Raw genomic sequence first — 58561 nt, 5'->3', positions numbered from 1 at the left:
TATTCCAGATGAATTTTTGGAGAGTTTGTTCTAGATCTGTGAAGTATGCCGTTGGTATTTTAATGGGAAGTGCGTTGAATTTATAGATTGCTTTGGGTAGTATGGACATTTTAATGATGTTGATTCTACCAATCCATGAACATGGTATGTTCTTCCATCTGTTTATGTCTTCCTCTATCTCTTTTTTCAACGTCCTGTAGTTTTCTGAGTAGAGGTCTTTTACCTCTTTAGTTAAGTTTATTCCTAGGTAGCTTAATTTTTTTGGTGCGATGGTAAATGGGATTGTTTTTATAATCTCTCTTTCTGAAAGTTCACTATTGGTGTATAGAAATGCCTCAGATTTCTTGGGGTTAATTTTGTATCCTGCTACATTGCCAAATTAATTTATTAAGTCTAGTAGCTTTTTGATGGAGTCTCTAGGGTTTTGTATGTATAATATGTCATCTGCAAATAAGGACAGCTTTACTTCCTCTTTTCCAATCTGGATGCCTTTTATTTCTTCTTCTTGCCTAATTGCAATGGCTAATACTTCCAGTACTATGTTGAACAGGAGTGGTGAGAGTGGGCATCCCTGTCTTGTTCCTGTTCTTAGGGGAAATGGTGTTAGTTTTTGTCTGCACCTGTTTCTTTCTGGGCCTCCGTGGGGGCTGCTGATCAGCCCCACCTCTCTGATTAGGCCCGGAGACGCTGACAGGCACAGAAACCAACCAATCAGAACCAAATCTGGATGAAGTGTGAGGAGCCAATGGCTGCCTAGGAGGCGGAGCTTTTGACACTGCCTGGCATAGAAACTGACCAATCAGAACCTCATCTGAGTGAACTGTGAGGGCAGAACCTAAGGTGGGGGCTGAGCAGGGTTTTAAGAGCAACAGCTATTTGGTATAAGGTGTAAGAAAGTGGTTCAATTTTTTAATGACCGGTTTGGCAATATAGTGTATATGGCTGGCTATCAGTCCAGATATAGGGATTATGTATTTTTGTCTGCCAAGAGCATCTCCTCCTGCTGAAAAAAGCTCCCCCCCCCATTTAAGCAATCCTATCCTATATAATCTATCTATACTAATAAAAAGATAATATGCTAATTAGACCGGGTCGACCGGCCATCTTCCAGACGTCTGACTTCCTTCTGGACAAAGCCATGGTGGTGGGGGCTGAGGTGGAGAGGGCAGTTGGGGGCGAGATCAGGCCGGCAGGGGAAGGCAGTTAGGGGCGATCAGGCAGGCAGGCAGGGGCAGTTAGGGGCAATCAGGCAGGCAGGCAGACAGGTTAGGGGCAATCAGGCAGGCAGGCAGGTGAGTGGTTAGGAGCTAGCAGTCGCAGATGGTGAGAGGGATGTCTTATTGCCGGTTTAGGCCCGATCCCACTGGCAGTCGGACATCTTCCAAGGAGTTCCTGATTGGAGAGGGTGCAGGCTGGGCTGAGGGAAGCCCGCCTCTTCCTCCCCCCCCCCCCCCCCCCCCCCCGTCCCCGCACGAATTTCACGCAACGGGCCACTAGTTCTATATAATAAAAGGGTAGTATGTAAATTGACCCTAACAGCAGAACGACTGGGAATGACTGGTCACTATGACACACACCACCAGGGGGCAGACGCTCAATGCAGGAGCTGCCCCCTGGTGGTCACTGCGCTCCCACAGGGGGAGTTCTGCTCAGCCACAAGCCAGGCTGACGGCTGCCAGCACAGTGGTGGTGGTGGGAGCCTCTCTCGCCTCCTCAGCAGCACTAAGGATGTCTGACTGCAGCTTAGGCTTGCTCCCCGCTGGCATGTAGACATCTTCCGAGGGCTCCCAGGCTGCCAGAGGGATGTCTGACTGCCAGCTTAGGGCCAATCTCCCAGGGAGCAGGCCTAAGCCAGCAGGTAGAGATCCCCCGAGGGGTCCCAGACTGTGAAGAGGGCACAGGCCGGGCTGAGGGACCCCCCCCCCCCCCCCAAGTGCACAAATTTTTGTGCACCGGGCCTCCAGTTAATAAATAAAAATATAAAAATGAACTTTCACATACAACCATAAACCTTTCGCCCCACCCTATATTACCCATTCTGCTCTGTTGAAAGGGTTAGACTTGTGAGCATGTCAAGGGAGGGCCTTTTCCCTGTCCTGCTGGCTATAGCCTTGAACACGTTTCCCAGTGCTGGGCAGTGCTGGTCCTCTTGCTCTGCTTCCCACTCTCAGACCAGCACACTCCTCTATGGTGAGGCTGGGCCAGGGTTGAGTGGCCAGTAGAACTGCTGGGGTAGCCCCAGCTTCCTCAGTGAACTCCCCTCCCCTCCACCCTGCTCCTCCCAAGCTTCTCCCTCCTCATTCATATGGTTGCTGTACCAAAATACTTTTGGCTCCATGTAACAGAAAGCCCATGTAAGTGGGTATGCAAATAAGTAGGCTTGTGTGGCAGCTCCATGAAATCAGAGAGACCAAGGATCATTCCAGCTCTCTTCTCTGCCATCCCTAATGTGTGACTCTCATTCTTGTGTTTCAGTGTGGCTGCTGGAATCCAGCCATCACATCCATACTCTAGGGAGCAGGATGAGGGATTAGGGGAGATGGCAACCTACTTTTGGTCTCTATGGATTGCCTTTTCTGGACATTTCATATAAATGGAAGCATATAGTATGTAGTCTTTTGTGTGTGGCTTCTTTCATTAAGCATAATATTTTCAAGTTTCACCCAAATTGTAGTGTGTCAGTGCTTTATTCCTTCTTATAGCTGAGTAATATTCCACTGGATAGACCACATTTTGTTTAGCTGTTCATTGGTTGCTAGACATATTCTTTCCACTTTTGAGCTATTGTGAATAATGTAGCTATAAACATTCATGTATAAGTTTTTTGTTTTTGTTTTGTTTTTAATCCTCACCTGAGGATATTTTTTTCCATTGCTTTTCAGAGAGTAAAAGGGAAGGAGGGAGAGGGGGAGAGAGAGAGGGAGGGAGGGAGGGAGGGAGGGAAAGAGAGAGGGAGGGAGGGAGAGAGAGAGAGAGAGAGAAGGGGAGGGGAGGGGAGGGGAGGGGAGGGAAAGAGAAATAAATGGATGTGAGAGAGACATTGGCTGTTTGCCTCCCACATGTGCCCCAACTAGGGGTGGAGAGCAAACCCATGTATGTGCACTTGACTGGGAATCGAACCCACAACCCTTGGGTGTGTGGCTGATGCTCTAATCACTGAGAAACACTGACCAGGGCCATGTACATGTTTTTATATGGACATGGTTTTTTTAAAATAAATATATTTTTATTGATTTCAGAAAGGAAGGGATAGAGAGAAATATCAATGATGGAGAGAATCATTGATCAACTGCCTCCTGCACACCCCCTACTGGGGATCAAGCCTGCAACCTGAGCATGTGCCCTGACGGGGAATCCAACCAGGACCACTTTGTTCATAGGTCGATGCTCAACCACTCAGCCCATTGTCTGTCGGGCATTGTGGACATGTTTTTAATGCCTTTGGGTATTTACCTAAGAGTGGAATAGAAGAGTCATATGGCAACTCATTGTAACCTTTTTTTCTTTTTAAAATAAATCTTATTGATATTTTACAGAGAGGAAGGGAGAGGGATAGAGAGTCAGAGACATCGATGAGAGAGAAACATCGATCAGCTGCCTCCTTCACACCCCCTACTGGGGATACACCCACAACCAAGGTACATGCCTTTGACCAGAATCGAACCTGGGACCCTTCAGTCCGCAGGCTGACGCTCTATCCACTGAGCCAAACTGGTTAGGGCTCATTGTAACCTTTTGAGAAACCACCAAGCTGTTTTCCAAAACAGCTGCACCAATTTTACATTCCTGTCAGCAGTATGCAAATAAGTGATCCAATTTCTCCACATCTTTGCCAATAGTTATTATGTCTTTTTTATTCTAGCTGTCCTAGTGGGTATGAACTCGTTCAGATTTCGATTTTCCTTTCCTTAAAGGCTAATGTGTATTTATTTTTAATCTTTTTTTCCTCTGTTCTTCAGGTTAGGTCATTGGTACCAGTTTCTCTAAAGATTCTTTTTTTCTGCCATCTCCAATCCGCTTTTGAGCCCATATAGCAAAACTTTTATTTCAGTTACAGTTTCAACTCCATTTTAAGGTAGTTTTATTTATTTATTTTTGAAATGCTCACCCAAGACTATATTTTTATTGATTTTTTAGAGAGGGGGGGGTGGAGAGAAAGAGAAAGAAACATCAGCTGGCTCCCATAGGCACCCCAACTAGGGATCAAATCTGCAACCCGGGCCTGTGCCCTGACTGGGAATCGAACCTGCAGCCTTTTGGTGCATGGGATGACGCCCCAACTGAGCCACCAGCCAGGGTGAGATTCCTCATGTCTTCATTGATTGTATATTTTCCTTCAACTATTTGAGCATATTTTCCTTTTAAAATTCTTTAACAGATTTAAGTAGCTACTTTGAAGTCTGTGCTAAATTCAGCACCTGGGCCTATTTATCATTAATCTATTCATTGTTCTTTCCTGGATATAGATTTATGTTCCTGTTTCTTGGTGTATTTAGTAATTTTTGGTTGAAAACTGGGTATTGTGGATAAAACATTGTAGTACTCCAGAGTCTGTCATGTTCTGCAGAGCTCGGCTGTTTATTCTGGGAAGCAGTTACTCTGCCCGGATTCACACTGTGGATTTGCACCCCCTGGATGCAGATTCCTGTGCTTACAGCTGCCCACTCCTGCTCTAAGCCTGGTCCACAGGTCCGCCTTTTTCCTGCAAAGTCTGGTAGTTGGCAGGGACTTGGGCCATGTTGGGCTCCTCCTCTCCGTGGCTTCCTTGCTGGGACAGGATTCCCACACCTTCCAGCTGCTCTGCCTTCTCTGGGCTCTGAGCCCATCCTGCTTCGGAGTTTGGCCACCTGAGGTGCATGTGCTGGAGGGTGCTCAGGGCAGAGAAGTATCTCTGCTCTCGCTCCGCATTGGCCTCTCAGGAGTAAACGGCTCTTAAAGCTTTCCCATGTCACCTGGTTGAACTTCAGGGGTGAGGGCAGCTTATGCTAAAAATCTGTGTCTGGTTCCTCCCAAAGGTCTCACGCTGCAGGATTTCCCTTTCAATGCCCACAGCCTTCCCAGCCCTCCAGTCCCTCTACCACCTCACACACACACGCTTACTGTTTGCAGGATCTTACTGCTGTCTGAATTACCAGTCGTTTCTCCTTCTTACCCATCGCCTCTCCAGCTTGTAAAAGAGTTCATAGTATGGACTCAGTACATGATGAATCAATAAATGTCCCCTTTGTAAAACTGAAAAACAAAATGTGGCAATTAGTCAGTGAACAGCCTTTGGGCAGAATGGTGTGTGTGTCAGGAGCCGTAGCTCTAAAATACCTAGCGTAGAGGCCTGGCCGGCATGGCTCAGTGGTTGATTGTTGACCTATAAACCAGAAGGTCACGGTTCGATTCCCGGTCAGGGCACATGCCTGGATTAGAGGCTCGATCCCCAGTAGGGAGCATTCAGGAAGCAGCCAATCAATGATTCTCTCTCATCATTGATGTTCCTAGCTCTCTCCCCCTCTCCCTCTCCCTTCCTCTCTGAAACCAATAAAAATATATTTAAAAAACAATATCTAGCGTGGAACGTTGGACCAGACCCCTAGCCTTCCTGTGCCTCAGATTCCTCACTTATCAGGCATAATCAGCCCTTATTTTCCCACTTCACAGGCCTGACATGTATAGACATGGTTGGGGAAAGTGGAAGGTGCAAGCATAAAATGCAGGCTACCGCGGGCGTGTCCCAGCAGTTTTACATGCAGCATTCTTACAGTCTTTGCCAATCAGATGCTGGCTGTGCTGTCAGGTCCTGGCATCCAGCTGGGGTCCTGATTCCCAATGATGATGATAGGGAAGAAGAGGAGTCTGTTTGCCCACCTCACCTGCCTGTCAGGTGCACTGGCCACATGTTCACAGGCAGCTGGTGAAGCCGAGTGCGGCCCTCAGGCTCCACCACCACCAGACTTCACCTTGGGTTCCTCTGAGTCCTGAGCTCATCAGTCTACCCTTTTCAATAAAAATGATTTAAGAAACGTTGTGATTTCATTTCTAAACCTTGGTAAGATTTCACTTGCATAAATCCTCGGATCAGGGAGGAAAGAAAGACTTGGTCAGTTACAGGGGACACTGTCCTGTGGTCTGCAGTGCCTGTCTCAGTGGGTTGCCTCCTCAACACTTCATTCTGGATTCACGGCTCTTGTTTTCCAAGTCCCTACCCCATCTCCTAGGCGACAGTTCCCGACAGTTCCCGCGGTGTGGAGCTGCCTTGGGCGGTGGCATTTCCAATGAAGATAAACATTCTTTGTTCTGTGGGGTGGTTGGCTGGGAAGTTTGCTTCGGGAGCTCTGCTAAGCAAGCCTAACTTTATTCCCGGGAAGGAAACCCGTCTCCCAACTTCCCTGCTTGTCTGGAGGCTCTGGGGCAAGTGGCCCGCGTCTGAGTCCAAGCCCACTGGACCTTTTCCTAACAGGTCTCCTAGAGGGAGTGTTCCTGGGTGAGGAAGAATGGAATTCATCCCAACTGGGTTCCCAGAGGGGGTCTGCCAGCTCCTTGGGAGTTCCACGGGGAAGGGGGGATGGGAAAGCAGGTGGTGAGGCGAGAAGAGGTGAGTCCACGAGGCTCGGCTACAGCTGTGTGTGTCCTCAGCTAAACAACTACCCTCTGCCGCCGAAGGGAGCCCAGTGGGAAGCCACCTCTGTCTTAGGGGCGAATAGCACGAGCCCATATTACCTTAAAACTGGCCCACAGGGTAGCGGTCATCTGCACAGCAGGTGGGTGGGTGTCATTAAGAGTCTGGCTGGGAGACAAACGCATTGTGTGAACAGAGCTTAGCTGTGGCCAGAGCTGTGTACCGGTGTACAGAGTTGTTGACACAGAAAAGGTAAAAAGAGAACTAACTCTTCAGGTTCAGGTGAGCAGCAGCCAACCCCACCCACCCCCTGAGCTGGGGATGAGGGAACGGGAAGCCAGGCTTGGAGGAGGAGGAGGCTCCAGGGAGCACTCCGACCCCTGGGAGGGCTGCCCAGGGCACTGTCTTCCAGGGACACAGTGTCCGAGGTGGGGGAGTTGGGAACTGCTGCCATGGCAGGAGGTGCCACCATGGTGCAGGGGTGGGTGTGGGGAGCTGAAGCAGCTGTGGGACAGGGAGGGCAAGTCTCTTCACCCAGCTCCGCTGTTGCTCCCTTGGCATGACCTCCGGGAGCTGGCAAAGCAGGCGGTGCTTGGAGTGCCAGACTCAGCATCACCTGCGGAGGGTGGGGGTGGGGCTGGGGGTTGGAGCTGAGAGCAGTCACCTAGGAGCTGGCACAGGCTGGATCTCTTCTGAGCATTTCTAAAATCCTTCATGCTACCTTTTCTGGAATGGTATTTATTGATAGGTGTTTGCCTATCTTTATGATATGGTGGTAAAAGTTCTGAAGGATAGGGCAGGGAGGCTCTAGGGCAGGGGTGGGCAAACTTTTTGACTCAAGGGCCACAATGGGTTCTTAAACTGGACGGGAGGGCCGGAACAAAAGCATGGATGGAGTGTTTGTGTGAACTAATATAAATTCAATGTAAACATCATTACATAAAAGGGTACGGTCTTTTTTTTTGTTTTGTTTTATTCATTTCAAAAGGGCCGGATCCGGCCCATGGGCCGTTGTTTGCCCACGGCTGTTCTAGAAGCTTTCTCAAGGCCCAGGCAGGGCAGCAGCCCAACAGGATGCTCCAGTCCTGCCAGTGCAACCCTCACCCCCGCCCCCCCCCCCCCCCCCCCCGCCGCCCTGAGGCTCCTCCTCTGAAGCCCCCGCCCACTCGGGACTTCAGACAACTCCGCAGCTCCACCGGGGACTGCCACCACTTCTGCCGAGACCCTCGGCCCCACTGGTCACCTGGGGAGGGTGGCTAGTGCTCGTGACCCACGTGCCTCTCTGTGGCTCCAGCTCTGCCCTGTGGGTGTGCTCTTCTCTCCTACCCCTGCCCCGAGCCCCTGCAACCAGAGCTCACAGCCCAGCGGAGGGACAGACGTGCGACCCCATCGTGCCACCTGGGGTCAGAGCCTGCTGCTCTGCTCACACCTTAGTGACGAGTGACCGTGGAGCTGCCTGGCTAGCCCTCTGCTGCCTTGGATGTGAAAACAAAACCAAACCCATGTGTGCGTTTGAACCACTGTAACATGCCCTTTCTGCTAAATCACCAGATCTCATTCTCAGGGACACGGCCTCAAGCGGGCAGTTCACTCCAGAGGACGTGCAGGCTCGGTGGGAGGCGGCAGCATCCTGCGGGCAGCAGCAGGCGGTCAGGGAAAGGCAAGTGGGTGCAGCAAAGGCATCAGACAGGGTTTGTGAGAGGGGACTGCTCCTCCCACTGCCAGTGGGAGTGTAAGGGGCACGGCCTTTTTGGAGGACAGTTTGGCCACAGATGTTTTATGATGTAAAGTACATGCCCTCCGGCCCAATAGCATTTCCAGGTCTTTTTAGAGACCTCGCCCCCAGGTGCACAAGAGGCTTGTAAAGAATCTAAACTTCTGTTTTAGTGAGATTGTGAAATAAACAGTTGCATGCGTACTAAAAAGAATATCCTGAAGTAGAAACAGCTCCAAGACACACATTAAAAAAAGAAGCTGTAACAAAGTGTACCATTTATGTAAAAAAACAAAACATAAACAGATTTGTGTATATGTGAGTCTATGTGTTACGGGTTGAATTGTGTCTAAGATGTTGATGTCCTAACCCCAGGACCTGTTACCGTGGCTTTAGTTGGAAAGAAGATCTTTGTAGATGATCAAGATGAGGTGAGGTCATAAGGGTGGGCCCAGCAGGCCTGGTGTCACAGCCATTAGGATGGTACTGAAAAAAACTCCTAAAAACCAGAACATAAGGAGTGCTGGGGAGGATGTGGAGGACGCGGAGTCTGTGTGCACTGTTGGCGCATGTGCAATGGTGCAGCCACTGGGAAAACAGTGTGGAGGCTCCTGAAAAATGGAAAATAGAATTAACACACGATCCAGCAATTCCACTTCTGGATATATACCCCAGAGAACTGAACGCAGATCTCAAAGAGATATTTGCATTCCCATGTTTATTGCAGCATTTTTCACAATAGCCAGAAGGTAGGAGCAACCCAGGTGGCCATTTGGGACAGCCACACTGGAAAAGGACCCAGAGTGGAGGGAGCTGGCTCAGGCTATGGCTGAGAGCCACCAGCAAGCCCTGGCTCTGCCACCAGCTCGGTCTGTGAGTGGGCAGGTCACTTCCTGTTGCTCCGGCCAGATAAACACTGGCGCTTACTCTTCCAGCTGGCATGGCTTTCGCCTCTTGGGAACAACAGCCCCATTGTACCAGCCAGGCATGCCATGCGTGCCTCAGACTCATTCAGCCCAAGGAACCGTGGGGACCAACTCCCCCAGAGTGGCCCGGGGACCCTGAGGTCAGACCTGTGACATCAGCACCCTCACACTGGCTGAAAGGACCCACACAGCTCAAGTTGTAACTCAATGGTTATCTGAAAGGACAGGAACCCGGAATGAAGGACCCTTCTCTGCTTTCCCACCTACGATGCAGCCAGCCTGCGTCTGGCGCCCATGAAGCAAGCCCTGCCCTCGGGGTCCTGCCCGAACGCCTCCCGGGCACACAGGTCCCTTTCACTGAGCTGATGCAGATGGCTCCTGCCAGGCACTTGAGGGGCGCTCCCAGAGAGGCTGGCACTGGCCGCTGCTGTCCTCTCGCTCTCAGGGATGACCCTGCCTGTTGGCACCCTGTTCTCCTGGTTTCCTGCGTGTGGGTGTGTGAGTCTGAGGGGCAGGAACTGGGCAGGGTCCCATTCCCAGGCCAGCCTGTGTGAGGGTCAGTATGTGCCTGACCCCCGCATGGCGCCCCCTGCTGCCTGTCCCCACCGAGGGCAGACAGCTGTGCTGTGGGTGGTTGTAGAAATGTCAGCTCAGCTCTAGCTTGGCTGGTGAACAGAGACATGGCCCTGGAAACAGGCAAATTCAGTTTGCTGACTGCATAAAGCTCTGAACTGAAACACGAACAGGGGCCTCAGGGCAAAGGCTGGGCGCTGGGACTTGCACCCCGGACAGAGGCCGTGCGTCGTCGGTGCCTGCTCTCCCTCCAGTGGTGACTTGTGAAGACACCGTTGTGTGAGGCAGGCCGTACTGTGGGCAATTTGAGTGGGCAAAGGGTTAAGGCAGAGCTTTCTCCATTAATTTGGACTAAAATGGTTTCTCTTGGGTAGAATTAGCACTTTACTGTATAGGGGAGGGGAAATTTTCCTTCTTACCCTCTTAGGTTCTATACCTGAGTCCTGCAAATTAAAAGACAAACTAGCAGGAGAAAAGGTACAGTTTTTTTATTATGTGCATGGTGGCTTCACAGAAAACGAGTGAGAAACCCAAAGAAGCTGCTAGAAAGGGGAGAAGTAACTAGACACATGAAGAATGTTTGGGGCCTTGGCTGGGCAGCTCAGTTGGTTAGAGTGTTGTCCCCATACCCCAAAGCTGTGGGTTTGATCCCCAGTCCAGGCAGACCAAGAACCCAAGGAACTTTGTCTTTCTAACGAAGAGAAGACCAAGTTCTCGTTTTGCATCAGTGTACTTTGATATTAAGCTTCACTTTTTAACAATTTAATTCATTCAGCCCTGGCCAGTGTTTGATTCCTGGTCAAGGGCATGTACCTGGGTTGAAGGTTCGCTCCTGCCCCTCCCCCCTCCCAATCTGGGGCATGTGTGGAAGGCAACCAGTGGATGTGAGACACATGGATCTCTCTCTCTCTCTCTCTCTCTCTCTCTCTCTCTCTCTCTCAGCGAGTCTGGCCAGGCTAAGGCAGGAGCAGGAAGCTCGTGTGTGTGGTCTTCCTCACCCCCCATGGCTGATGGACACTGACCCCCAAAGAAACACCTGGGCTTCCTTAACCTCCAAACATCGCAGGACCCATTTAAGTGCATCCTTGTGGCTTCATGGCCATCGAGAGCCCAGCTCATGGGGGCAGGTGGCCACATCACCTGCTCTAGGAAGTTAGAGTCCAGGTGGCCTTTGGCCTAGGCTGCCAGGCAATGGCTGCCCAGTGTGGAGGCCTGCGGCCAGGCGAGGGGCACCAGGAAGGAGAACCAGGTTGGCAGGCCCCCTGCTGATGCCCTGCGAGATGGACTGGGTACCTGGTGCCCCATCTTGGTGACCGGGGCCCTCTGCTGGCGTCCTCTGCAGGCAGTGTCCTGGAGTCCGAGGCGCTCTGTTCCTGCCACAGGCTGGACCGGAGGACAGGGACACTCCAGTGCCTCAGGGCTGAAGGCAAGGGAAAGCCAGAGCTGACTCTCTTTGGGGACACGCTCGCTCCACTGGGTGTTCAGCACTTTTCATCCACGGTCCTCCCGCCTGACAGACACCAGACACCTCAACTTCAAACGCAGGAAGGACAATACTCTCAACAATAAAGATTAAAAAAACACAGCTCTGGAGCATTGCACTGTAAATATCCAAATAATAATAATGATGATGATAAAATGGAATAATTTTTCTTCCAAAAAATGCAGGAAGGACAGATAACGGCCCAGCCTCAGGGACAAACGGGGCCTCTTAACCTGTTGTCTCCCTCCTTGGGTAGACTTCTGTGTCTCGGCCCTCCTGTTAGCAAGGAGAGTGAGCCGGGCCTCTGGCCCCAGCGCTGGCTCCTGCGAAGAAAATGCAACGTGTTGGCTCAGAGGCTGCCAACTGGTCACCCCCAGGCTGATTCCGGCCCCGACATGTTTGAATGTAGCCCAGCCAGCGAACAAGTTTACCATTGAACATTGGAGGTTTCTGATATAAACCTAGATTTCCAGCTTTTTAAAAAAAAATAAGAAAGTGTGGCAACAATGGGCCCTGGTTCTGGTAAGTGTGTGGAGCTGAACAGTGGCTGCCCCCAGGCTCCCCACAGTCCCCATCAGCCCCAGCTGCCTACCCGGCTGCAGCCCTCGCGGTATCTGGTTGGGGCAGCAGCATCCGAGGTCCTTCAGGAGGTGCCTCCCGGGGCAGTGCCAGCCCAGCATGCAAAGGCGTGGCTCCGCCAGCAGGTGGCGGTGCAGTGCAGGGACTGGCGTTCTGGGCTGGTCTCAGCCTGGGAGTGGTCCAGGGCAGCTTCCCCTCAGGTGAGGACTTCTCATTGCTGGGTTTTTAAAAACAGCTTTGTGGTATAATTGACATACAATATACTGCACATATTTAACTTGTTACAATTTGACAGATTTGGATTTACATATACGCCTGCAAAACGATTACAGTCAGGATCATGAGCATAACAGTTACTCCCAAAAGGTTCCTCTTGCCCTCCCCCCACTCACAAATTTATTTCATTTTCTAGAAATGTTTGCCTGTCTCCTTTCCCTCAACATCATTATTTTGAGATTCACCCATGCTGTTGCTTTTATAGTAAACTAGAGGCTCCAAGCACAAAATTTGTGCATTTTTTTTGGGGGGGGGGGGGGGGGTCCCTCAGCCCGGCATGCGCCCTCTCGCAGTCTGGGAAGGGGCCTAAGCCATCAGTCAGGCATCCCTAGTGCTCCAGCCACCACCACTACGCTCACCAGCCATGAGCCCAGCTTCTGGCTGAGCAGTGCTCCCCTGTGGGAGCGCACTGACCACCAGGGTGCAGCTCCTGCATTGAGCGTCTGCCCCCTGGTGGTCAGTGTGTGTCATAGCAACTGGTCATTCCACCGTCAGGCCCAAACTGGCTCTCTGACATCCCCTGAGGGGTCCTGGATTTTGAGAGGGTGTAGACCAGGCTGAGGGACCCCAACGGTGCACAGTTGGAGCTGGGGAGGGAAGAGGGGCTCCAGGGCATGTCCAGCCCTTCTCACTCAGTCCCGGATCAGCTGGACTCCAGCAGCAAGCTAACCTACTGGTCAGAGTCTGTCCCCTGGTGGCCAGTGCATGTCATAGCAACTGGTTGACCTGTCTCCTGGTCAGACTTCCAAGGGGACACTTTGCATATTAGCCTTTTATGCTATTAGCAATAGATGTGACTGTATTGGGGGGTGGGCCTCTAAAGAGGGAATTAAGGTAAAATGAGGTTACTAGGGTGGGCACTGATCTAATCTGACTGGGTTCTACAAGAGGAGATTAGGACTCAGGCACACAGAGGGAGGACCATGTGAGGACAACGAGATGATAGGGAGGGGAAGAAAGGGAGGTGGGGAAGGGAGCCTGCAGGATGGCTCGGAGGTGGGAATGGCTGGCTGATGTGGCCTCAAGTCCCAGCACCGGCACGGCGTCCTCCCCCACAGGAGTGGCCCCCCATCACTCCACGGTGTCCATCGCCCCACGGCGTCCACCGCCCCACAGTGTCCACTGCCCCAAGGCGTCCATCGCCCAAGGCGTCCATCGCCCCACGGCATCCACCGCCCCGCAGTGTCCATCGCCCCGCGGCATCCACCGCCCCGCAGTGTCCATTGCCCCACGATGTCCACTGCCCCAAGGCGTCCATCGCCCAAGGCGTCCATCGCCCACGGTTTCTGTCACCCATATGCCCACAGCACAGGTCGCAGCCTGCCGGTCTTTCTCTTTTAAGTTAGACGTTGGGTGACGTTGGTTAACAGGACCATACAGGGTTCGAGTGTGCACTGGTTTGATGTGTGATCTGTGCACTGCATTGTGTGCCCACCACCCAGGTCAGACCATCTCTGTTGGCAGGGCCTTTCTGGAGTAGCCACAGGCACATGGGTTGTTTCCCATTTATCTCAACTGGTTTCTCCCCATCCTGCCCCGTTGGCTGCATCCACAGCCGATTAAATTCAACGGAGGCTGCGGCAAGAGGCCAGCCCCGGCCTCTCCCTTTCAGGGAGCTCAGGGCTCCTGGGGGAGCCAACCCCAGGGCCACATACCCTTTGATGGGACAGGTGAGGGGCAAAATGTAGTTGATCCTCTCTTTGGCCATCAGGACCCACGGGGAGCAGCGGGAGTTAGGAGGGTCCTGAGAGGAAGCCAGAAAGATGGCCGGGGCCCAGGAGGGGGCCTGGGAAGGGCTCTCACTGTCCACCCTTTCACTGAAACCACTCTATGTCCAATTTGGCTCCTTTTTGTTGGGAACTGTGGGGGGATGCGAAGAGGTGTTATCTACCTGGTGATCTGCATACACATCAAACCGCAAATGGCACAACCTGAGGGCTGCCGAACGGCCTTGGGTAAGTCAGTCTCTGGGCCTCAGTTTTCCTGGTTATGAGATGGAACTGTGACCATCTGCCGTGGCCCACCCACTCCATGCAGATCCGAGCCAGAATGAGGGCGGCTACCCCAGAGGATCAGAGGCACCACATCCACGCGCACAGGGGCCCTCCCTCCTCCTCTTTCAAAGGAAGGGGTCTGGGAGCAGGCGAGCTGGCAGAGAGGGCCAGGTTTGGAGTGCAGGCCCATGGCGGGTGGGACAGCACCTCCTTCTCCGCACCCTGCGTCTGGGCTCAGGAACTATCCTCCCTGCCCGTCCCCTGCCTTGGCTGTGAGCTCTGAGTGGCATCTCCTGAACAGCTTATCAGCGGGAGGTGTGTGTGCGTGTTTGTGTGTGTGTGCATGTGTGTGTGCGTGTTTGTGTGTGCGTGTGCGTGTGTGTGTGCGTGTGTGTGTGCATGTGTGTGCGTGTGTGTGTGTGTGTGTGGGGGGGGGACAGGGGGCACAGTGACCCTGGTCCCCTGGGGCGGGCTTGTTATTCCCCACACCCCAGGTGGCTAACAGGAAGCCAGCTCTGCAAGTCCCCTGGACGAGGGGATTTTTCTCCGTCTGCAGGAAAGCCCCGCGGGTGTCCTGGACCCAGCCCAGGCGGCCTCCTGCTGACAGTCGGTCCTCTGTACACTTTTGCTTTCCTTTTACTCAGCGTATGATCTTCCTGGTAGTGGTTCATTGCACACGCCCTCCGTGCGCTTTGATCCGGTGACCTCATCTCCACAACCTCTAAATCTCGGACTTATAGGAAAGTGAAACCTAGCAGCGGCCCACTGTCCCCTGGGCCGGCCCGCTGACCCTTGGCTTCCTGACAGATTGGCCTGCGGCCAGCAGGGTGGCAAAGGCCCCTCCCTGCCCCCTCACCCCACCCCGGCCCAGCCCCCTCCCCTGCGGGCTCCTCCTCATGGTGCCCTGGCACCTCCTGCCTCGTCCCTCCTAGTGTGTGCCGTGCCCACCCTGCAGAGGCCCCGATTTTCCTCCTCTCCCCACACAGCCCCGGGACCTGTAATGTCACTTCCTCTTTGCTCTTCCTGCTCCCAGGGCTAAGACTTCCTTCTGCTTTTTCTCCCAGTGGTATTTCTTTTTTTCTTTTTCAGGGGAGAGGGCGAACGCAGTCCCCCACTACCACAAGTGATCGGTCACGTTTCCCATGGGGAAATGGCAGGACTCCACACACCTGGAGCGCAAGGGACAAGCCTCGCCCTGGGAGAACCACCTTCTGATCATGGTCCTCCCCTGCCAGGTAGCTACCCCAGTGCTACTTTAGCCATCTATTTTTTTTTTACATTATTTAAAAATTAAGATAAAATTTACATACACAGTATCCACCCCTTTAAAATGTCAGTTCAAAAATATAGCACTAAATTAAAGTGTGCAGTTCAGTGGTCTTTAGTTGTGCGACTCTCAGCACAATCAATTTTAGAACGTTTTTCTCACCCCAAAAAGGAACCCCAACCCCTCCGTTGTCACTCCCAGTGCTCCCTTCCCCAGCTCCTCGCACCCACGCATCTGCTTCCTGCAGATAAATACTTTCTTTTTGTACCATCTTTTTCTTTGCCAGCTTTTTGAGAATTAAGAAATGCTTCAATTAACTCTGGACATCCTAAATTTTCTCCAGGATCCCAAGTATTGCCAGCTCCTGTGACTCCCTCCAGTTCAGGAAATACACCTTCCCATTTGTTGCGCATTGGTCCAACACTCTTTCCACTACAAATTCTTCAGGCTCTGCCTCGCCAACGTTTTTACTCTTTCCGGTCTGTTTCTTTCCCGCGTTTTGTGATGCAGTCTTGTTGGAGGCCATTGTTTATTGCAGACTGAAGAGTTAATTCCCCGCCTCTGAGCTGCTCTGGGTCCCCAACCTCGGCATCTCTGTGTGTTCCTCCAGTGACTGTCACAAAATACCTCGAACAATCCACTGTAGCACATATGCTCAAGCACATGACATAATCATAAAAATCATGCTAGTATTTAAATAAGATAAATTGCATCAAGAGACTCATATTAGACATTTGCTCAGCAAATTATATAAAAATAAATTATTTGAGATTTAAATATTAGCTATTAAGTGGAAAAGGCATATAATTCTGCAAAGACATCAAGTCAAAGGAAACTCAAGCTGCAGTAGCAAGTACACCCACAATTTCCGCGTCTTGGCACAATAAAGGTTGGTTCCTCAGGCACATTACAGTCCAGAGCCCCAATTCCTAGTCAGCATTGCCTTCCCTCTTAGGTGTCCAGTGTCCCCTAGAACCTCCGCATCCTCCGCATCCAGGAAGCAGGTGGTGGAAGAACGGGTGGAGCCGTGGCCCAGAAAGAGCACATGTCCTTTCTCTCACGGTGTGTGGAGAAGGTTTAGAATGCAGTCCCAGGCTGGGCGGCTGCTTCCCGGAAGCTTGTCCTCACTTGGAATCTTGCTGAGTACCGGTACCTTTTGGGTCCAAAAGGTACTGTGTCACGGGGACACTATATGTCAATGGAGCCGATAGGCGTGGAGGCCATGCACACTGCCCACACCCCCGCTCACTGCACACGCCATTGTCCTGTTCTAAACCACCCTTGTATTCTTGCCCTTGTTCTTTCTTTATTTCTGTCTGATGCCCCAAGATTCCTTCTTTTGCTATTGCGTTTTTGCTTGGAGAATCTCCTTTAGCCTCTATTTAGGTCTACTGGTGACAAATTCTCTTAGTTTTCTTCCATGGGAGACCTTGACTTCCTCTTCATTCCTGAAGGGTCATTCCTCTGGACATCGAATTCTGAATTGATAGTTCTTTTTAGGGGAAACTACACTTTTCTAATCTGTTGATTTGTCTTTTCTGAACAAATCCACAGAAATCAAAGTATTGCTTAAATTGCTATTGTTTTATAATATACTAAGGTCTGGTTCATGAAATTCATGCGGGTGGGTGGTGGGGGGGGAGTCCCCTTAGCCTGGCCTGCACCCTCTCGCAGTCCGGGAGCCCTCGGGGGATGTCCAACTGACGGACATCCTTAGCGCTGCCTCTGAGGCGGGAGAGGCTCCTGCCACCATGAGCCCGGTTTTTGGCTGAGCGGTGCTCCCCCTGTGGGAGAGCACTGACCATCAGCAGGCAGCTCCTGCATTGAGGGTATGCCCCCTGGTGGTCAGTGCATGTCATAGAGACCAGTCATTCGGCCGTTCAGTTCATTTGCGTATTGGGGTTTTATGATATAGGATTAGTCTCATTTCAAAATTGTCTTGGCTATTTTGTACATTTAAACATTTATACTAATTCTTTTTGTTAATCCTCACTTAAGGATATTTTCCATTGATTTTTAGAGAGAGTAGAAGGGAGGGGGAAAGACAGAGAGAAATATCGATGTGAGAGAGACACATTGATTAGTGGCCTCCTGCATTTGTCCTGACCAGGGCCAGGGATAGAGCCTGCAATCGAGGTACGTGCCCTTGACTGGGATTGAACCTGGGACCCTTCCGTCTGCAGGCTGATGCTCTATCCACTGAGCCAAACTAGCTAGGGGAACATTTATACTAACTTTTTAAACAGATCCCTAAGGTCCATGGAAAACCCCATTGAGCTTTAGATTGAGACTGTACTGAATTTATAAATATGGTATTTAGCTAAGAAGTGCTATCTTTACCATATTGAGACATTTACCCATGAACATAATATATAGATGTTTTATTTTCGGTCTTTTTAATATTATTTCATAGTGATTTGAGTATTTTATTACATTTATTCTCAGGTATTTCATAAGGGTAATTGTCATTGCTAATTTAATCTTCTTGCTTATTTTATATATTTGTTATTGCTATTATTAACCAAAGCCTATTAATTTTTGGATGTTAATCTCATAAACTTTTTAGGGAATTGACTGCATTTTCAATATCTTCTAGAATTATTGAAATATGAGGGTTTTCTACTTTTTGAGTCAATTTGGATAAATTATATATTTTCCAAGTAAATCATCCATTTCATCCAGATTTTCATATTTATTGGTGTAATGTATTGATACACATTATATTCTTTTGCTAAATCTCTATATTGTTAGGAATACTCCCTTTTTGTTGGCATATTAATTCTATATTGCATTGTATTCAGTGACTATAGCTCATGTGATTTTATTTTTTGTTTATTTTTTAAAAATATATTTTTATTTATTACAGAGAGGGAGAAGGAGGGGGAGAGAGAAAGAGAGGAGAGAAAGAGAGAGAAGCATTGATGAGAGAGGCACACATTGATTGGTTGCCTCCCACATATGCCCCACATATATCGGGGTGGGGATCAAACCTGTAACCCAGGTACATGCCCTTGACCAGAATCGAATTCAAGACCCTCCAGTGCACAGGTCAACACTCTAACCCAGGGGTGGGGAGCTTTTTTACTGCCAAGAGCCTTTTGGGTATTTATAACATCACTTGCTGGCCATACAAAATTATTAACTTAAAAGTCAGCCCGCTTTATTTGGTCAAACATTTAATTAACTCACCCCTAATGCCCTCGCAGGGCCAGACCAAATGATTTTATGGGCCTTATATAGTCTGAAGGCTAGAAGGTCTCCATCCTTCTAACCACTGAGCGTGTCGACCTGGGCTACTTTTTTTTTTTTTTAATACATTTTATTGATTTTTTACAGAGAGGAAGGGAGAGGGATAAAGAGTTAGAAACATTGATGAGGGAGAAACATTGGTCAGCTGCCTCCTGCGCACTCCCCACTGGGGATGTGCCCGCAACCAAGGTACACGCCCTTGGCCGGAATCGAACCTGGAACTGTTCAGTCCGAAGGCCGACGCTCTATCCACTGAGCCAAACCGGTTAGGGCTGGGCTACTTTATTTTTAAAGTTTGTGGTGTAACACAGGACATTTTCATGAATGTTTGATATATTTGGAAAGAATATATGTTCTTTGGTTTGAGGAGTGAAATATTGTGTACATTTGCTAGATAAAGATTAATTGCACTCTTCAAATCATTTATAGCCTTACTAAATTTTTGTCTTCTTGATCTCTCAGTTTCTGAGAGATGTTAAAGTATCCTACTATGTGCCTTTTTAAAATTTCATCTTTTATTCATATCACTTTTTGCTTTTTATTGGAAAGATATTTTGTTGGGTGTATAAACATTTGAAACTACATATTTTCTTACGAGATTATTCCTCCTATCAATATGAATTCCCTCCTGAATAAGAATAATGACTTGCACTTAGTTTAAGGTAACTTTTACTTTGATTTACAAAAAACTAGATCAAAGGATTTATGTAAGACCAGAGGCCCGATGCACGAAATTTGTGCAAGAGTAGTCCTTCCTTTCCCCGGCTGCTGGCACTGGCTTCCCTCTGGCACCCGGGACTCAGGCTTCTCTCAAAGCCCTGGCTTTGTCCGGAAGGTTGTCCGGAAGGATGTCTGGTCTAATTAGCATATTATACTTTCATTATTATAGACTAGAGGCCCAGTGCATGAATTTGTGCACAGGTGGGGTCTGGCTGGCCCGCCCAGTTGGGGGTGGGTTGGGGTGGGGCTGGCCAGGGGGGAGGGGCCACGAGAGGTTGGCCAGCCAACCCACCCCCGATCTGGGTTGGGAGGGCCAATTGGGGGCAGGGCTGGCCTAGGGGAGGGGCCGCCCACCATCGGGCTGGTTGGCCGGCTACAGTGTGTGTCATAGCGACTGGTTGTTCCTGTCGTTCCGGTCATTCTGGCATTCTAGTTGCTTGGCTTTTATATATATAGATAAGGATGCAGGGTGTGAAGGTGACTCTTGGTTGCCCTCTTATGTCTTCTAGAGATATGTCCAAAGTTTGGTGGTCTCAGATGGAATAGGTGTCTGGGAAGTATAGAGCTGTGGTCTCACTTCAGCTCTAGAAACAACCAATACATTACAGCATATATACAGCAGAAATTCAGTCCTCCAGGGAGTATGGCCTCCTGGCCTGATATCTGAGTCCTTTCTGAGTTAACAATCTCCTCCTATTGGCACCTGTGCTGCCAGGCCAGGGATTTTCCCTCGGTCTACATTATCTTGAAGGATCTCCAAGGCAAGCCTGCTCATGGACTACCTCAACCTGATTGCTTGATGTTCGCATTTGCTTGGTATGTTTTTCTTTTCTTTATTTTTAATCTTTTTGGACTTTGTTTTAGGTGCACCTCAGAGACAGGCTATAACTAGGTTTCATTTCTTGGGTTTATTTTTTTACCTGCTCAAACTGAAAATCCCTGTCAATCAATAGGTGAATTTAACCCATTAACATTTATTATGGATACTGCTTTGTTTGGACTTATTCCTATCTATTTTATTTTTTATTCTTTTATCTCCTTTCCTGACTTTTGTTGGATTTCTGAAATTAGAATTGTATATTTCTTCAATGGTTTGGAAATTATTTATTTTGTTCATATGTTCTTCAATATACCAGTTAAACTTACATGTTTTTCATTTTTTATTGTTAATAACTACATCTTCCCAATGAGAAAAAGAACCTTGGCATCTTTTGCTTCCCTCCACTGCACCTATGATATCATCATTCCAGATTATTGTTGAATTTTTTTTTGCAATTACCATTTATATAGACTCAACTTTTTGATTTCATGGTCATCATAGCATTAACTTTCTGTTTTCTTCTCTTTTTGTTTGTTTTTTGTTAATCCTCACCCAAAGATATTTTTTCCACTGATTTTTTATTTATTTATTTTTTTTAGAGAGAGAATGGAGGGGAGGGGGAGAAACAAAGAGAGAGAAGTGTCAGTGTGAGAAGGACACATTGAGTTGTTGGCTCCCGCACACACCCCAAATGGCACCCGGATTGAGCCTGCAACTGAGGTAAGTGCCCATGACCGGAATCCAGCCTGCCATCCTTCCGTCCACGAGCCCATGCTCTAACCACTGAGCGACCGGCTAGAGCCATGTTTTTCTTCTTTATGAATCAATTCCTCAAATCGTTCTTTTTTTTTTTTTTTTTTTAAATCTTTATTGTTCAGATTATTACATTTGTTCCTCTTTTTTCCCCCCATAACTCCCCTCCTTCCAGCTCCCACCCCACCCTCCACCCTCACTCCCCACCCACTGAGTTCATCCATAGGTGCATGATTTTTGTCCAGTCTCTTCCCGAATCTCCCATTCCCCTTTCCCCCCCAAGAATAGTCAGTCCATTCCCTTTCTATGTCCCTGATTCATTATAGTCACCAGTTCATTCTGTACATCAGGTTATTTATTCACTTGATTCTTAGATTCATTTGTTGATAGATGCATATTTGTTGTTCATAATTTGTATCTTTACCTTTTTCTTCTTCCTCTTCTTAAAGGATACCTTTCAGCATTTCATATAATACTGGTTTGGCGGTGATGAACTCCTTTAGTTTTTCCTTATCTGTGAAGCTCTTTATCTGACCTTCAATTCTGAATGATAGCTTTGCTGGATAAAGTAATCTTGGTTGTAGGTTCTTGGTATTCAGCACTTTGAATATTTCTTGCCATTCCCTTCTGGCCTGCAAAGTTTCTGTTGAGAAATCAGCTGACAGTCGTATGGGTATTCCCTTGTAGGTAATTGAGCCTCTTTCTCTTGCTGCTTTTAAGATTTTCTCTTTGTCTTTTGCTCTTGGCATTTTAATGATGATGTGTCTTGGTGTGGTCCTCTTTGGATTCCTTTTGTTTGGGGTTCTCTTCGCTTCTTGGACCTGTAAGTCCATTTCTTTCACTAGGTGGGGGAAGTTTTCTGCCATTATTTCTTGAAATAGGTTTTCAATATCTTGCTGTCTCTCATCTTCTGGGACTCCAATGACTCTGATATTAGTTCGCTTAAAGCTGTCCCAGAGGCTCCTTACGCTGTCTTCACACTTTTGGATTCTTTTTTCATTATGCTTTTCCAATTGGGTGTTTTTTGTCGAATCTTTGGTTTGATTCTTGCACTCCTCTGGTCTGCTATTGGGTATAATATTCTTTATTTCAGTCCGTGTATGCTTACTTTCTAATTTCTTTATCGTAGCATCGAGGGTCTCATTAGTTTTCGTGAGGCTCTGCACAAATTTATGGCAAGCCCTCAAAATTGCGATTCTTAGCTCCATATCCTCCATTTCTGTCATGTTTTTTTGTCTCCGCATCTTTTATGCTTTCTTGGTGCACCCCCTTGTGGTCTCTGTGCGCAGTCTTGTTCTAGCGAAGCCTTAATTGTTGTAGTTAACACTAGAGGGATTTCTCCTCAAATCGTTCTTCCATCAAGTGAATAAAATACTGTCATTTTATACCTGAAAATTTCATTTTGCTCCCACAGTTGAATGAGAGAGTAGCTGCTTGTAAAATTACAGATTTCAGGATTATCCCTCAGCAAAAAGGAGACTTAAGAACTGTACATTTTACTGTATGGAAGTCATACCTCAGTAAAATTTTAAAAATATCCCTCAACTTGGAATATTCAGCATCCAATATTATTAAGGAAAGTCTACTGTTAATGTGATTCATATTATTTTATATGCAATCCATGTTTTTCTCCTTGGGTAGTCTCTTTATCCCCAATTCTCTGAAATTTCATCACTATATGTCAAGATAAAGATCTTTTTTATATATATTCTGTTTAGCAGCTGGTGGACTTTTTCAATCTGAAGAGTCATGTCTTTCTTAATGTAAATTTTTCTCTATTCTTTTTTGTATTTATTAAATGATCTACTTTTATTCTTCCTCATTTTTATTAGATATTTGAAAAATCTTTACCTTGGAAGCCTCATGATATATGGTGTAGGTCACATTCTTCAAAGAATTTTCAAAGTACTTCCACCACTTGATGTATCACTAATTGAATTGTGCTAATGATTAGCAAAAAAGCATTTAGGATACAATGAATAGGCAAGCCACAGACTGGGAGAAAATCAGAATACATATACATGGCAAAGGATTTGTATTCAAAATATAAAGCACTCCTTCTGTAAGATAAATACACTTAAGATGGGCAAAATGCACTGAACTAAACAAGAACTATATTGTGTAATAAGTAGTAAAACATATTTTTAAGCATTTAAATACAATCAAGTTACTTTATTTTTTTATTTTTTCATGGTAAAATAGGCGTTTTATCTATTTGTATGTAAACTTATAAACCAACCAGCCAAACTGGTACTATTGTCATGACAGCAAAATACAAAAATCATCTTCTACAAATACTTGAGTAATAAAGAAATTAAAGGTTGTAGTAAAACAGCAAAAGGGGCAGAGAAAACCAGTGAAGCATATTATAGTTTAACCATTCACCTGAACTGAAGCTTTGAACAAGCCTTCCAATCCCAGAAAACATGAGTAATCCTTTATCACACACCTTTGTACTTTTACTTGCTATTTTTGAGGTTAAGATTCTAGATCTAGCGTTATCCAAATACTAAATCTAGTATTATATCTAATTATCTCTAGCCAGAGGCATCTTTTATCATTTGTCTAACAGCAGCAAGACTACAAAGCCTCTTTACTTAGATTCCAATCATACCCGACCCCCACCCTCCAAATTGGCACAGAAGGCATAATGAGAAGCAGCACATCAAGGCAGAAATATGTAGAAAAATCCTAGGAGAGGTAATACAGCCACTGCCCAAACTGAAATTGAGTAATACACCCATCATCACACTCTGTTCATGGCTATATGTTCGTGGACTCAGGCGATATGCTCATGGAATAAGCTGGGAATGAACCCGCGGATTGCTGGGCACCACAATACGTAGGGGCTTGCAGTATTGCATCACAGGTTTTCCCCAGCAATTTCCAAAGAGGCCTCCAAATCACTGACAGGATTTTGCCGGAACTGGATCTGGGGCTGCAGGGCTTCCTCTCCATAACTAAGGAATCGGTTGTTCCAGGCCTGGGGACACCAGGTCTGACCGTTCCAGGCAGGGTAGTTCCAAGATGGGCTGGTCCAGGAATGGTTGGTCCACATGGAGAGGTTTCCAGAAGCGTTCACCAGGCATCCCTGGTGACAGGAGGAGAGGCCCAGGAACTCTGTAGTTGCTGAGCTCATTGGAGTCACACGGTGGCTCTTCTTTGGCCAGTTGTATTTCTGCCACCTCCTACATTTCGTTCTCTGGTTCTGGAACCAGGTGTTAATCTGTTTGTAGCTAAGGTCCGGGATGTTGGAAAGTTCTTGCCTCTGCTGGAGGCTGAGATATTTCTGTCTTTGAAATCTCTCATTGAGTCCACAGAGCTGGGGCTGTCAGCAGACGGTTCGGATCTTCTGATTCTTGACCTGGGCTTTCTCCTCCTCCCCTGTCCCGTTCTCTACAGAGGTGGGTAGTGTTGCACTGGGACTGCTGGGACTGGTGGGAGAATCAGGGCTGTTCTGAATAAGCAGTCTCCGTGTGGAGCGTCTCAGCAGATGACATTCGCAAGGATGCAGAGTTTTCTTCAGGCTCATAAATCTCAGGCACTGGTGAAGGCTCCCTAGACTTGGATGATTCGGAGCAGGGCAGACTTTGGGATAAGCCGAATCCACACTCATGCTGCTGAGTTGAAGGAGAGAGAAAAAAACACCAAAGAGATAGATTGTAAGAAAGACCCAGGCTTCAGTATGTAGCGAGAAGAGCTTAGAGAAATATGAAAATCTCCAGATGTAAAAGTACCAAAAAGACGGGAGGAAATGGGTCAGCTTTGCAGTGACAGTCAATTGTGCAAAAAAGATGAAAAATTTGGAGGCTCCGGATTTATAAAGGAGGCTCAACCAAATTTAGGCCCACCCTCCTGGCCCAATCAAGTTACTTTGTAAGAAAATCTGTAATTTCAAATTTTGGGGGTGGAGTAGGGGTAACTAGCTGATTGTTTCAGGTTGATCATGCTCCCACAAAGTGTACACTTTTTGTTGGTTATTAATTAAAGGTTCCAGGATCAACATAAGGATAAGCAAGAAATTCCCCCAGTTTGTTGCCTTCTAAGTCATCATGAAGCATTCGGAAGCAAGCATCACAAAAGAAACACGGATCATCTGGTGCAAAACTGTCATCGTTGGTCACCCATCTGGCTGTGTACATTTTACAAACAAAACATTTTCTGGTCCATAGCCAATGCTTGGTAAGAAGGGGATAAAGTATTCTACCCAAGCAGTCATCTCGATGCACAAGCCTTATGTCAGTAATGACAACATGTTCACAGTCTCCCTGGTGACAGTATAAGTAGGGAAAACCCAGTTTAATATGTAAGTCATTGAGGGTGAAATCTTCCGTTTCAGCAGTCTGAAACTTTCTATCGCCTCTGTCATGGGACTCTGACCACTCAATGATAGTTCTGCTCAGATCTCTGCATTCAGGGTATCTTCTATCGTTACAAAATGTTCCTTCAAAATAAAAGAAGGCTGATTTGTATAGGTCTTTGTTGCTGTGCTCAGCGGCCTGGTCAGGAGTGTTGCTGAATCCCCCACCAGTTTGGAGGTCACTGACGCAGCAAATTGGATCCCTTAGTTCCGTGAGCTTCTGACTGCCCAGTACCAGCATCGTCTGGTATGGTTTGTGTTCTTGGTGCTTATGAAATGTAACAGGGTATAAGACATTCACAGATAGGATAAGTTCCCCCTCTTCAGTCATGTCTGCTGGATTTTCAGGCTTTTTACCTATGGCGTGTGAGTCCATCTCATAAGCAAGTATTTCTTGCCTGCAGGCTCGATCTATGGTTAATGTTTCTTCCAGACGCTCCAAAAGCTTCTTTCTAACCCCCAAGGTCACTAGGTCAGTATCCTCTGTGATGACTTCTGGGTCCTGGTCCTCACAGCACTGCAGTTTATCAGGGCCCCAAACTGTCTTCAGCTCGGTCCCTGCCTCCAGATCGCAGCCCAGATCCCGTGCCAACGCGGCATCGTCCCAGCCCCGGTTGGCGACCCCTCCTTGCCCAGGCAGCTCGGAGGCCGGAGGCCGGATGCCGGATACCGGAGGCTCCTTCAGCGACAAATCCCCTTGCCCGCGCAGCCGGTCACCCACAGCTCCCCGAAGGCGCCCACGTGGAAAGCGCGTGTGTTTAGCTCTGGCTTCTTGTGTTCTGGAAAGTTGCAGCCACCACTGCTGACCACCGGGTCCTGCTCGCTGCCAACCCCGCTACTCGTTGGGATGCCCTGGCTGCTTTCAGCCATGTTCTCCCCACCCCTCTATTCTTTTTGCTTCATTTTCCTTAGCTGCTCCTTCTGAAATTTTAGGTATTTAAAGTTCTATATCTATTCTCTTTCCTATTGTAGATATGTCTTTGGAATTTTGCGGTGCATTCTGTTTGATTCTAGATCTTGAATTCATTTTTAAAAATATATAATTTTATTGATTTCAGAGAGGGAGAGAGAGAGAAACATCAATGATGAGAGAGAATCATTGATTGGCTGCCTCCTGCATGCCCCCTACTAGGGTTTGAGCCTGCAAACCAGGCATGTGCCCTGACCAGGAATCGAAGCAGGACCTACTGGTTCATAGATTGGTGCTCAACCACTGAACCACACCAGCCAGGCATGAATTCATTTTTTAGCTGTAATCTTTCTGCTTCTCACAATATCTAATGGACTAATTTTATTTCAATGATTAAATTATTCATTTCCAAGGTTTCTAAATATTTTTTATGCAAAATCAATTCGCATCTAATTATATTTATTCTAAAACCCAGGTCTGTCTGCTTTATTAACTCTCTTTTTCAGGTATGAACTCCTCCTCTTGCTGAGTGCCTTTCCCCCATGATATTAACTTTCCTCAAATACTTGGATTTTCTTGTCTGTGAGCTTCCATTGGAACTGGGATTCCTTATTAGCCTGAGGGTCGTGCTTGCAACAAGGAGTAGGATATGCAGGTGTGAACTGCACTGCACCTGTATACAGTGATACTGAGAAATGGGTGAGATGTGCTGCTGGGACAAGGTGAGTCCATGGTTAAGCTTTCTGGATACAGAGGCTTCTGTTCCCCTAGGGAGCGGGGGCTTTGCCTGGCTTCTCTGACCCAGACATCTCCCCCCCACCCCCCCACCCCCGCCCTGCTCCTGCCCATGGGAACACACCTTTCTGCTCATTGTCGGGCCTGAGATGAACACTCCTGGCTTTCCATTCTGTGATGCCCCAACCGTTCGTGGACACACGGGGCCTCTCCCCCTCCCAGTTCACAGTTCTGGGTGGGAAGGACCCCCAGAGCTGCCCCACCTTTTGCAGCATCCTCTCCTCGGTGGAGCTTTGGTCTTTGGGTTTCCATCTTCAACCTGATCCGTCTGGTTTTCATCTTTTATAATGGTTTTTGGTGATTAGGTGTTCCCTATATTGTTTTCTAGCGAGGATGTGAATTTATTTAGATCTCTTATGAGCAGTGTATAGAGAACTGGAGTAAAAAGAAACAACTATATGGGCTCAATCTGCTATCTTGAACCAGAAGTTGACAAGCTCTTTGTATAGATGACTGTAACACGTACCACATTGTACTGTAATTGCTTACCCCCCAGGGTGACTCCCAAGGACACGGACAAGGCTGTGCTCTTACTAGGATGGCTTCTAGTTCCTGGGGCTCAATATTTTTGGAATTAATTTGATGAATGAAAGAAGAAGTGATTGTGTCAGTGTGGTTACAATGAGGATTCTAGTTCTTACCCCATCATTTGTAAGATGGTTCCTATCTACACAATTGGAGAAAAGGTTAAAGATTAATCCTTTCGTTTTAATCGGAAGGAATTCCTTTAGTCTTTCTCATAGGCCAGCTGGGCTCACACTGAGCACTGTTTTCACTGACCTGAGAATGTCATACTTTCTTCTTCACTTTTTTTGTTTTGTTTTGTTCATCCTCACAGGAAGATATTGTTTCCATTGATTTTTACAGAGAATGGAAAAGAGGGGTAGAGACAGAGAGAAGCATCAATGTGTGAGAGACACATCAATTGGTTGCCTCCTGCACACACACACCCCGATCTGGGCTGGGGATTGAGCCTGCAACCAAGATATGTGCCCTTGACCAGAATCGATCCCACAACCCTTCAGTCTGCAGGTTGACGCTGTAACCACTGAGCAACCAGCTAGGGCTCTTTTTCACTTTTGAAGGTTAGTTTTTGTTGGATACTGAATTCTTTTTTTTTAAATTGTTTTAAGTATTACATATGTCTCCTTTTTCCTCCGATTGACACCCCCCCTGGCCACTCCCACCCCCTCAGGACAAGCCCCCACTGCCCCAGTGTCTGTGTGGATACTGAATTCTTGACAGTCTTTTATCTCTAAGCCTTTCAGTGTATCATCCCTCTGACCTCTATCATTTTTTTAATCCTCACCTGAGAATATTTTTCCATTGATTTTTTACAGAGTGGAAGAGAGAGGGAAAGACAGAGAAATATCAATGTGAGAGAAACACATCAATTGGTTGCCTCCTGCACACACCCCAACCAGGGCCCAGGCCATGGAAGAACCTGCAACCGAGGTACATGCCCTCGACCAGAATTGAATCTGGGACCCTTGGGTACATAGTCTGATGCTCTATCCACTGAACCCGACTGGCTAGGACTGACCTCTATCATTGTTGATAAGAAGTCAGCTGTTATTGAGGATTCCTTGTATGTGATGAGTTTTTTGTTGTTTGTTAGCCACTGAGATTCTCTTTGCCTTTGGTTTTTGACAATTTGACTGTGCTATACCTCAGTGTGCATTTCTTTGAGTGTATCCTCTTTGGAGTTTGTTGATTTTCTTCAATGTGGAGATTAATATTTTTTCATCAAATTTGGAAACTTCCTAAACTTACTTCTACAAATATATTTGTTCTTCCCCTTTCTCTCTCTTCTCCTCCTGGTTTTCCCATCATGTGTATGTTGGAGCGCCTAGTGATGTCCACAGGTCTCTATCGCCCCTGTTCCTCAGACTAGATAATCTCTATAATTTATCTTCAGGTTCATTGATCCTTTCTTCTGCACTCAGATCTGCTGTTGAGGCCCACTGGTGAGTTTCTCATTTCAGATACTGTGCTTTCCAACTCCATCATTTCCATTTGGTTGTTTTCATAATTTCTATCACTCTATTGATGATCTCTATTTGGTGAGCCACCAATGACATACTTTCCTTTAATTCTTAGACATGGTTTCTTTAGTACTTTAAACATATTTACAATAGTTGGTTTGAAGTCTTTGTAAGCCTAATATTTGGCCTCCTTTAGGGACAGTTTCTAGTGACTAATTTTTTCCTGTGCATGAGTCATACTTTCTTGGTGTCATTTTTTTTTCGGGGGGGGAAGTGAGGGAAGTGGTTGTTTTGTGTGTGTTTTTAGATAATGTAATGTGGCTACTCTCAATTTCAGACACCCCGCCCCCCCCGGTTTGATGTTGCTGCTGTTTGTTTAATGACTTTCCTGGACTAATTTTATGAAGTATGTATTTCCTGTAGTGTGAAGCCAATGCTATCTCTGCTCAGTTAGCGTAACGGTCAGCTAATGATTGGACAGAGATTTCCTTAAATGCCCTGAGCTAGGAAATCTTCTACCATTTGCTAAGAGCTCTGTGTGGGGGTTGAGGCATGTTTTTAATGCCAGGCAGTGTATGGCTCTGCCCTGGCCTTCACTTCCTGCTTGCACAGGCCCTGGAAGCCAGCCAAACCGAGAGACGGAGCCCTCCAGGTCTTTCCTGATCATGCACAGTCCCCTAGACCCCCAGGAGTACCCACAGCTTCTCATCCTCCCCGTGAACAGTTCATCTCTCAGATCTTCCTTTTAAATTTCTGGCCGTGCCTTTGTTTGTCCCAACTGTTATCAGTCTTGGGCAGCTGCAATGTTGAATAATTGAAGCTGATTATGTTTGACAAACGCCCTAAGAATAGGGGTTTTCCCAGGGAAAGAGCCCTGAGTGGGAATATAACAACTTGGGGGCAGGGGCTTTCCCATGGAGAGAGCTTCAAGTTGGGTTAGATGATAGCAACTCCCCAAGGTGAAGCTTTTCCAGGGAACTGCCGTGCAGTCAAACAGTAGCGGTGCTCTGGTGATGGAGCGCTCTGAGGGGCCCGCCCAGTCCGCTCCGCCGCCGGCTACAGGCTGCTGGGTTTCAAGGCTGCTGAAGCTGGGGTTGGGCCAAGTTCAAACACCACGAACTCCACTGTTCTTACCAAGGTTCAGTAGTTTCTCGCTGATAATCCCTCTTCAGATTGTTGTTGGCCTCCGGTTAATATCCAGATATAGTCTGTATAATATCTTGCCAGTGTGTTGTTGCTTCTGTGGAAGAATAGAAGTCCGTCCTTCACCATTCCAGAAGTCCCACCTCCAGGTAGGGGCCATTTCTAAGATCAGGCTTCTCTAGGTGTTAACTAATAAGGAGGTCTTCACTCAAACAGGATTAAAGTAATGCCCTGCCCTGGAGGTATCTGGGTTTAAAAAGAAAGACACTTAAAGGAAGAAAAAGCTTGTTTTAGGATCCGTAGGAATCATCCCAAAGCAATGGGGTGCCGCAGGCCTGCCAGGGCACAGACCTCGGCCTGGACGCCCGCCCAGTGGCCTCTGGGCTGCTTCCCCCGGCAGCTGCAGGGAAGGGAGCTGCCATGTTGTGAGCACTTCCTCTAAGCCACAAGTTTCATTCTCATTATCTTCACAACTTACCACCAAAAACAATGATCTCATTTCCACTTTACAGGTGAAGAACCTGGGGCTGACAAAGGTCAAGTCACATGCCCAAGGTTAGGTCTCTCCCGGGAGAGCCTCCCACAGTCACAGAGCTGCTCCCTGCTCCCTGCTCCCTGCTCCCAGCACCTGCTGAGCGGGCCCAGGTCCATCTCTCCTTTCATCCAGGAGCCAGAGCTTCCAGACAGTCTCCCCCAAATCAAGGCTGGCAGGGGCTAAGCCTGGTTGTGACTTCAGGGCTGGCAGTGTAGGATGGTCCCCTCCATGTGCTCAGCAGAGCGCACAGGCCTGAGTGCCCAGAGCGCGTGCTCCCCCCTCCTCCCCACCCCACTGCCAGCTCAGTGTGTGTCTGCGCAGGACAGGAGGGCGCGTCCCCAAGCGTCCCAGCATCCTGACCAGCCACAGCTCCACCTACTCCCACTGACTGAACAAAGAGGCATATTCATTACAAAGTCATATTCATAGAAGATGAGCTTTATTTTGATGGCTCGGAAATTAGCAAGGGAATAAGCACAATGACAACAGTGCTCTCTTGTGCGCTGACTCATCTTCAGATGTGATCTCGCTGGGTCCTCACAGCCGCACTGCAACGGGGAACCACTGACCACTTCACTGAGGGCTTGTCGGCGGCCACCCGGCTCCCACACGGGATGTAAACACTCCACCCAGCCTCCCTGTTCCTCAACCCCCGTGGGCAGGGCTGCCATAGGCACACACAGCTACATGAACTCCTCAGCTCTCACACCAGGGGCCCGGCCACCCACCTCTGAACAAAGGTCCTCCTCATCAACACGTGTGGCTTCTTCGCGTCCCAAGAACCCTGGTCTTAAGCGTGCAGGGATTGCTAGGTCAGCTGTGGCTGTGCCAAGTGGCCAGCCAAAAGCCTTGGCAAGCCCCAGGCACCAAAGAACCTGGAGCTAAGCAGAGGGACCACCAGCCCGCTGGCCATGGTCGAGCCACGGTCTACATACACCAGGCTCCCATCAGGGAGAAATTCTGGTCAGGGGCTCCTCGCGTCCCACTGGCCTAACCCGTGGGGAAAGGGAAGAGACACCGTCCCCACCTCCCTCTCTGCTGTGCTTCTTACCAACCCGCCTTCCTGGCTTTTCTCCAGAAGGAGGGCAGCTGCCCCTCTCCCCTGCGGGGTCAGTTCGGAGCCAGCCCAGCCTCCGCTCACACCGGGAGGCCTTCTTCAGTTCTCAGAGCTGGAGGGCCCCGTGCGGGGACCACTGCCTGGATCTCCCAGCGACACATGGGACACTTGGCTGTGTCCCCGAAGACCCGCCAGGCGCAGTAGCTGCACAAGTGTGTGTGGCCGCAGGGCACAAGGCAGGTGTTGGCAGCTTGGTGGAGGCAGACGGCACACTCCTCTCCTGCTGGGGCTGGGAAAGGGGACAGCGTAGGTCAGGGCATATGGGGTCAAGGGGTGGGCAGCCTCCTCATGCTCTAGCCACAGAGAACCAGGCAGTCATATTGGGAAAACCTCACAATGTAAGCAAGTGAAAAAAATGGGTAAGAAACCCATAATGTGCAGACGTCAATATCAAGTTCCAATTTAGAAGGAAAGAAAGCAAAACACAAACATTCCATAGGGAGGCAGCCCACCAAGGAAATCCTGGGTGATGTTTTTCTTTTCACTTCCTTCTTCATGCCTTAATATTGGTTCATTCCTGTTTGGCAAAGCTTTCACTATGAACATGCACTGCTTCTGTAAAGCAGGGGCAAAATGACATCTGCCCACAAACGTGCTCTTGCAACCTGTAACGCTCGCGCTGTTCTAGCAGCGCTGTCACCTGCCTTTAGGTGCCAGTAGGCAGAGCCAAGGGGTCGGCCCTGGGCCTGTGAGCCGTGATGGGCCTCGGAAGACACTCCCAAGCTCCCAGGGCTGGGGCACCGGCTCCTCCGGGCTAGAGGCCTGGGAGTCCCCGCTCTCCAGGAAACCACTCACCTTCAAGGTCCGGGTGAGTCTCCTGCGGGAGGGCCCAGGGAGAGGCTGGGGGGAAGGCACTGACCGCGGGATCTAGGGAGAGAGGGGGACTCAGGCCTGCGGGGAGAACAGCTGGCCTCCACCCCCTGCCCCAAGGCAGCGCCCAAAGCCTTCTTTTCTGGGTGGCAGAGCGAGAGCTCCGGATCTCACGGCCCCTCCTAGCCTTTCCCATTTAACCCAGCAGGGCATTTGTGGGGCACAGGTCCTTTTCCCCAAGCCGCCCTTCCTTCAGGCACCTCCTCTTTACCCTGAGAGGGGACCCTCGGCATCACCCAGCTTGGACATCCACCCCACACCTCCCAAACCAGGCTGCCCAGGGGCCAGGCTCCAGCAGCTGTGACCAGCCGGCTGGGGGGACCACGGACCAACACCCAGGAATGCCCACATGCCTTCCTATGGTTGTGTCTACTCCACCCCCTGAAATCCACTGTATTCGCGGGCGGCTAGAGGGATGGTGGTGTTTCCCACCCACTGACCGCACATCTGACCCTTGCCCCACAGGCTGTCTCTTACTCACCTCTACCCCTCACTCATATGTTCCCTTGGCTCGACACCCTCCTCCCCAGTGAACTCCTACTTAGACTGCAAAGCCCCACCAAAAAGTCTTCCTTTGTGAAAGGTGATCAGCCCTTTAACTGATGTGTGGGGTGTGATCTTATCATTCTTAGGGGCAGGTTGCCCTTCCTGTGCCCGGGCTTTATCCCCAGCTCCCATCTTGATACCCGACACCGGCAGGAGCTGATGGAGACACTGACTGAATATGAATGAATGAGTGAGTGAGTGAATGAATGAATGAAGGAACGTCTCCCGGAGGCTCTGGATGCGGGTGGGGTACCCCCCCAGCGCCCCCTCCCCCTGGGGGCGGTGCGTGGTCCCGGCGGATGGTCTCACCCAGCAGCTCGATGGCCTTGGTGGTCCCGTACACGTCCATCACGGCCCAGAGCGGGGCGCCCGTGGGCACCCCCTTGCGCAGCCGCAGCCGCGGGCCCGCGTTGACCCGCGCGCAGAGCCGGCCGCGGCGGCTCACCCAGAAGCGGACCACGTCCCCCGCCAGCGCGCAGCCGTCCGGCAGCACCGCCGCCCACGTCGGGCTCTGCAGCTCCAGGTCGGGGCACACGAAGGGAGGCAGGCTGGGCGCCCGCACGCGCGCGGGGTTCAGGCGCGTGAAGCCCACGCGGAGGCCGCCGCACCAGCCGCCCTCGTGGCCCAGCACGCGCAGGGCCACGCGCTCCCCGCGCCGCACGGGCCGCTGGCTGAACACGATGCCGTCGTGGAAGGTGGCGAGCCTGCGCGCCGTGCTCCGCGTCGCGTCCAGCAGCACCTGCGCGCCCTTGGCCTCGGCGTGGAAGCGCAGGGTCTCCGGGGGCAGCTCGGCGTCCGCGCCTGCGGGGGCGGCGGGGGTCAGCGCGGCCGCGGGGCCCAGCGGCTCATTTTCTCTCCGCCGCCACCCCTCCCGCCACGCATCTCGGGGCATCGTCACCCCGGGACCCCCGAGGCCCGCCTAGAGCTGCGAGGAGCCCCGCGGCCTGTCTGGGGTCTGGGTTCCGTCCGGGAAGGCCTCCAGCCTCAGTTCCCCCGCAGGGCGGTTCTAAAGCCGCCGAAGCCGCTGGAGAAACGGGCGCTACCAGCTCTCAGCCCACGAGGTTGAGTCACTAGTGGGAGAGCGGCTGTGAGAAGCGCAGGCACCTGCGCCCTGGCTCTGCGGGCGGATGTTTAAAGTCTCCGTCCACGTTCTGTCTGTGCCCAGAGCAGCCTGAGAGGGTGGCTGACGGCCTGGCTCTGGCCGATGGGTCCCTTGTTGGTGCTGTTTCCTTGTCTGACTCTGATTTCCCCGAAAACAACCTGTCACTTGTGAGGGCCAGGCCCCCGGGGGGGCGGGGGGGGCGGGGCGGGGTGACTGCCTCCCCCTGGGAGAGGGGGTTCGGGCAGCTTCCTCGGGTGGAGCACTGGCTGGAGAGGGGTCCCAAGTCATCCCTCAAGGCCCGGGATGAGCTTCGACAGCACGGGGCCTCCAACCTGACCACTGGGCAGCTAGGAGGGGGAAGCTGCTCCCTGAGCGCCCCTCCTCTCACCTCCAGCGTCTTAGCTCCCCCAGCCTCTGAGTCACCCTCCCCGCCTCCCCTCGGCCTCCCTCCGGGCCCCTCTCTTTCTGGGTTGGACAAGGAGTCTGAAATAAAGAGGTGGGTTCAGTCTGAACCTGAGTCAGACCCTAGCCCAGAGGAGTCCTCAGGTACCTGAATGGGAGTAGTTAGGTGCCCGCCTGAGCAGGCATTGGGTTGGGGTGGACGCCCAGCTGGGCGGTTGGAACCCCCCCCCCCCGCCTCCCCCCCCCCCCCCCCTCACGTGGCTGGGTCACTGCCCATCCCTGAAGTGCAGCCTGGAACAGGCTTGGTTAGCGGAGTGAGTGGCCTTCAACCCCTCCTGACAGTCAGCACACAGCACCGGCAGAGCTAGAGGGGTAGCTTCCGCCCCACCCAGTGCAGCCCCTAGGGAAAGGGCTCCTGGGCTGAGGAACAGGAGACCCCACGTGCTCGGCTCCTTGGGCTGAGAGTGTAAGTGCAGAGATGGGCCTGTCCTGGCTGAAGCCGCTCCCTTTCCGCAGGAAGGGTCAGTGGGTGGAGTTTCCACCCCATTCCCTGCTCAGCTGCCCTGGACCAGGGAAAGTCACTTTGGGGACAGGAGGGGGTGGGAGGGAGGAGGAAGGCGAGTGCAGGGAGGAGGAGGAACACCCCAGGAGTGGCCTCGGCAGGACAGGGGGCCCTGGGGACACAGGAAAGCAGGGTTCATCCTGAACAGAAACTTGACCGTCTGCAGAGCTCACCCAATCGGCCTCTGCAGGTCCCGGGCAGCCCATGGGGATGCTGTGCTCACATGGTTAGAGGAGGGAGGCTGAGGGGACAGGTCACCGGCTGCCAGGGGACCACTCGTCCAGGCTCCTGAACAAACGACCTCACAGCCCCTTCGAGGTGCCACTGGGAGGGGAGCCAAGGGCTCCGGAGAGCCTGAAGGACTGCCTAACCCACCAGGCCCCCCTCTACTTGGCACAGGATGCTGTTTGGAGCTGGCTCACAGGCATGAAAGGCGTGGGCGCCCCTCCCTCAGGCCTGCAGGCTCCCTGGCCCCTGGCCTCCCGCCCTGATGCACCTGCTCCAGGACTGACAATGAGCACCTACCTCAGGTGAGTCATGAAACATGAACCATGGCCTTTTGGGTGTCTCCCCTGACATACACACACACACACACACACACACACACACAAATCAGAGAAACTTTGCAGCCAGGCTCTTAGAATCTCAGTGACTGAGAGTCAGCCCTCTCCTCAGTGGGGACCCCCAGATCACCTCATCTTCATCATCCCCTTCCAGCCACCCAGCTTCTCCAGGTGCCTCCTGAGTGCTTTACAGCCTCCCAGCCCCCTCTCCCCTCTGACACACACCTCAAGGGGAGGCACTCAGAGGGAACTGAGCTTGGGGAGGATGTGCAAGTTGCCGCAGTCTTGCAGCCAGAACCGGGGGGGGGGGGGGGGGGGGAGCCCTGGGTGCAGCTCCTGGTCCCTGCACCCTGTGCTGCCTCCTCCATGGCACCCCCAGTGCCTGGGATCCACACGCAGTTGCCACAGCTGCAGCAGCGGTGGCCTGGTCGCCCCTGCCGCCCCTCAGCCCTGGTGCCACCTGCTGCTGTGTGAGCCCTCAGTGCTGCTAGGGAAGGGGCTCTTTGCCTGGGAGGGAGCAGTGTCCAGAGAGGCACGCTCACATCTCCGCAGTAAAAGCCGGGTTCCTCATCTCTGCCCTCTCACAGAGATGCCCGCTGGCCTCTGGTGATGTGCAGAGACCGGGTGCCCACCACCCTTAGGGCTGTGCGGCTAGCAGTCCTATAGCCAGCAGGCCAGCGGCACTGGCTCAGCCTTCAGACAGAAGGTGACCTGACCCGGGTCCCACAGCTCAATTTTCACAGCTGGAACCTCTCGTCTCCCATGAGGCTCCCCAAACTCCACCGTGTCCCACGCAGCTAGACGTCTCCCTAAACAATAGGGCCTGACGGCAGCTGTTTTGTGTGGGTCATCCGGTCACTACAGGGATGCTGGGCTGAGTCACTGGCGGCTGTTGGGCTCTCTCAGGGGCAGGAAGCTCACAGCTCAGTGCCTCACTGAGCGAGTGCACCCGCTCGCTGGGCCCAGTGGGGCTCAAAAGCTCCTGAGTGATGTTTGCACTGCCTGCACCGCTGCCCCACGCTTCCCGGGCAAGGACCCAGGGCCTCCCTGCTCCTTGCATCCCTGCGCAGGGACCAAGCACAGGGCTCCCACTTACCAGCCTGGGAGCAGAGCTGGGCCCCCATTGGGTCTGGAAGGAGTTGTCTGAAGAAGCCAGGAGACAGGTTTCCGAAGTCTCCACTGGTCCCTTGTTATGGGCCCGGCTCATGTTACAAGTTGATGATTAATTAGAAGTTGCTGTCACGAGTTACAATATCCAGGGAATTTCCTGATGCCTCTTGGCTGCGCTGCCAGCATGAGGGAAGCATTGTCATTGCCTGAGGCATGTTAACAAGTACCTGTGCCCACACTGGCCCGGAGGCCCTGGTTCCAGAGGCCAGGGTGGGGCCAGAGTCGGTCATTTTTAGAATCACCCTGGTAGCCCAGCCGGAGTGGCTCGGTTGGTTGAGCGTTGTCCTGTGCACCGAGTGGTTGCCAGTTCGATTCCTGGTCAGGGCACATACCTGGGTTGTGGGTTCGAACCCCGGTAAGGGGTGTGTGGAAGGCAACCCACTGATGTTTCTTTCTCAATTGATCTCTCTCTCTCTCCCTCCCTCCCTTCCTCTCTTTAAGCATGTCCTTGGGTGAGGATTAAAACAACAACAGAAAACTCCCTGGTAGGCTGTAATGTATAGCCAGGGCAGACATTTGCCCTTGCTGGGGCTGAGGGTCCACCTTCCAGAACCCACCCCAAAGTGCGAGTTGTCCCCAGGAGGTGGGGCCAAAGGCCTGGCTCCCAGAGCGTCAGCTGTGATGAGGCCGGGGAGCCCCTCCCTCCACCCACAGGGACCTGAGGCTGGGGGAGGGCAAGTGGCTGCCTCTAGCTTCTCACTTTTCCACGTGCACACGGCTCTCCTGGGGAGCTTGTGTTTTTTTGTTTTTTTAAAAAATATATTTTATTGATTTTTTACAGAGAGGAAGGGAGAGGGATAGAGAGTTAGAAACATCAATGAGAGAGAAACATCGATCAGCTGCCTCCTGCACATCTCCCACTGGGAAGTGTGCCCGCAACCAAGGTACATGCCCTTGACCGGAATCGAACCCGGGACCCCTCAGTCCGCAGGCCGACGCTCTATCCACTGAGCCAAACCAGTTAGGGCTCCTGGGGAGCTTGTAAAGTGTGGATTGATTCGGAAGGTCTGGGAGTGCCTGGCAGTCTGCTTTCCCAACGGGGGGCTCTGTGGACCCTACTTTAGAGACGAGTCCTCAGTCTGGAGGCTTGTGAGTACCCTGGCCTCCACCTCCCGGCTGACCCCTTCCCAGGACCCCGGGTCAAGGCCATGATCAAGACCTCCAACCTGGCTAAAGGGACAGATACCCCCACGCACGTCCCTGGAGCAGCAGGAGGAGCGATGCCAGCGACGGGGCTGGGGGTGGGGTGTGGAGGCCCAGGATGTACCCCCTGTGTTTCCTTGTCCTCCCTGGCCCTGGTGTCCCTGTATGAGACAGGAAGCCAGCATGAGCTGACGTGGGTCCTTCCCAGCCCCGATGTGCGTGACTTCAGCAGCTGTCACTGCCACCTGGCCTTCTCCTCCACACCATGCACCCTGCCAGGCGCCCTCGGGTCCCCTCGAGAAGCAAAGGCCAGAGGCAAACTGGTGGGAGGTCAGCAGCAGTGACCACGATCCAAGGGGGATGGTGCCAGCTGGCCCAGCCTGGGGGACCCAGGCACAGGGCACCCCTTCTCTCTGGGAAGTTTGGGGCCCAGAGATCCTGCTTTCTCCTCCTCCCCCTCCCCTCCACCCGTTCCACCTGTACCACTGGCTGCCTTGGGCGGTCCCCAGAGGGCTGTAGCCATGAGCACTCTGTTGATAAACCACACTCCTGTAAAAGAGGTCATTGTGGAACCTTATCAGAGAAATCAGGTTGTGAACTTGGCCTGTGTGGATGAGCTGTACCCGATGCCAGGCTGTGGAGGTGTGCCTATCTCCAGGGCCTCAGAGGGAGTGGGCATCTGAGGAGCTGAAATCCCCAGGCCTGACACGCAGGGGCAGGGCTGCCCAGGAAGAACCCCTCACACGCCCACATGCACGCAGCTAACAAACACGATGTGCTGAGAGAAGGTCTGTGGTAACTGCTGATGCTCATGGCGACTCCTCAGAAAAATCCTATTTTCTGTGGCACGGTGAGGCGAAGCAACTTGTTCAAGCACATGGCAGTAAGGAACAGCCAGGACTGAAAGCCAGTGCCCTAACCACTGTGCTGCACCTCCTGTCTCCTGACTCAGGCCACTGTGCCCTTCTGAGCATTTAGTTGCTATCAACGTCTGTTCCATGTGACTGTGCTGACACACAGTGGGAGCTTTATGGATAGTTGCTGACTGGCCTCCTGAGTGGGAGACGGAGGCCCCCCCATGATAGAGCCTGCGTCCTTCCCACCGCACAAGGCTGTCCTAAACGTTTAGTCCAAGAAGGCAGTGACTGGCCCTGCGCAGGGTGGAGCGGCCCCTGGTGGCTACCGTCAGTACTACAGGCTGCACTGGGCCCTCAAAGGTAGGAGGGGCGCTTCCAGGAGGGGAGGTCACGGGCTCCCTGTTTCCCTTCTTCCTGTGCCCCACTCCCCACCCTTCAGCTCCCACACCCCTCCCCCCTCCTGAGGGTGCCTCACTGGCGGTCAGTGTGCCCCGGGCCCATCAGTTCAAGGGGCTTTCACGGAGCTCAGCCCTAAGGTGTCGCCAGCACTCTGAGGAGCTGGGCAGCTGTTTCAGTCCCCAACACACAGCTGAGGAGGCCGAGGGCTTATCCCGGGTTCGTGCCAGCCTGCGGCTGAGCAGACATGGAAAGCCAAGGGCACACAGCCCACCTGGGGCACCGGCAACCCGGCCCCTGTCTCCTGCCTTCAGAGCTCTGGGACCCAATCTTATCATATTTGCCGGAGCTCAAGTGTTCCCACTGAACCAAAGACTCAGAGGCCAGGGGCTGCCATGCCTAGAAACTCACCCCTAGAACAACCAGGGCCAAGCTCACAGCAGGTGGTCGGCAAGGATGTGTGGGTGCCAAACAACGCAGCATGGTAGTTTGACAATTGCCCACTGAATGAACGACCTGGCGATTCCACTCCTAGGAGATACCCAACAGGCTCGGTGCCTGTGTCCACAGAGACCGCCAGGGACTGCCCAGCACAGGCTCGGTAACTGTGTCCATAGAGACCACCAGGGACAGCCCAGCACAGGCTCGGTGACTGTGTCCATAGAGACCGCCAGGGACTGTCCAGCACAGGCTCGGTGACTGTGTCCATAGAGACCGCCAGGGACTGTCCAGCACAGGCTCAGTGACTGTGTCCATAGAGACCGCCAGGACTGTCCAGCACAGGCTCAGTGACTGTGTCCATAGAGACCACCAGGACTGTCCAGCACAGGCTCAGTGACTGTGTCCATAGAGACCACCAGGACTGTCCAGCACAGGCTCGGTGCCTGTGTCCACAGAGACCGCCAGGGACAGCCCAGCACAGGCTCAGTGACTGTCCTTAGAGACAGCCAGGGACTGTCCAGCACAGGCTCAGTGACTGTGTCCTTAGAGACCGCCAGGACTGTCCAGCACAGGCTCGGTGACTGTGTCCACAGAGACCGCCAGGGGACTATTTATGATGCCGCGACTAGAAACAACCCAGATGCTGTGCTGGGCGCTGTGATTCGCTGCTCAGATCCCGCTTCAGGAATGAGGGACTCGGTCCCTCCGAGGTCGGGGTGCTGCCCTGAGTGGCTTCTGTTGCAATCCACAACAGTTGGGGCTCCCCCCTCTGTCCAGTCCCATGCCCACAGCTGTGGACCCCCAGAATGCACCCCGATGAGCACCATCGCTGCTCCCTGGGGCTCCCAACCTCTCACAGCCACCGACAGGAGCGTGGAGACGGAAACCGCCATGTAGTCGCACAGCGGCAGTAAAAACAGACCACTGTTACCCGTTATCCGCAAGGACGCGGTGAAACCCCACGCATGTGATCCAGAGCCAAGCGGACCCACCGCATGCTTCCGTTCACATGAAGTTAAAAAAGCAAGCACCCTCACCTGCTGTTCGAAGGCAGGAGAGTGCTCACCTCCCGGAGGGGCACACGGGAGCCTCGGGTGCTGGCAGTGCCCTCCATCTGGGCCGGGTGGTGTGTACACACATGGGAAACCCATTCAGCTGGACCTCAAGTCGCAGTTGGCTCAATCCCTTCCAGCCCTAAAACAGTGAATGAGGGAAAACCGGCCCTGGGAGCCAGAGCGCTTAGCCAACACCGCCGCCTGGTGGGGAGAAATGGAACTGACCGTGGGTCCCGTACCCTGGAGGGAAATGGTCCGGGCCACGAAGGCTCTCACCTGTGATCCCCCACTGGCTCTCCTTCATGCCCACTCACTTCCTGCCCACGAGCCCCCTAGCAACTCTGAGGGTCCACCAAACCCTCTGGGTCAATAGCTGGATCCCCACCCTGGGCCTTGGGGGACAGAGGGCAGGAGAGGGAGGCCAGGGTATGCCAGCAAAGGAGCCAGCCCCTAGTTAGGTCTGTGCTGCTACCTCCACCCTGCTGGGCTGTTAGATCTTTCTGGGCCCTGGCTCCCCTGTGCCCCTCCACTGCCCTGAGTCCCCTGTTGCTGCCCTGCCAGCCACTGGAGCACCCTCTCCCCGTGTGAATGTGGAGCCGGCCTGGCTGCTCCGAGGTGAGGGCAGGGGAGGGAGGAGGCATGCTCTCCTCATTGGTTTCCAGCCTTCCTTCTTCCTGTGCCCCCTCATCCCCACACCTCTGTCAGGCTGTCCAGTCTGTGGCATCCACGCTGTGTGTGTGTGTGTGTGTGTGTGTGTGTGTGTGCGTGTGCGCGTGTTCAACAGAAATGTGTTGAGTACCTACTGTGTGCCAAGAACTGTCCAATTTCTGAGTAGCCACAGACTGAAGAAAACCCAACCCTGTCGCTCAGTCAAGTCCATCCTAGTACTTAGGTCAGTGCTACAAGAGCGCCAAACAGGACCGGGAAAGCCACGGGCACAGAAGGGGAATGGGTGACGGTTTTGTGGAACAACGGATTTTAAAATCGCTCCCCATAGGACAATTGGGCTTTCAGCAGCAGGGAAGGAAAGAAACGCATCCCAGGGAGAAGGAATCATATATGCAAAGGCACAAAAATGTAACCACACACAGTGCTGGCTGGCTGTACCAGTTAAGATTAGAATTGTTTGCGTGTAGCAGAATATCCAGAAGAATAGTGGCTTAAGCAAGCGATTTCATATATTTTTAACGTAAAATAAGTTAAACTAGGCAGCCCAAGGCAACCACGAAAGCTCGATGCCCATATAACCAGGTTCTCTTTACTTTTCTGATCCACTGTTCTAGCGCTGACCTTCATACTCAAGGTCACTTTAGGTTGCTGGAGCTCCAGCCAGCACATCAACATTCCAGGCAGCAGGAGGAAGAAAGACCCAAAGGGGCATTCTTTTCAGCTAAGTCAGCGTCCATTAAGCAGACTTACTGGAGAGCTTATGTAACACTTTTGTTGACATCTCTGGCCAAAATGTTGTCAAGGTGGCCACAACTAGATGCAAGGGAAGCTGAGAAGTGTAGTTTTTATTGGGGAAGCAGCTTTATTATTGAGGAAGAAGGAGAGTGGATATTGGATGGGCAGCTAGCAGTGTCTAGCCCAGTGGTAGAGTGGAATAGTGGTCTTGCGGTGTGTAGAGAAAGGTGACAGCAAGGAACTAAATCGCAAAGGCCATGCTAAGGAGGTTTTGGAGTTTATTCTGTAGAAAACAGGAGATCACTGAAGGATCCTGAGCAGGAGCCTGGGGCCAAGGGGTCTGGAGCAGTCTGCTTTGGGGAACCACCCATCAGACGGGGCTGAGTGCAGGTGAGGAGAGCTGCTAGGAGACGATACGTTGGGGGCACCAAGGAGGAGGCAATGCAGGATTGAATCAGGCACAACAGAGAGCCCAAGCTAAGCCCTGGGGGCCGTGGGAGGGGATGCCAGGTACCAGGGGAGGGACCTGCTGAGAACAAGCCTGCGCTCAGAATATTGGAGTCCAGCCGGATGGCTCAAGGGCACCTGAGAACCCACGGGAAGCTTAGCAGAGAGGACAGGTGGGGCTGTAGAGGTGGGAGTCGCCAGTCATCCAAGGCGGATGAGGTCAGCGGGCAGGGCGTCCAGTTGTTGAGCCGAAGGAGTCTGATGGGTCCTCCAGAGTTACTAGCCCAGGAGGACATGGAGTGGACGCAGACAGAACTGAATTCAAATCCTGACTTCCTCACTTAAGAGCTGTGAACCCCTGGACAGCTGGTTGCCTTTTAGAGCCTTCTCAGTTTTCTCATCTGCAAAATGGGAAGAAGAGGCCCACCTGAGGGCTAATAGGAGGACTGAGTGGGTGAGTGACAGGCCGAGGGAGCTGCATTCACCAGTAAACACCAGCTCTTACCACTAAAGGGGCCGCCCTCCTGTTCCCAGAGGGGCCATCAGAGCCCTTCTTGGGGTCATGGGTGTGCCCTACAGCATTCCCACTGGAGCCCTGTGCGGGCGGCTGGGAGTGAGGCGCCGGCGTGGGGCACCCCCAGGGCCCTGAGGACCTCTGCCCCGCACAGGTAGAATCCAGGCAGCGCTGTCAGCAGCCCACACTGGTGGCTTGCGGGGAAGTTATGCATTTGCCAAGAAGTGGACACCCAGCCTGTGCGCACGCAGCTGGCACCCAGGAGGCCTGCATGGGTGCTCACTGGCCCCTCACACTCAAAGCCTGCCCTCCTCCACCCCACGCCCTCAGGCCACCACCCCCTGCGACTACCCGGGCTCTACAGAGACTCCAGGGAGCCCCAACCCATGTTGGAAACAGAGAAAGACAATTGCTGGGCAGAGGGAGAGGGCCGGCCAGCCCTTGCAAGCAGAGCAGTGGCCCAGGCACGTCTGCTGGAGCCGCGCTGTGGGCATGGGCAGTGGCCGCCAGGAAGAAAGGCCCAGCTCGGAGTCTGGGTAGACAGGACCCCACCCCAGTAGACAGGACCTTGGCACCCCCTTTGCCTCCAAGACCAGTCTAGCCTTTCTTCCCGTAGTGATTCCAGACTGAACTTTGGAGAAGCCAAGAGGAGCAAGATGAGCACAAGAATGGGCCCTGACAGGACACTGGAGAGGGACACCAGAGGCCAGGAGGCACCGGGCGCGGCGTTCCCGAGGCCCGAGAGGTGGGGCGGCAGGCGGCAGGCCCAGCTCGCCCAGTGTGGGTGGGACGACAGCTTGGACGAGGCCACTGTGTTCGCCCAGGAGGTCAGTGTGGACAGGGCCAGAGGAGGGGTGGAGGCAAAAGCCAGGGGCAGCTGCTTGAGAAGGGAGTGCAGGCGAGTGACTGCATCTGATGGGCTGTGAGTGTAGCCGCAGTGACAGGTGCAAAACGGCTGTTTATCGATAGAGGTTCATTCCCTTCACAGTACGTACGGGTCTGGGGCTGGGGCTCCACTCTTCCAAGCTGTCGTGACACTCAACTTTCGCTTATCTTCCCTGGGGCACTGCCCGCCTCCACGTGGCCCAGCGTGCCCGCAGCATGTCCAGCCAGCAGCTGGAAGGGCCGGGGCCGGGCATGGCCAGAGGGTGCACCGGCCCCGTCCTTCATCCCACATCCCACAGGCCAGAGCTTAGCTACAGGACTCGGAAATGTAGCCTTTGGCCTGGACAGTCCTGTGTCCAGCTGGATGTGGGGATGGGCCGTTATGAGAGGAAGGAGAGAATGGGTGCTGGAGGGAAGCAGGGGTGGTGGCCAGAGGGGCGTGGGGTGCAGGAGGGCAGGCTTTGTGCGTGAGAGGCCGGTGAGCACCCATGCAGGCCTCCTGGGTGGCCCCTGCGTGCACACGGGCTGGGTGTCCAGGGGGTGCCCTCCACGGTGAGGGCAGTGCCCGTGGGCAGGGAGGGAGCTGCGGCTGCTGAGAATGAGCTCTGCTGGCCAGGAGGCGAATTTCCCAGGGGCCCCTGGAGGTCCTGCGGGCCCCACACCAAAGCTGGAACGCACAGAGAGTAAGAAAATATCTTTTCTCTGCTCCTTGGAGCTTCTGCCCATTGTAGATGCTCATTTGGGCCATTGTCATTGTGTCCAGTGCCGGGCCATGGGCACTGTCCCTAGGCAAGGAGTGGCCACCTCCTGGGCCTCCTGACACTCCCTCTGTGTGGCCGGGCTGGGTCTCTAAATGCTGGGCACTGGAGAGGGCTCCAGCTTATTCTGTCTCCTTGGAGGCCTCTCCTTCCCCCCGGAGCTTTAAGAAACTTGAGAAGAACCAACCCAACCCCAGGGATGCAGGGGTTAACAATAGGGTGCCTCGCCCTGGCCCGTGTGCTCAGCGGTTAGAGTGTCAGTCCACGCACCGAAGGCTCACTGTTCGATGGGGTCAAGGGCATGTACCTGGGCTGCAGGTTCGATCCCTGGCACCAGTCAGGGTGAGTGTGGGTGGCAACCAATCAACGTGTCTCTCTCACATCGATGTTTCTCTCTGTCTGTCTGTCTCTCTCTCTCTCTCTAAAGATGAATGGAAAAAATATCTTCAGGTGAGGATTAACAACAAACAAACAAAACACACACACACAAATACCAGTAGAGTGTTCCTGTCCCCGGCCTCTGCGCCTGCTGACTCCTGCTGCTCTCTCTGCTCCTCATCCTGTGACATCCTGTGACAGTGTCTAGCAGGGAGGATGACAGGGCCCTCGAGTTCCATCTTGGTGGCCCACGTTATCTTGAGGATTGAGTTCCCGTGGGTCTCTGGGCAGCTGAATACAGGCTTCGGGCCCCACGTGGGAGCCTCCCTCCCTCCCGTTTGTGATGCAACCCATCTCCCCGTGGCTGTGCCTTCACCGGGGACATCGTTACGCCCTTTTCTAGCCAGACAGCTGGCAAACACCCCCAGGGGCCTGTGATGTGCCAGGGAATAAGTGCCACTTAAACTGAACTGACCACTTATGTAACGGAAATTCCCAGTTACATTTTTAATCTCTAGCCTTATGCTGTTTATAAGAAATATACCAAAAGCACAAGGTCACAGAAATACTGAAAGTATTTCTATACTAAGCAGATACTAATAAAAGTATGATGGTGCAGCAATATTAATAATATGCAAAATTAATATGCCCTGGCTGGTGTGCTCAGTGGTTAGAGTGTTGGCCCATACACCCAAGGGTCTCAGGTTCAATTCCCAGTCAAGGGCGCATACCTGGGTTACAGGTTCAATCCCTGGCCCCGGATGGGACATGTGTGGGAGGCAACTGATGGCTGTAACTCTCTCATATCAATGTTTCTCCCCCCCACCCCACCACTTCCACTCTCTCTAAAAATCAATGGAAAAATATCCTTGGGTGAGGATTAAAAAAAAAATGTCTTTAAGGCAAAATTCATTACTAGGGAAAAAGGAGTCACTATCCTATCTAATAATAGACAAACATGGTAATTAACCGTACCTTCGCTACCATCGCCATTGGCTGATCAGCATGATATGCAAATTAACCACCAATGAAGATGGCGGCTAATTTGCATACTGCAGGCAGGGTGGGACACCGGGAGCCGCCATCCAGGCCCCCGTGTGCGACCCCAGGAGCTGCCGGAAAGCCAGGCCGCAGGCAAAGTGGCACCCTGGGACCCAGGAGCCCGTCTGCAAGGTCTGCAGGCAAAGCAGCGATCAAGCTATGTGGGGGAGGGTGGGAGGCAGAAGGAATTACAGGAGCAGCTCTAGCCGGAGACTGAAGACTCCAGCCGGGGTGAGGAGGAAAGACTGAAGGCTCCAGCCGCAGCAAAGACTGTGTCCAGAGTGAAGATGGAAGGCGGTGGCCAGAGTGAAGGTCTGGGTCCCGGGTGCCAGAGGAAAACTGGTGCTGGCAGCCAGGGGAAAGAAGGCTTATTGCACGAATCTTCATGCAACGGGCCTCTAGTTTATATATATAAGCCTAAGTGACCAGCTGATCGGTAGCTATGACGTGCACTGACCACCAGGCAGCAGATGCTCAACACAGGAGCTGCCGAGCTGCAGTGACTTGGCAGCTGCGGTTCTCAGGTTATGCACCTGGAACCAGAGAGGAGGGAGCCTGATTCTGGGGTGCATCATCTGAGAACTGCCCTCTCGCAATCCGGGACCCCTTGCTGGATGTCAGATTGCCAGTTTTGGCCCGATCCCCGCAGGCCAGGCCGAGGGACCCCACCGGTGCACAAATCCGTGCACTGGGCCTCTAGTATAATGATAAAAGGAATAACTCACCAACAGGAGAAAACAATCTTGAACCTGACTGCACCTAACAACTTCAAAATGTTACAGCAAACGTTTACAGACTACAAGGGAAAACTGACGAAGCCACATCATAACAGATTTAAACAACAGCAAGGATACTTTCAGCACAACCTTCCCCCCATAGCGGCACTGTCTTTGCACACAGTATGTACTCAAGACCCCAAGCGTGCATTTCCCCCACCCCACCCTTCCAGCTTCTGCTGGGTATGCCCGTGGTGAGCCTTAAGGAAGCTGGGACAGACTGGACGCACTCAGCACGGACCAGGACTAGAGAAAGCCTTTTCTCCCAGCCCAGAAACCAAAGCCCACAGTGCTCCGTGCTTGGTCGGTAAGGCCCTGCCCACCCCTGGGCCACTGGCAACCCTGCCCAGCCCTGAGAAGAGTGGGTGGCAGGTTGTGAGCCTAGGGACCCACACAAGGCAGATGTTTCACATGTCAATCTCACTGTCCTCACATCAACACCAAGAGACAAGCACTCCCATTTTACAGATAAGGAAAGTGAGGCAGAGGCCAGCTGGCACGCACAAGACCACACAGTGTGGGGCAGGGCTGGGAGGTGAACTGACTCTGAGCTCGGACCCTATCACTGAAGGGCACTGTGCCTCGGGCCCACAGCAGCCATCTCTGCCTCGTCCCCAGGAGGTGAGCAGCTGAAGCATCGGGGGTCAGAGCAGCGGGAACAGGGCCCTGGAGGTGGGGTGCCTGGTTGCCACCTTCCCTGTCTGTGGCCGCCTCCTTCTCCACAGCCAACAGGGTAAGGCCATGGAGCTCTCCTCTTCAGGGCATGCCCTCCACTCCTCAATCTGGAGCCAGTCAGAAAAAATGCACCAGGCCAAGGGGAGCCCCGAACACGCCCCTTCCTGCCCCCCACACTTGCTGGGAATTCAGGGCCTGCCCAGCTTCACCCCGGGCGGTCCTACTTCCCTTCTCTTTCAGGCTGGCCCTCCGGCATGGCGGTGGCCTGGGTGGTATGCAGGGTGCATGGGACACGACGGGACGGGACGGGACAGGACGGGAAGGGATGGGATGGGATGGGGTGCTGGGAAGGCTGCTTCCAAGCCCCGTCCTTTGTCTGCTGACCCTTTCCCTGAGGAGGCGCAACAAATTCAAGTAAAGACAGCGTTGGCTCTGGGGGACCGAGCGCCCTCGGTTTGGTGCGGGCGTTCCAACTGCACCGGCTGGAACTAGACAGCACCGAGCCAGTTTGGACCCATCACTCCGTTGTCCTGTAGCGAATGTGCGATGCTCCCAAACCGCACCCCTGTGCCTGCAGGCGTGCATGGGCTCCGCAGCGCCCTCGGGAGGACAGGACGCGGCGGCGTCTCCGGGGCGCACAAGCTCCTCCTCTGGGCCTTTTGCAGCCTGGACAAGAGTCACTCTGCGCGCTTACAGATAAGGAAACTGAGGTTACTGAGGTTAGGTAACCTGACCAAGGTCACATATTTAGAAAGTGGTGGAACTTTTCAAACTATGAAGTTGGGGAAATGCTCATCATTTGTAGAAGAATTTTCACCAAGGCGTAAGAACAGGGTTTCCGTTAACCCTCAGTTACCCAGAACAGCCTCTTCCCCAGAAGGCCCTGCACACGCCGCGTGGGTGTCCGCACGCACTGAGGGCTCTCAGGGACCGAGCTCTTGATCAACAGCGAAACCGCAGGGAAACACGTCCAGGAACCAGCAGCTGTGTTCTCTGAATCCAGTCGTGTGCGCAGAGTCTCCCCGTAAACGGTGGCGAAGCGCACCTAGTTCCCAGCAAGCGGCGGGCAGGGCAGGCGAGGAAGCCTCTGCCACCTCGGGGAGCACCAGCACCCCCGGGCCCCTCTCCAAATCCCTGCTCCGATGAGCAGCCGGCTCCGGGCTGACAGGCCATCTCCTTGCCTCACTAAATGCTGAAGGGAGAGCAGGGGCCCGGCCGTGCTCAGCCACCAATCTGCAGTGCGGCCTTGAGCAGGTCCCCTGCCCGCTCTGGGGCGTAGCTTTCCCAGCTGCAAAATCAGGAGTCAGCAAACTGTATGTAAAGAGCCAGACAGTGAATATTTTGGGGTTAAGGTCTCGATCACATAGACTGTGCCTGTGTGTGTGTGTGTTTTACAACCCTTTAAAAATGTAAAACCCTATAAAAGTGGAACCAGGCCAGAATACACCAGAATCAGGCAGAACCCCCTCGGCTCCCCATCCTACCTCCGAGTTCTCATTCGGCTCCTTAAAATGCAGATGCTGTCAGCTTTCTCCCATGAGCCGGGGCGCCCTTCTCCCCTGAGGAGTCGAGATCACCCCCTGTCTCGAAACCACTTGTAACAGTGACCGACTTCAATATCAGTGTTAGCTGCTGCTCCAGGCTCCTAGAGTGGCCCCGCCCTTAAAGGGCTGTGTGAGTGCTGGGGGGTCATCTGTGTCCTCCGCACATGTCCAGCTGGCCCTGTACGCCCCTGACCTTGGCCATGCTCTGCACTTGTCCTTGTGAAGCAGGCCGGCCGTGCCTCCACACCTCGCTGTCCATAGGACTTTTCCACTTGAGAGCAGTTGCGCCTGGTCCCGCCTGCGAGCGCACAGTGGTCCTGCTTACAGGGCACATTTCATGCGGAGTCAGCGAGCTGGGCTGAGGCAGCGGTGCTGTGGGCCCAGGTGTTCTGGGTAGCTCAGCACGACGAGCCAGCAGCACCTCCTTTCTACACCTGTCCCGAGGTCAGAGTGAACTTGAGTCCAGCATGGCCCCTGAGAGTTTCTGTGGCTGCAGAGGCCGGGCGGCTGAGTCAGGGTCTGGAGGGGTCAAATCCACACTGGTGTAAGGCTGGACAGGCTGGTGGGGAAGCCCCGGGACCCCGCCTTGGCAGTCGAGCCTGAAACGATTATTGGCTACTATGGACAGATCAATGCTTCTGTGAATGAGTGTCAGCTCACAGACACCTCAATCGTTTGGGCCTCGCGTGTCTACTAGGAAGCCGGTGAGAGGGCAAGCCCTGCCATGCTAAGGGGCCTGGGAGTGAAATTGCTGGTAGATCGCTGGTGTCCGGGATATTGAACCAACTGAGTGGTTCTTTTCAACTTTGTTTCAAGCAGGTCCCTATGATAGGAAGCCAGCTCTGTGCCCAGAGGGTAGAGACCCCAGGAGTGTGCATATGAGAATTCTGGAAAACTTTCTGAAAGGCTTCACACCTCTACCCCCCAGAAGGAGTGCAGGAATTTGCAAGCTGGTGGAGAGGAAGCAGTAGCGGGACAGAGGGTGCAAATGCAGAGGCACGAGGGGCTCTGGCAGGCGGAGGTGGGGACAGGCAGGTAGAGGGAGGCCCCAATCTCGGGCAGCAAGGAGGGTGGGGCTCACACAGGGCCTGCGGGCTGCAGGAGGCATGGTCCCAGCTCAGCCTTTCGGCCCCGTGGCCCTCCTTGCCCCCTTTCTGGCGAAAAGAGGAACTATGTGGGGACGCAGGGGATTTCATCGAGGCCCCAAGGACCAGCGGGGTCCCAGCCCTGGAGCTCCCTGCCTGGCAGTCACCTGGGCCCAGAGAAATATTGGCGGCTTTGGCTAACCGAATTATTCTTTCGGTTTGAACCAGCTCCTCATTTGACTCAAATCCGGCGGCACAAGGAAAGCGCTTCCTCAGCTCAGCTCGGCGGCGAGCCCGGGGGGCAGGGGCGCGCGGTGCGCTTCGGGGACAGACTCTGCGCTCTCCCCTCCGCGCCAGCGGGGCCGGGGGGGGGGGGGGGGGGGGGGGGGGGGGCTTGGGGGCGCTGGCTGCCTCCCTCTCCAGGGGTGGGGGTGGGCTCCTCCCCTCCACCCTGGCGCTCTCCCTGGCGATTGAGGACAGGGCGCGACTTGGTCCACAAAGCACGTGCTTCAGGCACCAAAATAGAACCAGAAAAATGCTTGGAAAGAATTTGCTGTTTCCAAATGAGCGTCGTAATCGCCGTGACGGGAAAAGTCGGTCTTGTGGGACTTCCTCACACGAAGTGAACAGTTCAGGCTGCTTTTATTCCAAATTCCCCAGGGGCATGGGCGTGGTGACCTTTTTTAGGGTACAGTGTCTCCCCACCCCCTCCCCGGGGCCCTCAGGCCTCGGTGCCTCTCCAGTGCACCCGAATATTTCTGAGCCCCCTTTTCAAATCCCTGGGGCCACGGGGCAGCCAGCTGTTATTTTGCAGAATTTCTCTCTCCGCATCCTCAGCAGTTCTGCTATTACTGCTGCCACTGACTCACAGGGGAGGAGGGGATTTCTGAGCTGTTTCAGAACTTAACCAGAATATTAGGGGTTTCAAACAGCCCTTGTTTATTTTTTTTTAAAAAGCCCCCAAAACTAACAGTATATAACACACGGGAGGAGAAGGAGGGAAGGTGAGGTGGGCAGGGGCCTTCCAGGACCAAATGGCCCCATCTGCTATGTGCTCTGCCCTCTTCCTGGCACCCTGGCTCACCCCACACCCTCGGCTTTGTCCTGGGCTGTGGAGAAGGGCTGGTACTTACAGAGCTTCCCCCCCGCCCCCCTGGGCAGGTGCTAAACCCTTTAGAAGAAATAGCTCATCTGGTGCACACACTGCCCTAGGAGGTGTGACGACTACTATGCCACCCTCGTTCAGTAGACAGGGAAACGGACATGAAGGACTTAGAGGAACTGTGGCCGTCTGCCTCAGCGGGCGCCTTGGAGGATGAACAGAGACCACCAGGTGGACCTGGCGGGACCTGCGTACCCAGGGAAGGGCTCTCAGGTGGGAGGGAACAGCACATGCAAACACTCAGTGTCAGGAACAGAGCCTGGGCGTTGAGAGGACAGGCCCCTCAGTGTGCCTGTATTGCCAGGGTTCTCAAGGCGGGTAGAGGCCAAGCATGGCTGTGCCCAGGAGCTGGTGCTAGCCCAGGCCCAACACCCAGAGAAGCACCTCCGTGCAGCCCTCGGCCTTCAGCTGGGGCCAGCACCAGGCAGGCAGGTCTGTAAGGGCCTATGAGTCCAAGGCAGGGAGGGAAGGCAGTTGTGACTCAGCGACCAGCCTCATGGCTGAAGGCACGAGGCACCGATGGGCAGCTGGGGAGACAGAGGTGCTGGGTGTCTGTCCCCTTCAGGGCATCCAAGGCTCAAGGTGGTGCCCCAGTGTGGAGAAGGAGGCCTCCGAGTTGGGGCCTCTTGGAGGAGTTCTGGTGGAGTGTATACCTGTGTGCTTCTATGCGTGAGCTGTGGGCTCCTCTGCAAGCAGGATGCGTGTGCAAACGCACAGCTGTGTGTCCACAGGTTTGCACATGTGTGTCTGGTATGCGGGAGCAGACAATGTCCACCAGGTTGGGAAGAATTTGAGCTCTAGGAGGGAGGGCCTGGGACTGTTTAGACCTGAGTTCCCCTTGAGCTCTCCCTGTCAGGGAGGGCAGTCCCCCACCTCCCTACCACCTGTGGCAGTCACAGGGGGATAATGCCAAGATGATGAGAGCAGGGACCTGGGCTTCAGGTATGGGATTGAGTGTGGGTAGAGGTGGGGCCAATGGGCCCCAGAGAACTCCAAGCCTGGAAGCTTTAGTTTTGATATCAGCCAAGTTCCATGAGTGCACTGGGGAGCAGGGACTAGAGCAGTACCCCCAAATCCTGGCTTCCAGTATTGAAGGGGTTAATGGGGCCCACTCGGGTTGGAGTTGAATCACTTGCCCACAATCCTTCCCAGCATCTTGGTATCATGGCCAGGCCTTAAAAGCCCACCAGGGCCCTTGGGACTGTTAAGCTACAGCCTGAAAACCTGGAAAACCTGAGAGGGAGGGGATCTTAGGATCCAGCCCAAGCCACTGAGGCCGGGGCCTGGGCGACTCGGCCTGGCCTCCTCGCGGTGCACACAGGGCAGGGCTGTGCAGAGGGGCCGCGGTGGCCGAGGCTCAGTACCCTGACATAGGAGAGAGGCCTGTGTGCTCAGAGATGTGTGGGTCTGTGATGGGTTTTTAAGTATCTGCTTCTTTTGAAAAAAAATCATGTCAGGTCTGTTTTTGTTTGTTTTGTTTTTATTGATTTCAGAGAGAGGACAGGAGAGGGAGAGAGAGATAGAAACAATGATGAGAAAGAAACATCAGTGGGCTGCCTCCTGCACACCCCCTACTGGGTAATGGAGCCCACAACTAGGGCATGTGCCCTGACTGGGAATCGAACCTTGACCTTCTGGTTCATGGGTTGAGCCCCAACCACATGGGCCACACAAGCCAGGCAGTATCTACTTCTTTACTTATTTCTTCCACAGGCTCAAAAGCACACAGAATCTGCTCAGTTTTCACATAAAACCACCGACATAACAGACTGACCATTTGTTGAAGGGCTATGTTAATTCTATCCCTCACAGCAATCTTGCAAAGTAGCTATGGCTGACCCCGTTTTACACGTGGGGAATTGAGGGTTAGAGATGGCGAGTAACTCTTTTATGGTCACCTGCCAGTGAGGGTGCCTGGCTGCAGAGCCTGGGAGGGGCCTGTTCCAGCGGACTGGCTGAGAGTGAGTACAGCCTCCGGGGAGTTGTGAGCCTCTGTGCCTCCCTCTCCCTTCTGTGAAAAGGGAATTTAACAGGTACCTAAGTCTGTGCTGGACGTGCAGCTCAGGTGCTTGGAGCATTGTTCTGTACACCAAAAGGTTGTGCGTTCAATCCCTGGTCCCGGCACATGCGGAGCCAAACAATCAATGTTTCTCTCTCACACAGATGTCTCTTTCTCTCTCCCTCCCTAAGATCAATAAACATATCCTTGTGTGAGGATTTTCTTTTTTAAGTAAAGAAAAAAATATATTTTAAAAGTGCATAAATCTGCCCTGGCTGGGTGGCTCGGTTGGTTGGATAATCCTCCCGATGCGCCAGGGTTGCAGGTTCGATCCCCAGTCAGGGCACATACCAAGACTTAACCAATGAATGCATAAATAAGTGGAACAACTCAATGTTCTCTCTCTCTCTCTCTCTCTCTCTCTCTCTCTCTGTTTTCAATTAAAAATTAAATAAAAAGTTTTTAAGTCATTGCAAGAATGAATGTGTGTAAGGTGCTTAGAGCTGGGCCTGGTCTGCCTGGAGGGCTCAGCGACTGTAAGCCTGAGTTATTCCATGCTGCCTTCAGAGCTGGCGTGAGGAGCCAGGGGGGAGTGTTAGGGCCCCAGTAGCCTTATCTGCCAAGGGCCACGAGGATGAGATGATACCGGTGTCTGGCTCACAGCTGGGACCCAACTCATGTTAGCCCTTGGGGGGGGGGGGCGGGGGGGGCTTAAGGGACAGGTTCTAGAGGCCAAGAGGTGCTTCTAGATCAGCTTGCCCTCCCCAGTTCATCACAGTCCTGCCCTCAGGACTTCCCTGCAAGTCCAGAGGGAAACTGGCACATTCCCGGAGGTTCCGGTCCTCCCTCTCCTCTCTACGTGTCAGGTGGGCCTCCAGCCCTTCACTTAGATGGCGGGACTACAGCGGTCAAGATATGAACTCTGGAATCCAGGAGGAGGGGGGGCACTGAAGAAGGGGGGCCCCTGGTCCCCTCTAGCATCGTCCCCTTCCCTGCATTCACGTCGAGGGTCACCCTCATTAGGGACACTGAGAAGGCAGCTCCAAACTTTCCTGAAGCCCTTCACAACGAGGTAAACTGAGGCCTGGCTGCCGCTGCTGCCCGAGCCCATGGCCCAGCTGGCAGGGCCCTGGCACCCTGCCCTTCCTGGCTGTACTCCAGCCAGAGCCCGCCTCTGCCCCTCTGATGTAAGGTGATATTTTAATTTTCTTACAAGGAACAGTGTTTAGAGAAATGACTTAACCAGATTACTCATCGCCTATAATGACTTGGCCTGACTCCGAGACTATTCCTAGACGTGACGCCCAAGGCTTTGATTCTTACTCTCTTTTCTTTCTAATACCAAGAAATGACAGCCTGTGGCCGCCGGCGGCCCCGCCCCTCCACCCCGCGAAGCATGCTGGGAGATGTAGTTCCGCCCCCCCTACACACACACACACACACACACACACACACACACACACACACAGGAATTGGACTTTCACCCTTCAGGCTCAGGAAGCACAGAATTTTGGTTTCCAGCCTGCTGGCACTTTGGTGAGAGGAGGTGCTCCAGCCCATCCCAGCCCAACAAAGAAAGTCGGTCCAGGAGGGCAGGGCTGAGGGGATGGAGGCGAGAGGAAAGAGATGGCCAGCTGTGGACTGGCGCCCAATGTGGACAAAGCTGGGAAGCGAGTTTTCACATTTCGTGGGGCAAGGCCTTGGCGGTCCGGGCTGGAACCCTGCCCTAGCACCACGCCTCTCCACTCTCTCACCCCCAGCAGTTCCCCAAAGGCCCTAAGCTATTCTTGGCTTTTTCTAAAAGAGGCATTTGAGCCATGAGCCAATTTTTTCCATTCCTGAGCTGGGTATCTCTATTTTGGGCGTTTGTTGTTTTCCATGAGTTGCGAATGCCGCTGTGAAGCCGGCCTTTCCTGGACAGCTAGCGTGAGGGAGCGAGGCAGGAGCAAGGCGGCCAGCGGTTAAAAATACTTCCCGCTTCATTTCTCCTTTGAAAACAAAGCCCTGGGGGCCTTGTGCAACAGCTGAGCCTGGAAACAGTTTCCCAGGGCAGAAAACTGGCAAGACAGAAAACTGTGTGTTGTTTCCTGAATGCACTGGGTCCCAGAAGAAGCCGCTGACAGTGACTTGCTGTGTGACCTCTGGCAACTTGCTTAACATCTCTGGGCCTGGTGGCCTCCTCTCCAAAATGAGGCCAGGGGAGAAGAAGACCTTGAATGGTCCCCCAGCTCTGAGAGCTCCAGAATAAGAACCACCCCCAGGGCCAGGTTTTCTTCTTAGAACCGAACCAGCAAGGGGTGCTAGGACTCAGAGGCAGGAGTTAGGAGGAGGCAGTTTTTAGCTTGGACTCTGGGAACATTTTGTGAGCTCCTGAGCCCTGAGAGTATTCTATGGGTTCCAGAATGTTCTCAGAGGATTCATGTGATTGAAAAGAGGTTAAGCACAGCCCTATCCGGTTTTGCTCAGTGGATAGAGCATCAGCCTGTGGACTGAAGGGTCCCAGGTTTGATTCTGGTCAAGGGCACATACCTCTGTTGCAGGCTCCCTGCCCTGGTTGGAACCATGCGGGAGGCAACCAATCGATGTGTCTCTCTCACTTCAGTGTTTCTGTCTCTCCTTCTCCCTTCCACTCTCTAAAAATCAATGGAAAACATCCTCAGTGAAGATAAAAAAAAAAAAAAAAAAAAAAAGAACTGTGTAAAAAAAAAAAAGGTTAAACACCATTTAGGGGGATTAAATAAAGACATTGCGATAACCACACCAAGTCACATAGCCTGTCTCATTCGACAAGCAGATGTGTTCTGAAGTGGAGGAATCTCTAAAACATACTGATGGGGAAAAGCAAGTTGCAGAATGCAACAATTAGAATGGCATCATTTATTTTAAAATACAGTATTCATAAAACAAAGTTACATATTTTTCTACACCATGGATGCATATATTTATGAAAACACCTAGGGAAAATTCTGGAAGATTCCACCCAATTTGATAACAGTCCTTATCTCTGGGGCAGGGAGGGAACTGAATTTGGAGTGATGTCAGAGAGCACTGACTGAATGTTTTTATAGGAAGAATGCATTTATTAGTGGCATGTGGTGTGTGTGTGTGTGTGTGTGTGTGTGTGTGTGTGTGTGTGTGTTTATTGAGACATACAGAGAGACACCGAGACATTAAGGGCCAAGGCAACTGCGCTCTGGTGGTTGGAGGCTGGCTGTGGGCAGGAAGTGGAGGTGTGTTAGTGGCTGAAGCAACCAAGTGTTTATGCTTTTAGGGAACCAAACAAAGATGTCATTCCTAGGAGAGATTTATTGGCTGTTGTAAATTACTTTCTATTGCAAACAGTTTCCTCAGGAGACAATTACATTTTGATCATATTGTTCCCAGGTTGGCACAAGCAGGTGTGGACTCGCTGAGGCTTTGCACAGCAGTTACTGTCTGTACCTGTGGGCTTGGCTGTCTAGATGGCAGAACAACTCCATCCCATGTGGGATGAGCTGCTGCTTTGTGAGGTAGTGAGTTCCTCGTAAGAGGGGGTATTCAATCCAGGAGGGAGGAGTTGGTCGAGACTCTGACCCAGAGGGCAGCAGCCAGGTCTCCATCCTGAACCTCAGGCAATTGATCTTTATAGAATGGATGAAGGTGGGAGTAGGAATCTGTTAAGCTTTCTGATAGCATTTCATCGTAGTGTCTACCACCACAATCTCAGCTCTCCCGGACAACCTGTAAACTGGGATGTGGGTGCACTATTTATTATGATCACCATTATAATGATTGTTTGGGACAGTTAGTATAAAAATCGTCAGTGATGTGTCTGTTACCAAATCTATAGGTGCTGGCTCTTACAAACCAACCCGTCCAACCCACTACAGTGATGGCAAACCTTTTGCGCTCGGCGTGTCAGCATTTTGAAAAACCCTAACTTAACTCTGGTGCCATGTCACATATAGAAATTTTTTGATATTTGCAACCATAGTAAAACAAAGATTTATATCTTTGATATTTATTTTATATATTTAAATGCCATTTAACAAAGAAAAATCAACCCAAAAAATGAGTTCGTGTGTCTCCTCTGACACGCGTGTCATAGGTTCGCCATCACTGCACTCGGAGGTAGTAGGCCACAGCGTCACCCACTCTGGGCTGAGCCCGGAGAGATCTTCCATCCTAGGGCCAGAGAGTACGGCCAGGGTTCCAGGATCTCCAACCTGCAGCCAAGGTCCTTTGTTTAGGGTGACGGCTGGGCAGAAATAGTTGCAAGCAGAGTTGGTGGGTGCCTGGGTATGAGGGCTCCTTAGCCATCTGTAATTGCAGTCTGTGCCTTGCTCCCGTATTCCAGGCCTCAGTTCCAGCCACCAACTGGACATCTCACTGGCTCCCCCCTTCCTCAGCAGGGCTCAGGGTTCCCCCTTATGCTCCCCTTCCTCGGGCCATGATCCTGATTCTATTAACAGCACTGCCGAGAGATGCCTGAGGGGAATGGTTAAGGAGGCCTCTTCTGGAGCCGCAATGCCTGGGTGTCGCTCGGGAGCCACCACTTACCAGCTGTGCCACTTGAGCTAATGAACCTCCCAGAACCTCAGTTCACCCTATAAAATGAAGACAGTGATGGTGTGGAAGGCATAGAACTGTTGTATCAAAACTAATCAACAAAAAATTGTGAGTGCTTGTGTTAGGAACAAAGCTTAAGTCCTAGCTGGCCACACACTGAGACCTTAGGCTTTTTTTCAGAATGGTAGTAAAATAAATATAACATAAAATCTACCACTTTAACCATTTTTTAAGTGTACAGTTCGGTGGCATTGAGCACATTCACATTGTTGTGCAACCATCACCACCATCTGTCTCCAGAACTTTTTTATCTGGCAAAACTAAAACCATACTTATTAAACACCCCATTTTCCCTCCCCCGACCCAGCCCCTGGCAACCACCATTCTACTATTTGTCTCTATGAATTTGACTTTAATACTTATATGAGTAGG

At 52.2% G+C, this 58561-nt stretch overlaps 2 protein-coding genes, 1 non-coding gene and 1 pseudogene across 4 annotated transcripts; all 4 read right to left on the bottom strand.

The window, feature by feature from the left end:
• Positions 1 to 15238: 15238 nt before the first annotated feature.
• Positions 15239 to 15395, bottom strand: LOC139020264 (U1 spliceosomal RNA). The gene has a single exon (XR_011473270.1). It is a non-coding gene; the product is annotated as a U1 spliceosomal RNA (small nuclear RNA).
• An 8429-nt stretch (positions 15396 to 23824) lies between these two features.
• Positions 23825 to 24909, bottom strand: LOC139019286 (homeobox protein NANOG-like; annotated as a pseudogene).
• Positions 24910 to 24941: 32 nt separating this feature from the next.
• On the bottom strand, positions 24942 to 26191 carry LOC139019517 (snRNA-activating protein complex subunit 3-like). Its single transcript, XM_070428525.1, is given in 3 exon segments — positions 24942 to 25362; positions 25441 to 26038; positions 26041 to 26191. Coding segments are annotated over 3 exon segments (1170 nt in total).
• A 4945-nt stretch (positions 26192 to 31136) lies between these two features.
• On the bottom strand, positions 31137 to 37023 carry LOC139020109 (E3 ubiquitin-protein ligase NEURL3-like). Of its 2 annotated transcripts, none has more exons than XM_070429728.1 (4): positions 36948 to 37023; positions 33532 to 34023; positions 32602 to 32673; positions 31137 to 32035 (listed from the first exon to the last, which is right to left on the bottom strand). In XM_070429728.1, the coding sequence occupies exons 1-4, from the start codon at positions 36973 to 36975 to the stop codon at positions 31827 to 31829; spliced, it is 801 nt and encodes a 266-aa protein (XP_070285829.1). In that variant the 5' UTR covers positions 36976 to 37023; the 3' UTR covers positions 31137 to 31826. The 2 variants fall into 2 exon arrangements, with proteins under 2 accessions (XP_070285829.1, XP_070285831.1); XM_070429730.1 differs by having other exon boundaries at positions 31137 to 32029.
• Positions 37024 to 58561: the final 21538 nt, after the last annotated feature.

The sequence above is a fragment of the Myotis yumanensis genome, unplaced genomic scaffold (genome assembly GCF_028538775.1).
Source record: "Myotis yumanensis isolate MYYU_CA2020_CCGP unplaced genomic scaffold, mMyoYum1.0.hap1 SCAF_11, whole genome shotgun sequence".
Lineage (NCBI taxonomy): Eukaryota > Metazoa > Chordata > Mammalia > Chiroptera > Vespertilionidae > Myotis > Myotis yumanensis.
This window is presented reverse-complemented; position numbering and strand designations above follow the sequence as displayed.

Excerpts from the sequence above, each read along its gene's own strand:
- LOC139020109 (XM_070429728.1), bottom strand. The coding sequence starts at position 36,975 with ATGGGGGCCCAGCTCTGCTCCCAGGCTG. Across the intron at positions 34,024-36,947 it reads CCAGCTCTGCTCCCAGGCTG|GCGCGGACGCCGAGCTGCCC; the intron begins GTAAGTGGGAGC and ends CCGCCCCCGCAG. Across the intron at positions 32,036-32,601 it reads GACTCACCCGGACCTTGAAG|CCCCAGCAGGAGAGGAGTGT; the intron begins GTGAGTGGTTTC and ends CCCCTTTCCCAG.